Source organism: Monodelphis domestica, chromosome 6, assembly GCF_027887165.1.
Source record: "Monodelphis domestica isolate mMonDom1 chromosome 6, mMonDom1.pri, whole genome shotgun sequence".
Classification (NCBI taxonomy): domain Eukaryota; kingdom Metazoa; phylum Chordata; class Mammalia; order Didelphimorphia; family Didelphidae; genus Monodelphis; species Monodelphis domestica.
Genome location: NC_077232.1, coordinates 17,610,604 through 17,682,692, shown reverse-complemented (window position 1 = coordinate 17,682,692; position 72,089 = coordinate 17,610,604). Strand labels below are relative to the sequence as shown.

General features: G+C 38.2%; 1 protein-coding gene across 1 annotated transcript; it reads left to right on the top strand.

The window, feature by feature from the left end:
* The first annotated feature begins 20,498 nt into the window (after nucleotides 1–20,498).
* On the top strand, nucleotides 20,499–50,340 carry LOC100027341 (glycine N-acyltransferase-like protein 2). The gene is made up of 6 exons (XM_007497523.2): nucleotides 20,499–20,609; nucleotides 30,770–30,875; nucleotides 33,542–33,649; nucleotides 39,999–40,125; nucleotides 42,931–43,111; nucleotides 48,353–50,340. Exons 2-6 carry the CDS (start codon nucleotides 30,798–30,800, stop codon nucleotides 48,777–48,779), a joined length of 921 nt encoding a protein of 306 aa, XP_007497585.2. The 5' UTR covers nucleotides 20,499–20,609; nucleotides 30,770–30,797; the 3' UTR covers nucleotides 48,780–50,340.
* The last annotated feature ends 21,749 nt before the right edge of the window (nucleotides 50,341–72,089 follow it).

The following is a 72,089-nucleotide window of genomic DNA, read 5'->3' as shown; positions in this document are numbered from 1 at the left end:
CACAAAGTATTTTATTATAAAAACAACTGACCTGGAAAACAGATCAAGGAAAGACAGTACAAGAATTGTCAGACTAACAGAAAGTTATGATGAAAAAAAAGACTTTAGATACATACTCATTATTAAAGAATATTGTCTAGAAGTTTTAGAACTAGAAGGTAAAAGAGAAATAGAAAGAATCTAACAATCACCTTCAAAAATATATACCAAAATGAAAATGTGCAGAAACATTAAGGCTAAGTTCTATAGCACCCAAGTTAAGGAGAAAATACTATAAGCAACAACAACAAATTAAGTACTATTATTTAATTGATAGACCTTTAGCATATTGTCCATTTGAGAGTCTACAGATTGATTACATCAGCATGCCAAAAGCTGGAAGATACAAGTTTTGCTTGGTAATTGTTGATAGATTGACCAAATGACCTGAAGTTTTTCCAACAAATACAAATACAGCTAACTGTGGTGAAAGTGTTGATTAAGGAAATTATATCTAGATTTGGAGTACCACTAACGATAGACTCTGATAAGGGGTCACATTTTACTCAAGACATCCTGAAAAAAGTCTATGAGAATCTAGGAATAGTACCAAATATCATGTTCCTTATCACCCACAAAATTCAGGGCAAGAAGAGCATATAAACAGGGAACTAAAGACTATGGTGGGGAAGATATGTGCTGAAACTCTTCTCAAATAGCCAGAGATTCTTCTCATCGCTTTGTTTTACCTATATCGAAGACAAAGAGAAGATTTATATATATCATCCTATGAAATGTTCTTTGGACATGCTCCACTACAGGCAAAAACGTATAAGACAGTCTATACATCTCTTTTGGGAGGAGATTGTCAGTTTGATTCTTACTTAAGTGCTTTACAATAAAGACTAAAAGAATTATATGATATGAGAGTATTAATTCAAACTGGTCCTTTGGTTTATTCTCTGTATAATTACAAACCAGGAGATATGGTATATGTCAAAATTTTTGCTAAAACATCAGCAGCACAAGAAAGTTGGTTAGATCCTTATACTATTGTATTAGTCTCTTCATATTCAGTAAAAGTTTTGGGTAGAGGTTGTAATAGATGATATTTTGAGGGTGTATATTGATGGATACTAGTTAACTAATTATCTTCTTTTTGCCTACCCTCCTCCCTTTATGCCTCCCTTCCTCCCCCTTCCAATCTCCCTTCCTCCCCTCTTCTTCCCTTTAGTTTCCCCTTCCCCCTTCTTCTTCAGCCTCCTTCTAAGTCACTCAGGGTGAGCTATGATGCTTCAGAGGAAATACTCTTTTCTCTTCTTTAACTCAAGTAAGGATTTATTGGGGGAAAACAAGAAAGGTGGAGGATAAGGTAAGAGGGATGGGGTTTTCCTATTATCTATAATAATTTCCTCTTATCTATAATAAGTGTTAGATTGGAAGATATTGAGAGAAATGGCAATTCAGTATAGCATGAAACAGAGCCAGTCAGAGAGTCTTCTTCTGCCTTCAAATCAGCCAGGTCACCTCCAACTTGATTATCACAAGTTCCAGAGATAAAACTAATTTCTTTAGGATCACCAACATCAGCCAGAAAGCCAAAGCCTTTATTCAGGTCACTACTATCAGCTCCCAAAGACCAGAAAAAAGTCCAGCAGTTGGCTTGGCTCCAAACTGCTTTTCCTGGTAACATTCCAAATGGAATCTTCATTTGACTGACAGCTGATCCATCTCCAGCATGCATGCCTTGTAAATTCTCTCCTCCACAAGGTACGAAGGGTACAAATCATCAAAGAAGAAGAAAATGAAGAGATTGCAAAATGTTAAAATCATCAGTCAAATTAATTCTGCAGTCAAAAAGATCAGTAAGGAGAGGACCATTCCTGCAGAAGAGGATAGAAGAGGACAATGCAGATGAAGAGGAGAATTCAGGAATTAATGGACAGTGTTAAAAGACTGAAAACTTATAAATTTAAAAATTGAGAAATTTACAATGAAGATTACAAGATTAATGGACTAATGAATTAATCCTTTAGGGTAATGTATTATAGTACAAAATAGCATGGCACTTATTCACTTACAAACACAAATATATTTACTACTATAGAATTGCAGAAGAATAATTATTCAAGAAGGAGGAGAGAAGAGAAAGAAAGATCCAAAATAGGGGTAAGTATATTGCATACAACAGTAACATGAAACTAACATAACAGTAACACTGACATTAAAATAGTAAAACAACATTACATAGCAAAAATAACAACATAAAACATAAACACAAAACATAAACATGGTTAGGTTATATTGAATCACTACTTAAATGAGTGAAACAATGAATAGTTAGGGTACTAACAGTGTTTTAATTAGCTATAGAAATTTTAGTTACTAACAAAATGTAGTTAGATATTTAGATTTAGTTTAAGTATAGATATCTAGTTAGACAGAAGAATTTTAAAGATAGGGCTTCGTTAGGAAGGATTAAGTAGATAAGAAAATTAGATACTGACTTACACTACATCATACATTACACAACACAAACAACATATAACATCACATATCAAACAAAATTGCAAACAAATATGTAAATATATGTAAAAAGAGTGTATAATAGAACTGTAAATTAATTGTATTGTAGCACATTTTATGTATATATATGAAGTATACATAATTATATATATGTACATATGTATAGCATGCATGCATATATTATATGTATGTACTATATGTATATATGTAAATTATGTAAATAGCTCACTTATATCTATTGTTACATATATTTGCATTAGTGAGTTTAATGTTTGGTTTGACTTTCAGTGTAAAACTTATGCAATGTTGTGTTTATTGTAATTTTCAATTTTTTTTCTCTAAGTTTAATGTTAATGTACTATAATAATAGTGCAATATTTTGTATTAGCTGACAAGAGTATTTTGAGTTTGATGTTTGCATGCATGATGTTTGCATGGGGTGTATGGGGTGCTCAGGGAGGGGTAGTATCTCTGGTATGGAGGGCTTGTTGTGCCCTCCTAGGGCAGCTCTCCAGCCTCTGACCCCCACCTGACACCCAGCTCTCACTTGTGACTCCCAGTAGCTGCTAGCATGAGGCAGCAGCCACACCCCAGGCAATGGCTTCGACAGGCTGGCTAAACCTTGTGAGCGTAGCCATCGTCGACCCTTGGTGAACCAGGGCTTTGCTCACCCAGCATGTGAAGACTGCTTCGGCGGAACAGGCAGAAGAAACCAATAAGAAGGTTCAACGGCTGAGATGGCGATGCAGCAAAGCACTGTAGAGTTATTAGGGCATGTAGGACAACACGGCCATCCAATATAGTTGAGGAAGTCTCCAGACGTAACAATTTTTTGTGCCAATGGACCCAGGCTTCCAACGCCGAGAGAGTGGGACTGTCTCTGTGCATTGACTTATCCACTTAAATCTCTTTCATGCACAAGTATCTTTGTGCACACTCATCTATCCTAACCCCATTACCCTATTCAAGACTTGCGGAAATGGGGGAATGGTGACACAGCAGGTGGAGGTGACCACTGGCAGTTGTAGTCATGATCCTGCACATAGGCGGTCCATGGACCAGTGATCGCTCAGCCCTGTAGGGCAGCAGGGACGTTCAGCAGCATCCTGGGGGACTGAGCAGCCCTCTCTAGGATAGCACTGCTCACCCTAATCAAGGGAGGGGACTAGAAAAGGTGTCCCAAACATTGCCTGCCCTACAAACACCCGGTCAGTACACCACAGCAGGCAGGTCATCCCTTTAAGCGGTCGAAATCAAAGGAAACAAAATACAAAGAAACTCCTACTAGGAGCATGGAATATCAGAACATTACTTGATAGAGAGAATACCCCAAAACCTGAGAAAAGAACAGCTCTAATCGATAAAGAACTGGCGATATAACATTGACATCGCAGCTTTAAGCAAAACACACTTACCAGAAGAGGGATCACTTAGCGAACCCACCACTGGATACACCTTCTTCTGGAAAGGTAGAGTCACAAATGAAGACAGAATCCATGGTGTTGGCCTGGCTATCAAGACCAGTTTGCTCAAACAGCTGCCAGACTTGCCTGTGGGCATCAGTGAGAGGCTCATGAAGATCTGTTTGCCTCTCAGCAAAGACTGGTATGCCACAATCATCAGTGCATATGCCCCAACACTGACCAGCACAGAGGAGACCATCAAGCAGTTCTACTCTGACCTGAGTGCCGTCCTGCACTCAGTGCCCACCAATGACAAGCTGATATTACTGGGAGACTTCAATGCCCACATTGGCTAGGACCATGAAAGATGGAAAGGAGTGCTTGGCAAACACGGCGTTGGCAAAATGAACAACAACGGCCTACTGCTACTTGGCAAATGCTCAGAGTTCGAACTCACCATCACGAACACAGTGTTCAGAATGGCGAACAAATATAAAACAACGTGGATGCACCCACGATCAAAACAGTGGCATCTCATTGACTACATCATTGTACGCTGGCGAGACATCCAGGATGTAAAGATCACTAGAGTCATGAGAGGAGCTGAATGCTGGACAGACCACCAATTGGTTAGAGAGACTCTTCAAATGCGCATTTCGCCTCGCCATCCAAAACATGCCCAGACAGTTTGTGCATTTTACAATGTGAGTCATCTTAGAGATCCATCTTATTTGCAAACATTCCAGTCCTGCCTGGACGACAAGCTATCTGCCAAGGGACCACTCACCAAAAGCTCAACCAAGAAATGGAACCAGTTCAGAGACACAGTGAAGGAAACATCAAAGGCAGTCCTAGGCCACAAACAGCGCAACCACCAGGACTGTTTTGATGAGAACAACACTGCTATTGAAGACCTATTGAGCAAAAAGAACAAAGCCTTTATGGAGTGGCAAAATAACTCAAACTCTGCTCCTAAAAAGGACAGATTCAAGTCTCTCCAAGCCACAGCACAGTGTGAGATCAGGAAGATGCAAGACCGATGGTAAGGGAAAAAGGCAGAAGAAATTCAGCATTTTGCTGATACGAAAAACTACAAACATTTTCAGTGCCCTCAAGACTGTCTAGAGGCCATTAAAACCTAACACCACTCCCTTGCTATCCTCTGATGGTGACACTCTCATAAAAGATAAAAAAGGCATCAGCAACAGGTGGAAAGAACATTTCAGTCAGCTTCTCAACTGACCCTCTTCAGTCGACCAAAGTGCCCTTGACCAGATCCCCCAAAACTGTACCATTGAACAACTTGATATCCCTCCTTCAATAGAGGAAGTCCAAAAAGCCATTAAACAAATGAGTGCAGGCAAGGCACCCAGTAAAGATGGGATCCCAACCGAGGTGTACAAGGCCTTAAATGGAAAGGCACTTCAGGCATTCCACATAGTGCTGACCAGCATATGGAAAGAGGAAGACATGCCCCCAGAACTGAGAGATACCTCCATCATAGCACTATAAAAGATCAAAGGCTCACGAGCAGCCTGTGACAACTACAGAGGCATCTCACTACTCTTCACTCCTGAAAGATCCTCGCCCGTGTTATACTTAACAGACTCCTGTCATCTGTTTCAGAGCAGAACCTGCCTGAATCACAACGTGACTTCCAACCAGATCGCAGCACCATCGACATGGTCTTCACGGTGAGGCAAATGCAGGAAAAATGCCTTGAGCAGAACCTAAGTCTCTACATTGTCTTCATAGACCTGACAAAGGCATTCGACACAGTGAACAGGGATATATTGTGGGTGATCCTCAGCAAGCTTGGTTGCCCAGCAAAATTCATCAAACTGATCCAGCTCTTTCATGTCGACATGACAGGGGAAGTCCTATCTGGTGGAGAGACTTCCGATCTCTTCAACATCTCCAATGGCGTGAATCAAGGCTGTGTCCTCGCTCCGGTACTATTCAACCTATTCTTCACCCAAGTATTACGACATGCTGTGATGGATCTAGACCTGGGTATCTATATCAAATACCGGCTGGATGGCTCACTGTTCGAACTTCGCCACCTAACTGCAAAAACAAAGACAACAGAGAGACTCATCCTGGAAGCTCTCTTCACAGATGACTGTGCTCTCATGGCCCACCAAGAAAATCATCTCCAAACCATTGTGGACAGGTTCTCCACCGCAACAAAACTATTTGGCCTGACTATCAGAATCAGCAAAACTGAGGTGCTGTTCCAACCTGCACCAGGGAGGCCAACGAACCAGCCGTGCATTACAATTGACGGCACGCAGCTTTCTAACATCAATACTTTCAAGTACCTGGGTAGCACCATCGCCAATAACGGGTCGCTAGACAACAAGATCAATGCCAGGATCCAAAAGGCCAGCCAGGCATTCAGGTGGCTGCACTCCAAAGTCCTCCAACACAGAGGTGTAAGCACTGCAATGAAGCTCAAAGTGTATAACACAGTGGTCCTCAGCTCCCTTCTGTATGGTTGCGAGACATGAACACTGTACCGGAAGCACATGAAGCAGTTGGAGCAGTTCCACCAACACTCCCTCTGGTCAATCATGAGGATCCGATGGCAGGACCGTATCACCAACCAGAAAGTCCTCAATAGAGCAAACTCCACCAGCATCGAAGTAATGGTCCTCAAAACCCAGCTATGGGTCTTCCGGTCAAAATGGCAGCTTAGAGAAAGCTAACGTTCAGATCTCCAGAAACCCTTCCCTACCGAACTCAAACTATATGCTCCTAGGGCACCGCAATTCAAAACGATCAACAGCATAGACCCCGGGAATCCTCCTCCTGGACCTGGATCAAACGGTACCCCCCCCCAAAGCCAGAACCCGAGATCACTCGGACCTAAGGGGTAGGCAGAAAGAAGGTCCCAGGACCCATCCCCCCCAACCCAGAGCTCCCAGTCCAAGGCAGCAGAGGGAACCTCAGAGCTTCAGGGCCAGCTATTCTGAAGGCCTCTTCCTGAAAACAACCTGACTCAGTCACGGGGGCACCCAGACAGCAGGGAAACAGAGAGAGACGAGGGGAGCTTGTAACCCCCTGGCTGGATCCTTCCATCTGAGTCTCATGGAAGGTCCCTGCCTCAGGGCATACTCAGTTCAACCCAGGGAAAGCTAATCCTATCAGGAGCTGCAGCCCCTCCCCCATCAAAGTGCTGGGTCTCCTGGCCGGCTAAGGCACAGAAACAAACACCCAGCAGAAAGGGTCGAGCCAGGCTCAGAGCGTGGAAGTAAGGCAACAGAGAAGCATCGGGAGGGAACCGAGGAGGGCAGTAACATGGAAGCACCAGCAATTCCTGGCTTCCCCAGGAAGACAAAACAACAACTGCATAGAACGGACAATCTGCCTAGGGCTAAAACCTCTGAACACCAGACAGAGATAAGAAAAGCTAATCCTCCCCACTCAGATAGATATGGCAAACTCCACAGAAGCACAAAAGCCCCAAATTTCCAAGAAAAACAAGAAGAAAGGGGCAACTTTGGACACGTTTTATGGAGCAAAAATACAAAATACAGAGGAGATAGAAGAGGAAACACAAGCAAATGCTCCGAAACCTTCCAAAGGAAATGGAAACTCTCCATAAACCCATGAAGAATTTGAATCAGAAAGGATCAAAAAGATGGAAGCCCTCTGGGAGGAAAAGTGGGAAATAATGCAAAAGAAATTCACACATCTACAAAACCAGTTTGACCAAAGTGAAAAGGAAAACCAGGCTTTAAAGGCCAGAATCAGGCAACTCGAAGACAATGAGCAAGAATTAATAAAGCAAAGCCAAAAGACCAAAAATTAGAAGAGAACATAAAATATCTCACTGACAAGGTGACAGACTTGGAAAATAGAGGAAGAAGAGATAATTTAAGAATAATTGGACTTCCAGAAAAGCCAGAAGTAAACAGCAAACTCGACATTGTAATACAAGATATAATCAAAGAAAACTGCCCAGAGATCCTAGAACAAGGGGGCAATACAGCCTCTGACAGAGCTCACAGAACAGCCTCTACACTAAATCCCCAAAAGACAACTCCGAGGAATGTAATTGCCAAATTCCAAAGCTTTCAAACAAAAGAAAAAATCCTACAAGAAGCCAGAAAAAGACAATTTAGATATAAAGGAATGCCAATCAGGGTCACACAAGACCTTGCAAGTTCCACTCTGAATGATCGTAAGGCATGGAACATGATTTTCAGAAAGGCAAGAGAGCTGGGTCTTCAACCAAGAATCAGCTATCCAGCAAAACTGACTATATATTTCCAAGGGAAAGTATGGGCATTCAACAAAATAGAAGATTTCCAAGTTTTTGCAAAGAAAAGACCAGAGCTCTGTGGAAAGTTTGATATCGAAAAACAAAGAGCATGGAATACCTGAAAAGGTAAATATGAAGGAAAGGGAAAAGGAGAAAAATGTTATCTTTTTCTTTTACTCAAACTCTCTTCTATAAGGACTACATTTATATCAATCTATGTATACTAACATGTGGGGGAAATGTAATGTGTAAATAGGGGGAAAAGAAAGACCAAATAGAATAATCTTTCTCACACAAAGATTCACACGGGAATGGGAGGGGAAGAAAACTCCTATAAGAAGGAGAGGAAGAGAGTTTTTACTTTAAACCTTACTCTCAGAGAAATCAACTCTGAATGGGAAGAACATCCAGATCCATTGGGATCTTGAATTCTATCTTGCCCAACAAGGGAAGAGAGAAGGGAAAACCAAGAGGGGGAGGGGGGAGGGAACACAAAAAAGGTAGGGAAGGAGTTTTGAGGAGGGAACAAAAAGGGAGGGACTAGAAAGGGAAACATATCAAGGAAGGGGACAAGGGGGACTGATTTAAAGTAAATCACTGGACTAAAAGGTAGAGCTGAAGAAGAAAGGTTAGAATTGGGGAAAGATATCAAAATGCCAGAGAATTCACAAGTTCACAATCATAACTTTGAACGTGAATGGGATGAACTCACCCATAAAACGTAGATGAATTGCAGAATGGGTTAGAATACACAATCCTACCACATGTTGTCTTCAAGGAACACACATGAGGCGGGTAGACACCCACAAGGTCAGAATTAAAGGATGGAGTAAGACCTTCCGGGCCTCAACTGACAGAAAGAAGGCAGAAGTGGTAATCATGATATCTGACAAAGCCAAAGCAAAAATAGACCTGATCAAAAGGGATAGGGAAGGTAATTATATTTTGTTAAAAGGGACTTTAGATAATGAAGAAATATCACTAATCAACATGTATGCACCAAATAATATAGCACCCAAATATCTAATGGAGAAACTAGGAGAATTGAAGGAAGAAATAGACAGTAAAACCATATTAGTGGGAGATTTAAACCAACCATTATCAAATTTAGATAAATCAAATCAAAAAATAAAAAATAAATAATAAAGAGGTAAAAGAAGTGAATGAAATCTTATAAAAATTAGAATTAATAGACATATGGAGAAAAATAAATAGGAATAAAAAGGAATACACCTTCTCAGCAACACATGGCACATTCACAAAGATTGACCATACATTAGGTCATGGAAACATGGCACACAAATGCAGAAAAGCAGAAATAATAAATGCAGCCTTTTCATATCATAAGGCAATAAAAATAATGATCAATAATGGTACATGGAAAACCAAAACAAAAACTAATTGGAAATTAAACAATATGATACTCCAAAATCGTTTAGTTAGAGAACAAATCATAGAAACAATAATTTCATCAAGGAAAATGACAATGGTGAGACATCCTTTCAAACCTTTTGGGATGCAGCCAAAGCAGTAATCAGAGGAAAATTCATATCCCTGAGTGCATATATTAACAAACTAGGGAGAGCAGAGATCAATCAATTGGAAATGCAAATAAAAAAATCAAAAGCGATCAAATTAAAAACCCCCAGCAGAAAACCAAACTAGAAATCCTAAAAATTAAGGGAGAAATTAATAAAATAGAAAGTGATAGAACTATTGATTTAATAAATAAGACAAGAAGCTGGTACTTTGAAAAAACAAACAAAATAGACAAAGTACTGGTCAATCTAATTAAAAAAAGGAAGGAAGAAAAGCAAATTAACAGCATCAAAGATGAAAAGACGGACATCACCTCCGATGAAGAGGAAATTAAGGCAATCATTAAAAACTACTTTGCCCAATTATATGGCAATAAATATACCAGCCTAGGTGATATGGATGAATATTTACAAAAATATAAATTGCCTAGACTAACAGAAGAAGAAATAGATTTCTTAAATAATCTCATATCAGAAAAAGAAATCCAACAGGCCATCAAAGAACTTCCTAAGAAGAAATCCCCAGGGCCTGATGGATTCACCAGTGAATTCTATCAAACATTCAGAGAACAGTTAATCCCAATACTATACAAACTATTTGACATAATAAGCAAAGAGGGAGTTCTACCAAACTCCTTTTATAACACAAACATGGTACTGATTCCAAAACCAGGCAGGTCAAAAACAGAGAAAGAAAACTATAGACCAATCTCCCTAATGAATATAGATGCAAAAATCTTAAATAGGATACTCGCAAAAAGACTCCAGCAAGTGATCAGAAGGGTCATCCACAATGATCAAGTAGGATTTATACCAGGGATGCAGGGCTGGTTCAATATTAGGAAAACCATCCACATAATTGACCACATCAACAAGCAAACCAACAAGAACCACATGATTATCTCAATAGATGCAGAAAAAGCCATTGATAAAATACAACACTTATTCCTATTAAAAACACTAGAAAGCATAGGAATAGAAGGGTCGTTCCTAAAAATAATAAACAGTATATATCTAATACCATCAGCTAATATCATCTGCAATGGGGATAAACTATATGCATTCCCAATAAGATCAGGATTGAAACAAGGATGCCCATTATCACCTCTACTATTTGACATTGTACTAGTAACACTAGCAGTAGCAATTAGAGAAGAAAAAGAAATTGAAGGCATCAAAATAGGCAAGGAGGAGACCAAGTTATCACTCTTTGCAGATGACATGATGGTCTACTTAAAGAATCCTAGAGATTCAACCAAAAAGCTAATTGAAATAATCAACAACTTTAGCAAAGTTGCAGGATACAAAATAAACCAACATAAGTCATCAGCATTTCTATATATCTCCAACACAGCTCTTCAGCAAAAACTAGAAAGAGAAATCCCATTCAAAATCACCTTAGACAAAATAAAATACCTAGGAATCTATCTCCTGAGACAAACACAAGAACTATATCAACACAACTACAAAACACTCTCCAGACAACTAAAACTAGACTTGAGCAATTGGAAAAACATTAACTGCTCATGGATAGGACGAGCCAATATAATAAAAATGACCATCCTACCCAAACTTATTTATCTATTTAGTGCCATACCCATTGAACTCCCAAAAAAATTTCTTTACTGATTTAGAAAAGACCATAACAAAGTTCATTTGGAATAACAAAAGATCAAGGATATCCAGGGAAATAATGGAAAAAAAAACACAAATGATGGGGGCCTTGCAGTCCCAGACCTTAAACTATTTTACAAAGCAGCAGTCATCAAAACAATTTGATACTGGCTAAGAGACAGAAAGGAAGATCAGTGGAATTGACTGGGGGCAAGGGACCTCAGCAAGACAGTATACGATAAACCCAAAGATCCCAGCTTTTGGGACAAAAATCCACTATTCGATAAAACTGTTGGGAAAATTGGAAGACAGTGTGGGAGAGATTAGAAATAGATCAACACCTCACACCCTACACCAAGATAAATTCAAAATGGGTGAATGAGTTAAACATAAAGAAGGAAACCATAAGTAAATTGGGTAAACACAGAATAGTATACATGTCAGACCTTTGAGAGGGGAAAGACTTTAAAACCAAGCAAGACATAGAAAGAATCACAAAATGTAAAATAAATAATTTTGACTACATCAAATTAAAAAGCTTTTGTACAAACAAAACCAATGTAACTAAAATCAGAAGGGAAACAACAAATTGGGAAAAAACCTTCATAGAAACCTCTGACAAAGGTTTAATTACTCAAATTTACAAAGAGCTAAATCAATTGTACAAAAAATCAAGCCATTCCCCAATTGATAAATGGGCAAGGGACATGGATAGGCAGTTCTCAGATAAAGAAATCAAAACTATTAATAAGCACATGAAGAAGTGTTCTAAATCTCTTATAATCAGAGAGATGCAAATTAAAACAACTCTGAGGTATCACCTCACACCTAGCAGATTGGCTAACATGATAGCAAAGGAAAGTCATGAATGCTGGAGGGGATGTGACAAAGTGGGGACACTAATTCATTGCTGGTGGAGTTGTGAACTGATCCAACCATTCTGGAGGGCAATTTGGAACTATGCCCAAAGGGTGATAAAAGACTGTCTGCCCTTTGATCCAGCCATAGCACTGCTGGGTCTGTACCCCAAAGAGATAATGGACAAAAAGACTTGTACAAAAATATTCAAAGCTGCACTCTTTGTGGTGGCCAAAAACTGGAAAGCGAGGGGATGCCCATCAATTGGGGAATGGTTGAACAAATTGTGGTATATGTTGGTGATGGAATACTATTTTGCTAAAAGGAATAACAAAGTGGAAGAATTCCATGGAGTCTGGAACGACCTCCAGGAAGTGATGCAGAACGAGAGGAGCAGAACCAGGAGAACATTGTACACAGAGACTAATACTCTGAGGTATAATTGAACGTAATGGACTTCTCCATTAGTGGTGGCGTAATGTCCCTGAACAATCTGCAGGGATCTAGGAGAAAAAACACTATTCATAAGCAGAGGATAAACTGTGGGAGTAGAAACACCGAGCAAAGGCAACTGCCTGACTACAGCGGTTGAGGGGACATGACAGAGGAGAGACTCTAAACGAGCACTCTAATGCAAATTTCAACAACTTGGCAATGGGTTCGAATCAAGAACACATGTGATACCCAGTGGAATCACGGCGTCGGCTATGGAGGGGGGGGGGGAAGAAAAAGAAAATGATCTTTGTCTTTAATGAATAATGCTTGGAAATGATCATATAAAATATTATAAAATTAAAAAAAAAAACCAGCTATGATGGTCTGGACAGATCATCCACATGGATCCACAGTGAATACCAAAACAGATATTCTATGGTGAACTGTCAGCTGGACTCAGGAAATAAGGCCGACCAAAGAAAAGATTCAAGGATCAGCTAAAGTCAAACTTGAAGTGGGCTGGCATTACACCAAAGCAACTAGAACTCGCTGCCTCTGTCAGAAGCAGCTGGCGAACCCACATTAGCCGTGCCGCCATCACCTTTGAAGATGAACGACGTCCACGTCTTGCCGCTGCTTGTGAACGCCGACACCAGGCCACAACCGCACCTCCCGTAACAACTGGAGTCCCATGCCCCATGTGCCACAAACTCTGCGCCTCAGCCTTTGGACTCCAAAGCCACATGAGGGTACACCGTAGATGATAATGCACAAAGACAATAGTCATTCTCGGTCACCGAGAGACTACCACTTGTAAACCTTAAAATTTCTTAGACTTATGAATGTTGGAAATTTCACCATTGGGAAATTTCATACTTGGAAAAAATTTCCTACTGATAGTAAGAACTCTATTGGAATGTGAAAACCCTTGGCATGGGAGGGTCCTTCTCCTACCTACCTAAGACTACTTTAGGACAGAAACCTTTTGCTAGACAATGGAAAGGGCTTTGACCTATGCTTAAGCATAGAACAGGAAGTTCTTTGAGTCATGATTGATTTTAGAATTGATACAATAGAGACACTTGGAATGACAGAACCAGGTCTTGAAACTACAATCTCCACCCTACTCAGAGTAAAAGGATTTAGGAAGGGCTGCAGCAAGGATCAAGATTTAATTATTTGAGAATATGACCTTCAACAGACATGTGCAAAGGGGCAGACCTCTGGGTGGTCCTGGGTTAAGCTAAAGCCACCATTGGCACAGGGAAGACATGGACAGTGATTGGTAGATGTGAGAACTGAGGGGAGGGAACTTAGATGGTTTCCTTAAAGATAGCGGGGTCTGAGGAGAGAAGGAGAGCTCCTGGAGAGGTTTTGCTCCGAGCGAGGTGGCTCTGAAGGAGGACTGAGGAGGTTTCTCTGTGGGAGGACCAGGAGAGAAGGCTGGCTCTGAAGGAGGAAAATTCTCTGGAAACATTTCTTGAAAGGAGGCTCTCTTGAAGGTGGAGCCTGAGGTTGGCATGAGAAGCCTTACCTAGAGAGATCTTGGGTGAGTAATAAAACCAACTGACTGATTTATTCATTCTTATTCCTTTCTTACTTTCTCTCTTTTTCTATTGATTAATCAGTGTATTATAAATTAAATTTCTCTATAAAACCCAGTTGGCTTGGGCATATTCATAAATTGGGAATATATTCCTTGGCGACCATCTTATATTTATATAAAACCAAGACACAGTAGAAAACATATTTCAGCGGTCATAATTGATATATGTATTTCCCTTGCTCCTAAACATTTTAATTATCACACACTACTACTACTACTATGTTCATCTTTTGCTTGATGTTATTTTCTGTTTTGCTTTTGCTTCTGTTTGACATTTGTACTTGTTCATTATTAATTCCTTTTCCTTTTTCTTTTTCCTTGTAAAATTCCCTAGAATAGGTTAGTATTAGTTAGAGTAAGATAGTTGACTGTAGGTTGTTTGTTATTTTGGGTAGATATCTTAGTTTAGGTAATTGGTAAGTATTTTACATTGTGCACAAATGCAAAAAGAGTGTTTCCAACATGATTTTTGCTTCATGCAAAAGGGGGGGAATGTAATAGGAAGAGGAAGTTTGCAAAAGGATTTTGCAATGTAAACTTCCAAGCGATTGACAGGGGCATGTGATGGAGAGTCACATGGGAGCCTGGCATCAAGATCTGGGTGAAGGTTCCAAGGTTCCAACTGAAGAAAATTCTCTCTATCCTGGAGAAGGTTTGGGAGATTGGAGGTTTTTCCATCTATATACCAGGTTTCTGGCCTTTTTGGTGATACCAGCTGAAGAGAGAGGAATCCTGTTTGGACTAGCTGCTGGCAGCTGGACAAATACTAAAGACCCACTTTTCTACTGGACAGTTTCATCTGAAGATGTTGGCTCAATAGACTAGACTCCATTTGTGAAATTTGTGTTGGGGAAACCTAATTGTTTTAGCTTAGATAAGTTAGGTTTAAAATCGCAATTAGTTTGGGGATTAATTATAATAATTTTCCTTACCCTTTTTTCCTCTTTCCCCTCAACCTTCCTAAAAATAAACCTGATTATTTATGTTTCCTTCTTGTTCTTTCCCCCAACAAATCCCACTACAACAGCATAGAACACAATATTTTGAAGTATAAAGGAACTAGACCTACAATCAACAATAACACAGCCAGCACAACTGAGCATAATTATATAAGGGGGAAAATGAATATTTAATATTTAGTGAACTAAAGGAATTTCAACTATTCTTGGGGAAAAGATCAGAGCTGAGTAGGAAATTTGATCTATAAGAATCATAAGGCAGCAAACATGAAAGACCAATTATAAAGGATTCAATAAAGTCAAATTCTTTACCTCTCGTATGGAAAAATGTCATATATAACCCTTAATGATATCATTACTTGGATAATTTGAAAGAGCAAATATGGATAGAATACTTGAGGTAGATTGAAAAATAATAGAATAAGCTAAACAAAAACAATAAAATAGGGTGGAAAAGGATAAAATGGAACAAATATCTCATATAAAAGAAGCACAAGTGGAAGAATTGTCAGAAAAAGAGAGAAAGAGGTGAAGGGCTGGAAGTGCTAGTGTACTAGAGGAGAATCAATAACCAGAGCTTGACAGGTCTGTGAGAGGGAGGGAACAGATAAAGAGAAACACCACTTCCTCTCCCAGGCAAAGCAGTCTCAGAGAAAGTGAAATTGGATCTATGTCCAGAGCTGAAGAGTAAGAGGAAATCCCCTTCAATCTCTGTTTCTAGTCTCTTCTCTAGATGATTATTATCTTTGATCCGCTCAGTACATTTTAATAAATGAGATGTTTAGTTCTTCTGTAAGTTGTAAGATCTATTTATTGTCTAGAGACTTAAAATTGGTAGGTTAAGGAAAGAGGGAAAACAAGAAGTCCCTAATTCCGTTTTCACTCTAAATTCCCTTCAGGGGTTGAGGGTCCTTGGGTCTGTATTAATGGAGATTTTGAGCCTTTGGACTTCATCCCCCAGAAGTCCCTTAGAATTTCCCAAAATTCCCTTTTCCTGCATCTCCGCATTTTGCATGATTGTATTTAAGTGACTGTAACTCCTCCCTCTTCCTCTCTTGGACCTGCGACCCTGCTGAAGTCAGACAGTTCTTTTGTTTCAGTTATTATTAATAAAACTTTATACAATATACTATTTAGGTATTGAATATTAATTTTAAAACCCACAGGTCCTTGAGGATCATTGTGGAATCAGGCAGGTATAATTTCCTGATATAGAGATACAGATTTGTAGACGCTGATGGGAAATCTTTTGGGTGGACAGTCTCTTGCCTTCCCCAAAGAGAAAAAGTCTCTCTCCATCATTTATGAGGAAAGATGGCTATCTGGGTTTCTTCAGATCAATTGAGGGATTATAGCAGGCTAAGCTCAGTGAGGTTGCTCTTTCCCCTCTCAGTTCAGAAGGGACAAGAACCTCTTTTCAACTGTCTCCCTGCTTTTCTTGGTTGGAGATTCTAGTCCCATCCCCCATCATCAACCAAGGTTCCATTTCCTTCATGCATAAGGTTTTCTTGTAAAATCAAGTCCTTATAATGTATTCTGTATCTCTCTCATATCCACACTAGAAACCTATTCTCATTAGTGCTGGGTTAAAAAACAATATATACAGTTAGAAGGGTAAAAGCATGTTTAACTTACAGAGAAAGAGGATGGTGGGGCATAGGCCAAGAGAAGGACTCTGTCACCTTAAGGAACTAAGAGACAATAAGGCAAGGGGATAAGAAGAGAGGAATTCTTAGAAGGGAGTTTATTGTTTTAAAAATGGGAAGGTAGGGTAGGAGATACGAAAAGGACTTTTGGAAAAGGGAAGGGATAAGGGGAAGGTTTTTAGAAAGGTGAGTTGATTTAGAACTAGGAAGGAAAAGGGAGAGAATAAGGGAGGGAGTGGATTGGAGAGGTATGGCCAGAATAAATTGGATTTCCAAGGAGGGATAAGGTAAACTTAGAGGGAGAAAGGGACAAACTGCAAGGAAAAATAAAATGGAGGGAAATATATAACTAATAATTATAACTTTAAATATGAATGGGAGGAATTCACCCATAAAGTGGAAATGGATAGCAAAAGGGATCAAAAACCAAAACCTAACAATATGTTTATAGCTGTCCACCAGCTATATGATATTGATCTGTGGGTAGCCACCTGAAAAGGGGAGCTGCGGACTGAGGAAATATGGGTTGAGGGAATTAAAGCTTAAGGTAGAGAAAACATAAAGAGAGAAGTGAGATGCAGAGAAACAGAATGTTTCAGCATAGCATAAGCCTGACAGGGGGACAGTTCTGGTGGAGTGAGAGCTTCCTCTTAGTCAGGTATACCCAATGTTATTGAGGTTACAAGGGAAGGGAGAAGGGAGATTGACAATGAAACAAGTGGCCTGGCAGAAAAATTAACATGATGAGGTAATCATCACAAAATACAGGAGCTGGATCCTCATACAATGGTATAGCTAATGCCCAGCCTAGAAGCTCATTTGCCCTAGAGCATACTAGCTTTTATCTCATGGAAATGAGTGCCTTTGACAATACAAAGAGCCTGAAAAGATAGCTTGACCAGTTTTTTGGACTGCAGATGTGGAGGGATTAGAATATCACAAGGTTAGATTCCTGATTCAACTCAAGAGTATAGAAATTTATCATTAGAAATATATCCTTGAGTCTGGTAAATGAGCAGATTGCTCATACGAGTCAGCTTTTTTGTACCTCTATGATATTTTCAAGATTTGTTCATGCCTGGACTCCTACAATGTTATTTACAAAAATACATTTTTTAAGAAAGATACATCCTCAGCTGACACAAAGAAAGCAGGGAGTAGCAATCATGATCTCTGACAAAGTTAAAGCTAAAACAGATGCATCCAAAAAAAATAAACAGGGAAACTATATTAGGTTAAAAGGTACCATAGATAATGGAGCATTATCAATATCAAACCTATATGCACCAAATATTAGAGCACCCAATTTTTTAAAGGAAAAGCTAAAGGAGTTATAGGTAGAAATAGATAATGAAATGATAGTAATGAGGGACTTAAACTTTTCTCTCTCATAACTAGATTAGTCTAGCCAAAAAATAAATAAGAAAGAAGTTAAGAAGATAGCTATGATAGATACCTGGAGAGAATTGATTGACAATAGAAAGGAGTATATCTTTTCTCAGCAGTACATGGTACCTTCACAAAAATTGACCATACAAAGACATTATAGTAAAATGCTAGAAAACAAAAAATATTAAATGCATAATTTTCAGGCCACAAGACAAACAGACCACAAGACAAACATATCAAAAAACAATATATCAAAGATAAATATATCAAAAATAGTACAATAATTTAACAAAGATTATGTGGTATGGCCAATAGGATTTCTACCAGAAATATAAGAATGGTTTAATATTTTTTAAAATTCTCAACATTACTGATTATATTAATAACAAAAAATTTTTAAAAATCATATTATTATAGCACTATATACAAAAAAAGGCCTTTGACAAACTATAACACTCATTCCTATTTAAAAAAAAACACTTGAAATTATAGGTATAAATAGATTTAAAAAAATAATATGAAGTATCTACCTAAAACCATAAAGTATTATTTATAATGGTTATAAGCTATGTCTTTCCAATAAGATCAAGAGTGAAACAAGAATGTCCATAATTACCAATATTATTTAATATAATATTGTAGAAACGCTATCAATAGCAATAAAAAAAGAAAAAAATAAGGAATCAGAATGGGCCAAGGGGTAGTAAAACTCTCTCTTTTAGCAGACAATTTAAAAGTGTATATATATATGAAAAATCCTAGAGATTCAACTAAAAAGTTAGTTGAAGCTTTCAATCGTCTTAGCAAAGTAGCAGAATTTTTTAAAAAATCACATAAATCATCAGCATTTTTATGCCATTAACAAAAACCTGCAAGAAGAAATAAGAAAATCTCATTTAAAAATAACATAGACAGAATAAAATACCCAGGAGAATATCTGCTAAAACAAACCCAGGAACTATACAAACATAATTTTAAAGCACTTTTTGCACAAATCAAGTCAGATTTAAGCAGAGAGATATTAATTGTTCATGCATGGGCAGAGACAATCTAATTAAAATAACCATCTTACCTACACTAATCTACTTATTCAGTGCCATCCCAACTAAATTATTAAAAAATATTTTGTTGATCTAGAAAAAATAATAACAAATTCATTTGGAAGAACAAAAAATCAATAATCAATTAATGAATTAATAAAAAATATAAAGGAAGGATACCAAGTAGCACCATATTTTGATTTGTATTATAAAGCAGTAATTATCATAACTATCTGGTACTGGCTAAGAAAAAGAAAGGTAGATCAGTGGAACAGGACAGAAATACAATAAACCGTAGCAAAAATTTAAAGTAATACAGATTCAACTCTTGGGGATAAGAACTCATTTTTCAGTAAAAATTGTGGGATAATTGGAAAGTAGTTTGCCAGACACTAGATATAGACCACTATCTTATACCAGTCACTAAAACAAGATCAAAATGCATACATGGCCTAGGCATAAAAGATCTCATAAGCAAATTAGAAGAATAGGAAATATATTACCTATCAGATTTATGGATAGGAGGGGAATTTACGAGTAAACAAGAGATGGAGAAAGTGTCTCAGACATTTACGAGTTGTGTGACTCTGGGCAAGTTACTTAACCCTGTTTGCCTCAGTTTCCTCATCTGATCTGTAAAATGATCTGGAGAAGGGAATGGTAGATCACCCCAGAATCTTTGCCAAGAAAATCCCAAATGGAGTCACGAAGGGTCAAACTGAACTGAAGCAACTGAGCACAATTATTATTACTAGTACTATCATTTTTATCCCTACTACCTATCACGGCACCTGGTACATAGTAGGAACCTGGGAAATACTAGTAGGTTTGTTAGCCTTTTAAAGCTGCTAAGTCAGCCTTTCCCTCATTTAACAGATGAAGCTGAGGCTTAATGAGAAGAAATGATTTGTCTAAGGTCAAATGGCATTGCCAGTATCATATGAAGACTACACTAAGGTCTTCTAACATCAGTGCCCTCGTCATGACATCCTACATATATGTAATAAAAGGATTTCAAACAAATATCAAATCAGGAACCCAAAGAGTCAGTGAGATCCTCAGAAATGAACCAAGACATGTATTCGTAAGACCTACAAGGGCAACTTCTGAAGCAAATAACTAGGATCCAAGATTGTGTATTTTCTCCTCCCTACCTCCCAACCTCCACTTAATAGGCAAAACACCATGGTTAGTATAGGAACAAAGTGTGATTATTTTAGTTAAAGATTGGCTCAGAGTGGCCCCAGCCAAAGGACAGCTCCAGCAAGGGTCAGACTCTTATTGACCAACGCAAGGACCTGGGAGGACAGTGGCTATTCACCTCATTCTTCAATCTTTCTTTTTTCTAGGTGAGTTCAATCATTTTATTGTATTTATTTAAAATAATTACCCACAAGGACTCAGCTCATGTATATATGATGCACCCTTAGGGGGGCTAAATTTTGATCTTGGATCTTTGGAATAAATCTGATTTGGAACAAAGAATTAACCATCTTTAGATCTGGATATTCCTTTCTTTAATAGAAGTCTAACAAAGCTCTTGTCCCCAGAAATATCAAATCAACTAAATAAAAGAGGAACTGGATTGGTCTAAATATATGACACTATTTTTTCCACCAAATCTGTTTTTTTTTTTAAACCCTTACCTTCCGTCTTGGAGTCAATACTGTGTATTGGCTCCAAGGCAGAAGAGTGGTAAGGGCTAGGCAATGGGGGTCAAGTGACTTGCCCAGGGTCACACAGCTGGGAAGTGTCTGAGGTCAGATTTGAACCTAGGACCTCCCGTCTCTAGGACTGGTTCTCAATCCACTGAGCTACCCAGCTGCCCCCCAAATCTGTTTTTTTTAATAAAATGTGGTTGTGGTCTATAATTGCACGCTTAATAAAAGAACAATAATAAAAGGAATGAGGATCACATGAGTGGTAGTGATAAAAAGAAATTTAACATCCAAAACAGGATCATTATCTATTAGTTTTTCTTTCTCTTCCTCTTCTCTCCTCCAGTCACTGTAACAGGGATTAGATTAATATTTACCTAAAAGCTAAGAAAGTTTTCTCAGATTCCTGATTGACTTAAGTGGAGCCAACAGCTTTCTGGGATATATTGATGTAGCTTCCTGCTTGCCAAAGGGCACAAAAAGACCCACCTCCTAACGTGCTCCTTTTACCTCACTAAATGCTTCCAGAACTGCTGAGTCTTCTTTAGTGACTATTCAGTGAACCCAATATTTCATTTCGTTCCAAAATCAAACCTGAAATAGGATTCCAGCATGTCAGTGCCCCGACAAAGTCCATACCTGAAATATTACCCCTCTATCAAATCCAACTTTCATGGTAACATATGAGTGTATACATAGATGTATATATACTTACCGTGATAGAGACATGAGAGAGATTTTGCAGGACTTGTGGACCAGGATGCAAGAGAGGATTCCAACGGAATGTCCTCAGTTGTTGGCAGTTGAGCTGACAGGGGGAGGGGCTTTTGGGACTTGGTCTCTGAGTGGGAGACATTCTCTCTCCCTGGAGGTTTGAAGCTGGCTGAAAGACTTTTGTGAGGCTGATTTAAATTTTTTTGTTTGTTTGTTTTCTTTGACTCTGAGCAGTTGAAGTTGACACTGAGAAGAGAAACTTGGCTTTTGGGACTTGGTCTCTGTTTCTCTGGCTCTGAGCAGTGGAAGTTGATCAGAGGAGAAGCTTTGAGTTGGTGGTCTATAAGAGAGTTGAGCTGGCCAGGAGAAAAGGAGACACTTTGAACTTTGCTTCTTTCTGGGGTTAAGCTAAGAGACCTGGCTGATTTGTGAAGAAGAAGAAAGAAGATTTTGAAAGGGCTGCTGTCCTCCATCTCCATAACTGTCTATGAGTCACAGTTTGTGACTGGAATACTTCCTCAAGCCTTCCTAAAATTATCCCCGTAGTCTAGGAAAATCCTCATCCCTCCTACCTCAGATTCCCATCCTGCTATCCCAATAAACCCCCAGACTGCAAAAGCAATTGGAATATCTTTATAGTTCACTCAGGAGGAAGGGAAGAAGCAAAGGCTTCAAGAAGATTTTGGAGGTGGGGGAGGCAAAAGGGAGAGGTTGGTTAAGGGAGGGAGTGAGGGAGGAAGGGGGTTAGGAAATAGATTGATCCATCAACAATCAGTAGGGATCAGCAAGCAAACCCCAGGGCAAACCCCAGAGCCAATCCCAGAGCAGTGTCCTCAGTGTACCAGCATTCCTGTGTGTGGCATCCCTCAGCATTTCCCTGTTCTCCCTCCATTACCAATAAACAGTCACAGGTCCTTGTAGGCAGCCCTCTCTAATCACAGCCAGCCAGAGAACAACAGTCATTGCTGAAGAAACAGGTTCCCCTCAGTTTACCTTCACCATTTCAATCAGTGATAGTTTCTACTCAGTTTATATTTTATTACAATTGGCACCCCCAATTCTGACTATACCCAACAATCCCACAAACAGGAAAGACAGTAAAGATGTTCAAACAGGTAGTTTTTGGTGTGGTGGTTTTGGCAGCCATCGCTAGCTTTTGGGTTTACCATATTCTTTACAGAAAACTGACTCAAATGGTTGTGGAGAGTGTGGATTATGTAGGAAACTTGACTATGACTGTGTTACAAATACCTCTCCAAAATGGATTATTTCAATGGCAAGTCCTGGCACAAGTATATGTACTATTCATGGCTGTGTTGCAGACTATAACCCAAGTGAGGAAAGTTTACAGATTCATGGTTCCCCTGAAGGCAGAGGAGGTTATGGCCATTGGTAATGACTTAAACAAGATGATTAAGGCAGTATTTTAACAACTCATTAAGGAAAAAGGTTTAGATCTAGTTATGGGCAAGGACAATGGGCAAACTGAGTATGCACCTCAGGAAAATGAGGGTAGCAATGAAAATGAGAACCAGGCTGCTAGTGCCCCTGAGAAAATATGTCCATTGAAGGAAGTCACCAAGCTAACAACTAATACTGGTGCTATTCACACTAAGGTCCATAGACAATTCCCTCCACTGGAACTTGAATACATTACACGTCGTTTTCCAAAAGTTGTGAACAATCCTTTTAAAGCCCATAAGGAGCTTAAATGGGCATTCAGGATCTTTGATCCAGATTTAGAAGATATTGATTTCCTTTTAACAGAATTATTCAGTTCCCATGAAAAAAAGGAAGTTTGTGGAGACAACTAGATCTCAGACCAATTTGACAAGCTGGCCCACTCCAGATGAAAGAATTGATTTTGATTTCACCAATCCAATCTCCATGTCTTGCCTTAAATGGTGCAGGGAGGATTTGCTCCAAGCAATTAAGCACTGCTGTTCCAAACCTGGTGCATGGTCCAAATTTGAAAAGGTGAGGCAGGAAAAAGGGGAACATCCTGCCACATACATAGACCGTCTGTCAGAAATGGCAGAGGCAATTTTAGGTTTAGAAACAGATAATGAAGAGACAGCTGGCCATGTATATAGACAGTTTCTGAGGGGATACACACCCAATTTGAGTACATTTTTTAAGAACTATTTCCCAAAATATGACTCAGTTTCCCTGATAGAATTGAGAGAGGCTGCAGGTTACCTATTTGAAAATAGTTCAGATCAGAGCAAGGAAGTTAAAGATCTTAAGGAAAAGTTAGAGGAGACTGAAAAGGATTTAAAACGGAAGGAAAGTGAGGAAATAAAAAATCTTGAACACAGTAAAAACATATACAAAACCTGTTTCCCAGAAAAAAACCTAGTTACCAAGCAAGATCAATGCAAAAAAGAAACTAGGGAGTGTTTCTTTTGCCATCATAAAGGGCACTTGATTAGAGACTTTCTTAAAGAAAAAACATGATAGTAATAACAGAGAAAAACATAATGCAGGAACTAGGTACAAGAAATCCACTTGCTGCTCACACTGCAAGTTGAAGTCCTCCGAGCATGCTCCTGATTTGAGGGAAATGCAGGAGGCAACAGAAACTCGAGCTAAGCCAAAGTATTCAGAGATTGGTAGTAGGGAATTATGAAGCCAGGACCCTAGTATGTTAATTGGAGATAGAAGTGATAGTAATAATGGGGCTGCAGATAAAAACAATAGAAAAAAGTTGGGAAATAGTGTAAAATTGGTGCAAGAAAGTGATTCTCTGAATGATAGCCATTGCAAAAGGCAAGAGAAAGGCAGAGCCATATGAAAGAAAATGAGGCAGAAATTAATGAAATAACATCTCAAATTGCAAATGAGATGAGAGAATTTGATAAGACCTATATAGTAACCACACAAAAAAAGTCTGTAAAGGAAATCAAATCATTCCTAGAAAACTTTTTTCCAGTGTAGAGTAGATAATGGGATTGAATTATGTACAAGAAAAAGAAAGAGTCACAAGAACTCAAGAAAAAGTTAGTGACAGATTCAGAGACACATAATTTCAGTTCCCTAAAGGTTACTGTTGACAAAGATAACAAGGCCCTAGAAACATTCACAAAAGTCACACCTAATGCAGTTAATTCTGTAAAGAGCTTTAGGGCAGAGGTACCCTTTGTAAATGCATCTAATTTGAATCCAGAAGCTAGTACCTTCCATCCAGCAGTGAGAGTTATAGATAAGGAAAAACAAACTGATAATGAAGCTGACATTGCTTTTGAACACAAAGATTATCATATTCAAAGTAGTGGAGGCAACTTATCAGTTAAATTTGAATCTGGGAGTGGAATGGCAGACTTAGTAACACCCAAGGATTCAGTTAATGCCAACGTTCTATGGGGCACAGCGGTATCTAGACAGAGCAACTACCATGGTTTAGTTTCATGTTCCAACTTTCATGGTAACATATGAGTGCATACATAGATGTATATATATTTACATATAAACATATATAAATATACATAAATACGTATATATATATATATATATATACACACTTAATCAGCTCTACCACTTACTACCTATTTCACCTTAGAAATGGCAACTCAGCTCTGGGCTATAATTCTTTTATTTGTGAAATGAGAAGGTTGAATTAGATGAACTCTGGGGTCCATCCTAGCACGATGGTTTAGATTTAGATTTAGAACCACAGTACCTGAGTTCAAATCTCACCTCTGCTATTTTCTACCTATGCTACCTTAGAAAAGATGCTTAATCTCTTTATGTCTCACATTTCCCAGCTATAAAATGAGAAAATTAGCTTAGAAGATTTCTTTGGCTCATGAAATATATATATATATATATATATATATATATATATTTATATTTATATACAATAGGGACCCCTATCTATAGGAGATATATTTCAAGACTTACCACAAAGTAGAAACACAGAAGAAAAACAACTGCTTGATCACATGGATCGATGGTGATATGATTAGGGATGTAGACTCTAAATGATCACCAGTGCAAATATCAATAATAGGGAAATAGATTTTGATCAATGACACATGTAAAACCTAGTGGAATTGCTCATTGGCTATGGGAGGGGGTGGGAGGAGGGGTGGGAAAGAACATGAATCTTGTAACCATGGAAAAATATTCCAAATTAATTAATTAATTTTTATATTTTATATTATTTTTATTTTATATTAACTAATTATATTAATTTAATTTGATCTGCTATTTATTTATATTAAATATATTTATATAATTCATTTTATATTAATATATTTATATATTAAAATGTATAATAAAATTTAAATAAAAATGTTCAGTGAAAAAAACCTTACCACAGATGGCTGAAACCTTAAATATAAATGAATATCTACTGGTCCCCATATATATGTATTCCCCACTTCAGTCCATCAGTGCTCTGTAGCCTCCCATGCACCATGTTTAAAAAAAAAACACCACAAAAAATGAAAGTGAAAACAAAGAGGGTGGAGGTGGGGGACAAACTACTGCTGCAGTGAACTTCTGGCACTTCAGATTGACTGAGGATAATGCAAGCCACTAAAAGCAAAACCACAGATAAGGGAACCCTATCATGTATATTTAAATAATTATCCCAGTGTCTTTGCCAAAATAAAAACCCAGAAGCGGTCATAAAGAGTCAGACATGCCTAAATAAGTGAATAACAACAACAAATGCTTTATATATATATATGTATATATATATATATATATATATATATACACACACACATATATGTTTATATGTACATACACATGAATTTTGTATAATAATTTTTCTTTGGTGTGGGGAGTTACTAGTCTAATTCTTCTACTTACTTACACTGGGTCTGTAATTTAAGAGTTTTTTTAGAGTTGCCTGGGACTCTGAAAGTTTAAGTGGCTTTCACAGTATTACCTATATAGGATTACCCATCAGAGTGTGACAAGGAAATCACTTTAAAAGACTGATATATATTAATTTAAGGTCGCCAAGGAATTCAGCTATGTAATTCCTAAATTAAAACTCAAGTCAGCAGTCAACCTTTTATGGAGTTTTTAATTACAAACAGGAGGAAGAAAGGTATTAGAGAGAGAGAGAGAGAGAGAGAGAGAGAGAGAGAGAGAGAGAGAGAGAGAGAGAGAGAGAGAGAGAAAGGGGAGAGAAGGGAATAGGGCTTAAATACCCCCTCTGTTTAGGCTGGGCCAAAAGGCCCAAGCCCTTAGATAGCTGAGGCAAAGAAAAGAGATCAGTCCCTATCACTCACATGACCAAAATGGAGAAACAGTCTCAGGGGCCTCCACCTCCAGCTTCCTTCAGAGCAAGCTTCTCAGAGCACAACTTCTCAGACCAAAACCTCTCCAACCTCTCTAGTCCTCCAACCCCGCTATCTTTAAGGAAACCATCCAAGTTCCCTCCCCTCAGTTCTCACATCTACCAATCACTGTCCATGTCTTCCCTGTGCCAATGATGGCTCTAGCTTAACCCAGGACCACCCAGAGGTCTGCCCCTTTGCACATGTCTGTTGAAGGTCATATTCTCAAATAATTAAATATTGACCCTTTGCTGCAGCCTTCCTAAATCCTATTACCCTGAGTAGGGTGGAGATTGGAAGTTCCAAGACCTGGTTCTATCATTCCAAGTATCTCTATTGTATCAATTCTAAAATCAATCATGACTCAAAGAACTTCTTGTTCTATGCTTAAGCATAGGTCAAAGCCCTTTCCATTGTTCAGCAAAAGGTTTCTGTCCTAAAGTAATCTTAAGTAGGGAGGAGAAGGACCCTCCCATGCCAAGGGGGGGAGGGGTTCACATTCCAATAGACTATCAGTAGGAAATTTTTCAAGTATGAAATTTCCCAATGGTGAAATTTCCAACATTTATAAGTCTAAGAAATTTTAAGGTTTACAATAGGCAGGACTTGAACCTGGGATTCCTCATTCTAAAGCTATCCATAAGACTGGCTATGCCTACCTATTCCTGCCTCACTAGAAGGAATTTTATAAGAAAATATATCAAAGGTCTCTCATTTTAGGACTGATTTCTATTGGAGTTGAACTATATTTGGGACTAATATAAATATTATGAGCAACACTCATATAAGTTCACAACCAGAATAGATGTAAGCAATTATCTAGACCAGTTCTCTCATTTTATACTTGAGGAGTTTGAATCAAAGAGATAAGGGCTTTGCCTAAGATAACATGGATATCTAAGTGGCATAATGGATACAGTGCTGGGCCTAAAGTCAGGAATTTTTATCTTCCTGAGATCAAATCTGGCCTTAGACACTTACTAGCTGTGTGTCCTTGGACCAGTCATTTAACCATATTTGTCTCAGTTTCCTCAACTGCAAAATAAACTGGAGAAGAAAATGACAAACGACTCTAGTAACTCTGCCAAGAAAACCCCAAATAATGTCATAGAGAGTCATACACGACTGAAAAATAACAACACCAACTGAGATTTGAACTCTGATCTTATGGTTCTAAATCATAGGATCCCTGAGGTAGTAGTAGAATAGATGTTTAAAGTTATCTATCAATGTGTCCTCCAGGGCCATCTATCTATAGAGTTAGAAGTCCCATGTCCATTGGATATATACCACTCATTTCACAGCATTAAAGTACCTTGTCTAAGGTAACATTGGTAGGAAGTGAAAAAACAGATTTGAAATCTCAACCTCAAGACTATAGACTTATAGCTGGAAGGCACCTCACAGGTCATCTCATCCAACCTAGTCTTTCCACAAAGGAAAAGAAATCCCAGAAAAGGCACGTGGCTTGTTCATTCACAAAGTTAGTATCAGAGTAGAATTGAAACTGATGTCAGCTGTCAGGATCCCTGATCTTCCCATAGTACCATGCTACCTCATTCTACTACGCCATGGTAACGGTATAGGGCAGTATGGTTTGGTAATATGGCTTCCCTAAAGAAATTACAGAATTTTATAGTCTTTGTTTTAAGGTGTGGCTACAAATCATTCGTCACATTCCATGACAGTATCGGTTGTGCTGGACCGTACAGGCTCGCTTTCCATGACATTGTCCAGAAAATATCCCAACAATTCAGTTGAGCAATCCTGTATTAGTGCCTACTCACATTAGCTGATAACCAAATCTTTCTGTGATAGCATTCATTGAAAGCATCTTCCTACCCATTGGAACTTCCAAGTTGATCACACATGATGAAGATAGCTCATCACATCAAGGCTGACCCTTGTCATCCAAGCATGTTTCCTACATATCTCCCATCATCATTATCTATTAGTCATCTCAACTCTTATCTTCCCACTGGATTTTGATGACTCTAGAAGAAAGAGATGGAAGTCCCTGACTTTGTGCTACTCTGACTGACTTAAATCTAATTTATGCATTTCAGAAGACATCATTCAATTTGGTGCTCTTCATATAAAAAAGACAACCACCACCACCACCACCACCTTACCACCCTACTTTCTTCCTTTTGCTTTGGGAACTGTAACCAAAACAATACCATCATTGTTTCTAGAGAGGGCATGTTAATGAACTTCCCTGTGACTGTACTCATTACAATGACTCCATAAATCAAAGTTCCCTTCCTTGGGGGTCACCATTTCTCTTGTCTTCCCCAGTATGTTATATTATTATTATTATTATTATGTTATGTTATGTTTATAAGCTCAGGGAAGTCAGGAATGGTATAATTTGTGTATGTGCATCATCAGTGCTTACCATAGTATCTGGCTCATAGTAAGCACTTAATAAATGCTTTTTTCATTTATTTGTTCATTACTTTACATATCAACTCAGCCACCTCAGTGAATAAACCAATGACCGTAGGTGAGGATTAATTACCCATAGTGGCAGCCCAAAAGCCCAAGGGTACAAGGAGAGATGGGTAAAATTTTGCATCTAGTGTATAAAAAAGGGCATTGGACTTGAAGCATGAAGATCTGGATCCTGGTGCTGGCTTGATCAGATACTAGGTGAGTGAGCTTAGTTAATTCAATTATATTCTCCAAGTCTTGGTTTCCTCTTTTGCTAAATGAAGATGACAACAGCTATGCTGTCTACTTTATGGGGCTTTAGTGAAGTTCAATTAATCAATCCCACCCACATATATTATATATCTAATATGTAGAGTGGAATGAAATGGAAAATCATTTATTAAGTGTTTACTATTAAGTATATAATAGGCATTGGGAATATGAAAGCAAAAAAAAAAATATATATATATATATATATAATTCCTTACATTAAGAAGCTTACAAGCTTAAACAGGGAGAAGAAGCCAATAAGATCTAGGAAGTTAAATGCTGGAAAGGAGTCAAGCCGTCTCGAGTTACCCTATGTAAGGAATGGAGACCATAAGCTTTGTTGTTTGGGGATTTACAAAATTATGCTCATCGAACTGAAATATTAGAGTTCAGCCAGCTCTAATATTAGTCTAGCACGCCCTCCCTAATGAGAAGAGAATGACCAGCCTCATGATCCTGAACTCTTCATGATCTCCTTTGGAGAGTGGGGGGAAAGTTCCCAGATCTATCTATCAAGGTCCTCTCTAGGGTCACCTGTCTACATGGCTAGAGGCCCCATGCCCATGTGGATATGCACATTTTACATGGATAGCAGACACCCTTCAATACTGCTTACAGAAGCCGTTAGTAAAGTGTGAAGCATTAAAATGATTAGAGTCATTCCTCTTCCCTCTCAGAGCTCATCATCTCGTTGATGGTGACGCAGACTGCCTTTGGCTAATCTCACTTTTTCTCAGCAAATTTTTGTTCCTGGGACTTTGTGTACTATTAGAGAGGAAGAGAGCAGGGTGTGAGTGACCTTGGATCTCACTCATTTGGATGACCTCATTCTCCACATCAAAGTCTGCTCCTGGTACTATGGCAACCCTTAGACTTCTATGATGCTGAAGGGCATCCAACGTTCTCTAAGGGAAATCATCTAAAGGTTGCATTTTCATCCCCAGGCACCCAAGTAACTGGATATAATAGAACCTAATTTAGTCCTTAGGCCTCTGAGTCAAGTCAGAGTGAAACAGGAAAGGTCAGATCCTCCTCCGAATTAGGTGTCACCCATCACTCACTATGGCTCTACTTTCTCACCTTCTTGAGAAATCCCATTTCTCCTTTCATTCCTTTTATTCCCAATGTTTTGATCTGAAGGGCAAGGAAGTGTGCGGCACCACAAACAATGCGTCTATTACAAGAGGCCCAGAAGTTGCAGGCTCTGTACCAGTCCCTGGCCAAAAGCATCCCGGAATCCCTGAAGGTAAGGCAGGGCGCAGCCAAAAGGAGATGTGGCCATCCCCGTGTCAGGAAACAAGCAGGAAGCAGAGAAATGTCAGCCTAGAGTAACCCTTCTTGATATCAGGCAGTCCCACTTCAGAGCTCTAAGTCTCAGTTTCTTCTTTTGCCAAGTAATATTTTGTCCTTTTATTTATTCCATCCCATCTCTTTTCTTCTCAAACTAGCCCTCTATTCTCCTTCCTTCTCACAGTGCAGGTACAGTCAGGAATGACTTATTTTCCCCTAAATTCTTCTCCATGTTGTCTCATCAATCCTCCAGAGACAATTTACTCAAAGTGCTAAAGACCTTTGACCTTTTCAAGGGCACCAGTGAAGGGCTGGGGCTCTCTTCTTGTTGCCCTTCACTCATAGTAACGATAGATAGCATTAACAGAGCTTTGACAAAGCACTTTACACCTTATCTCATTTGATCTTGACAACAATCCTATAAGGTAAGTGCTATTAGAATTCTCATTTTTAAATTGAAGACATTGAGGCTGACAGAGGTTGAATGATTTATCTAAGATCATACAGCTAGTAAATGTTTGAGGAAGGATTTGAGCTCAGGATTCCCTGACTCAGAGTTCCGCACTATCCATTGCACCACCTAGTGGTCTTCATGGATTCACTTCCTTTTCCAATCATATTCCTTAGAGGTTTGCTTTTACATTCAAGGCATCATTGGAAATAAACCATTGCTTATTAGTTTATTTATATCAATTGTAGAGTTCTCTAGCATCCTTTAGTTCACCTCAGTTTTCATAATGCTAAATTTGTAGTCATATAGCATCATCAAAAGAAAATTTTTATCATTTTTTAAAAATTTTAAAAAAAATTTACTTAAAAATCTACTACACTAGGCTCTGGCACTACAAAGGAAAAAAAAAATGAAACCAACCATCCTAGGATTCCAGAGGTTTACATTCTACAGGTATCGTACTTGAGGAATACAAAAAAGTAAATATGAAGTAGATCTGAGGCAGGGAGAGGAAGAAAAAGAGGGGGAAAGGGAGAGAGAAAGAGAGCAGGGGGGGGGGGAGAGAGAGAGAAAGAGACAGAGACAGAGACAGAGACAGAGAGATAGAGAGTCAGAGAGATAGACAGAGAGAGACAGACAGAGAGAGCACAGTTAGAGATTTAGTAAACTTCATTGGGGACCAAGTACCTAAAGTAAGCCTTAAAAGAAGAGGAAGAGGCTTAGGAGAAAAAGGAATACATTTAGTACTTAGGGCATAAACAAATGTACAGAAGCAAAAAAAAAATGGACTTCTAATTTGAGGAACAGCAAATAATCCAGATTGACTGGAACACTTTTTGGGGGGTCTATATGTGTGATTTCACTGACTTAGGGGATTCCCAATTTGAAAATGTCTTTGGTCAATGCAGTTTGGGTCTGTAACTTATAGTCTAATAGGTTCCCTAGGGTACTGAGAATTTAAGTAGCTTTGAGGTCTCCTAGTTCCCATTCGATAGAGGCAGAACTTGAATTTGAGATTTCTGATTCCATGGACAGCCATGCTACTTCTCTGGCAGGAATGGTAAAAGAAAAGAACTCATGTAAAACAACAGTGGAGAGGCCAGTGGAACAATATTGTGAAAGGCTGTAAATGCAGGACTGAGTAGTTGATGTTCTATCTCCAACACAATGGGGAACCATTGGAAATCATTGGAGGGCCTTAATAAGATGACTTAGTAGCTCTGTGGAGGATGGCTTGGAGAGAGAGAAGCTGATGACACAGAGCCCAGTTTGAAGTCTATTGCAATAGTCTATGTGGAAGATGAATGAGGATGGTAGCCTGTGGTTGGAGAAATGAATAGCATCTTTGTGTAGAATGGGTAGCATCTACAATTGATAGATATTGGTGGTAAGGAAAAAGGAAAATATTCAGTTTATTAAACTGGGATTTGGATGTTGGAGATATCCATTAAAAAGTGAAGCTTAGAAGAGTGGTGGTTTTAGTGCAGAAGTTGAATTTTGTTTGGCACATGTTGATGGGACAGTCAAGTGACAATCTCCAGCAATAGTTGACAATGAGGAACTGAAGTCCAGGGGATATATCAAAGCTACATAATTAAAGTGACAGATAAATAGATGAGCTTTTGTATCAGAGAGCAGCTTAGCACTACTTAACATGCTGTGCAATTTCCTAAATGCAATATAGCCCAGGCTCTTCCTTGGCTTCAATCCTGAGCCCAACTTTCATCCATCTACATCTCCTATGCAAGAAATAAGTCTTTTGAGATCAATTGAAGACTGAAGAGCTATGGAAATAGAAGCTGTTGTTGTTGTTGTTTTCTTATATCCCAAGAGGTGATGGAACATCTTTATCCCATTTATAAATTCCAGACTCTAAGAAATATAATGAATACCACAGAATAATGGGAAGCAGGAAGAGAAGGGAGGAGTGATAGAAAAGGATGAGCTAAAACAGAGAAAAAGAAAAATGTTATTTCCTGAAGCATTAGCAGAATACAAACATATATAACCATCAGTGTCTTCATTTGTCACCAAAACCACAATTGGCCTTGAAAAAGTGCTATCATCCCACTTATCACTAGCTCCCACTTCCATTTTACTTCCTTGCTTGACAACATTAATGAAATGATGAAGCTTTTCCAGTCTCTCTTGGCTCTGTCTTCTTATTACAGGTATATGGCTCCATTTTCCACATTAGTAGGGGAAATCCTTTCAACTTGGAAGTTCTAGTGGACTCCTGGCCAGAATATCAGACTGTCATTACTCGGCCTCAGAAAGAGGTAAGATCACATAACTGACAAGCACATATTATGTAACTCTTACTTGCTAGAACCTGATAAAACTAAGAAAGAAAGCAGTTCCTGCCCTCACAGAACTTTCATTCTATTGGAATAGACAACATGTTCATATATAAGTAGATAACAAATTTAGATATCTCATCATGGGGGTTAGGGGAATGGGTTCCTTGCAATCTGGAAAATCCTTGTAAAATTTTTTTGGCCTTCCTTTCATATCTGAGAAGTCTGAATATCTTCTTTTGCTTTTATGGGATATTTATAAATTGGAATAATTTAGAATATGGGATAAAAAGAAATTATGAATATTTATGAAAAGATAAAGTACTTTGATATTATACAATACACACATTTTGTGCTCTTCTGAGGTTCTAAGGTTTTTTCCTGTGGTGTCATTAGATCTTTATGTGTCACCTGATGCTTCTGCAAAACTCCCCCAAAATTCCCACTTCATTTCTTGTGCCAACACACAATATATTGGAAACACGAAGGGGAAAGCCATGATATACAAGGGATTTCTGTATAGTCAGAATAAAAGACAAAGAGATTTAAAGAGAGATCATTATTAATTGGAGGTGATTAGGAAAGGCTTCATGTAGAAGTTGGTAGCTTGAACTGAGTCTTAAAATGAATTTTGAAAAGAGTTTAAAGAGGAGGTGGTGTCAAGATGGCCACTTAGAAGCAGCAAAAGTTGAGTCCTCTGTGAAAACCCGTCCACACCAATCAAAAACAAAGTGCTTTGAGGGGAATAGAAAACCAAATCCAACAACAGGACAGAGCTGGGGGACCCTCCTGTTCAATTCAACTTAAAAGGTACACAGAGAAGGCTGAATTCTATGGTTTAAGAAAAAGAAAGAAAGAAGTCCCAGGATCCCATCCCTACCTACTGTGATGAAAGCTGGGTGGTTTTTGGGATCTCAGGAGGAGGGTTCCAAGCTGAAGGAGTGCCTTGCTACCACAAATACTCCAGCTCAGGATTCTGACCACATCTGATATGGAGGCAGCTGGAGGAGAGGGGCAGAGAGAGGGCAGCCTGGTCCCAGCCTTCAGCCATCACTCTCAATCTTGGGCCTCTGCCTTTGGTGGTCTTGGTCTCAGGACACATCCAACTTTGCAGATCAGCTCTGCCTAGTTTAATCTCATCTATTAATAATGCAGATAAGAAGCCTTCAGAGGTCAAAGAAGCTCAATATTCAACACCACTCCCTCACCTACTATGCTGAAACCCACAGTAAGAATCCAGCTGACTGGGATCCCGGGGCAAAGGCTGAAATCCCGACAGAGTATCTTGGTACTACCATGGGAAAGTCAAGGCTCTGACCAGGAAGCTGCTATCTAGGTAATGAACAAAGAACAAATGGAACAGAGGAGGACCAAGAAACACCAAGAAAAAACTCAGGAACTCCAAAGAATTGGACACAGGCTTTGGAAGGACTCAGAACACAATTCAAAAAACAATTAAGAAAGGCTGAAGATAATCGGAAAAAATAACTTAAAAAAGCAAAGCACATCATCTGGAAACAGAGGCACATTAACTAAAACAACAAAATAGTATATTAAAAGCCAGAATTGGCAAACTTGAAAACCAGGCAAAGAAAGTGAAAGGTGACATACAAAGAAAAACAGACCAAAATGAAAAGGATAACCAAAAAGTCAGGGATGAAATTCAGCCTTTAAAAATTAGAACCCAACAACTATAGTAAATGATTTTACAAGGCATCAAGAATCTGTAAAACAAAATCTAAAGAATGAAAAAATTGAGGAAAATATGGAGCATCTCATTGATAAAACATTGGACCTAGAAAATAAATCCAGAAGAGACAATTTAAGAATTATTGGACTATCTGAAAATCATTACAACAGAAAGGGCCTGGACATCATTCTACAGGAAATTATCCAAGAAAACTGCCCTGATATTCTTGAACAAGTGGGTAAAGTGGAGATTGAAAGAATTCACAGATCACCTCCTACATTTAATCTCCAATTGACAATGCCCAGGAATGTTATAGACAACTTCAAGGACTACCAGACCAAGGAAAATATATTACCAGGTGCTAAAAAGAAACCATTCAGATATTATGAAGCCACAGTTAGGATAACACAGGACCTGGTTGCATCACACTGAAGGGCCTGAGGGCTTGGAATATGATATTCTGGAAAGCAAAACAACTGGGTCTACAACCAAGAATCAACTACCCAGCAAAACTGATTATATTCTTGCAAGGGAAAGTATGGTCATTTAATAAAATAGAAGACTTTCAAGCATATCAAAAGAAAAGACTTGACTTAAACAGAAATTTTGATGCCCAAACACAGAATTAAAGAGAATCACCAAAAGATAATTAAGAAAGGGGGAAAAACACAACTTTTTTAAGGGACCTAATAAGTTAAAATGATTTGTATTCCTATAAGAAAAGATGATATTGGTAACTCTTAAAATTGTTATTAGCAGCAGGGTAGCTAGAAGAGGTATACTTAGAGGGTACAGTGACAAACTGTATATGATGATATGTCAAAACTATAAAAAACTAAGGGGAAAAGAGGATAATAATAAGAAAAATGGGAAGAGATGAATTGGGGTAAATTTATAATTCATAAAGAAGGCCAATATAATGGAAGGATGAAAGAGGTTGGAGACAGGTAATACTTAAATCTTACATGCTTTGGAATTGACTCAGAGAGGGAAGAACAATCAGATCTATTGGGGCAGAGAATTATATCATATCTTATAGAGTAATAGAACGGTAATAAATGGACTGATGGGGAGGAGAGCAATACAAGGGAGGGAGAGATTGGGGGGTCATTTAAAAGGCACTATAGCAAGAGGGAAATAATAAGAGGGGAGGGGTAGGAAGGGGAGTAACATTAGGGAGTGGAAAGAGGGGAGACTGACTAAAAGCAAAAAAAAATGAAGGGGAAGGTAAGAGCAATGAGAAAAAAGGCAGAATCAGAGGAGGAAAGTCCAAATGGAAGGGAATACACAGATAGTAATCATAACTGTGAATGTGAATGGGATGAACTCACCAATAAAAAGGAAGAGGATAGCAGAATGAATTAAAAACCAGAATCCTACCATATGTTGTCTACAAGAAACACACTTGAGGAAGGTAGACATACATAGAATAAAGATAAGATGGTGGAACAGAATTTACTGGGCTGCCACTAAGACAAAGAAAGTTGGAGTAATCATTATGATCTTAGACAAAGCTAAAGCAAAACTAGATCTCATTTAAAAAGATAAGGAAGGTTCATGAAAGGCACTATAAATAATGAAGAAATATCAGTACTCAAAATATATGTACCAAATGGTACAGCATTCAGATTTCTAAAGAAACTAAAGGAGTTTAAGGAGGAAATAGATAGTAAAACCATACTATGGGGAGACTTTAACTTTCCTCTATCATAACTAGATAAATAGAACCAAAAATTAAATGAGAAAGAAAGGAAGTGAATGAAATATTAGAAAAATTAGAGCTAATAGATATATGGGAAAAAATAGATAAAAAGAAATATACATTCTTTTCAGTAGCACATGGAAAATATACAAAGATTGACCATGGACTAGGGCATAAAAACATTGCAAACAAATGTAAGAAAGCAGAAATAATAAATGCAATTTTTTCAGACCATAATGTGATAAAAATAATAATCAATAGGGGTTCATGGATGGGCAAATTTAAAATTAATTGGAAATTTAATGAACTAATTCTTCAATTAGGTGGGTCATAGAAAAAATCATAGAAATAATTACTGATTTACTTGAAGAGAATGACAATGAGGAAACAACACATCAAAATCTATGGGATAAAGCCAAAACAGTACTCAGGGGAAAATTTATATCCCTAGGTGTCTATATTAACAAAATAGAGAGGTAAGAGGTCAATGAATTGGGCATGCAAATTTTTAAAAAAACACTAGAAAAAGAACAAATTAAAAACCCTCAGATAAAGACCAAATTGGAAATCCTAAAGATAAAAGGAGGAATTAATGAAACTCAAAGTAACAGAACTATTGACTTAATAACTAAGGCTAGGAGCTGGTACTTTGGATAAACAAATAAAATAGATAAAATACTGGTTAATCTAATAAAAAAAGAAACAAGAGAATCAAATTAGCAGTATCAAAGATGAAAAGGGTGATCTCATCTCTAATGAAAAATTAAGGTAATTAATAAGAACAATTTTGCCCGATTATATGGCAATGACTATGACAATATAGGTGACATGGGTGAATATTTACAAAAATATAAATTGTCTAAATTAACAAAAGAGAAAATAGATATTTGTATATACTTCCAACACAACTCAGCAACAAAAGTTAGAAAGAGAAATTCCATCTAAAACCACCCTAGACAATATAAAATATTTAGAAATCTATTTGCCACAGGAATTATATGAACACAACTACAAAACACTTTCCACACAATTAAAACTATATGTAAGGAATTGGGAAAATATTAATTGCTCTTGGGTAGGATGAGCTAATATAAAAATGACAATCCTACCCAAATTAAGATACTTATTCATTGCCATTCCTATCAAACTATCAAGAAACTTTTTTTATTGAATTAGAAAAAATTATAACAAAGTTCATTTGGAAGAACAAAAGATCAAGAATATCAAGAGAAATAATGAAAAACAATGTGAAGGATGTAGGCCTACAAGTACCAGATCTTAAACTGTATTATAATGCAATGATAATCAAAACAATATGGTACTGGATAAGAGACATAAGGGAGGATCAATGGAATATGCTTGGGGTAAATGACCTCAGAAAGAGAGTGGGACAAGAATCAACTATTTGACAAAAACTGTTGGGAAAATTGGAAAACAGTATGGGGAAAATTAGGTTTATATCAACATCTCACACCCTATGCCAAGATAAATTCAGAATGGATAAATGATTTAATTATAAAGAAGGAAATTATATATTTACTTATAAATTAGGCAAACATACAATAGTATACCTGTCAGATCTGTGGGAAAGGAAATATGTTAAGACCAAGCAAGAGATAGAGATAATTACAAAATATAAAATGAATAATTTTGATTACATTAAATTAAAAAGGTTTTGTACAAACAAAACCAATGCAACCAAAATTAGAAGGAAAGCAACAAATTGGGGAAAATCTTTATAACAAAAAAGTCTGACAAAGATGTAATTTCTCAGATTTATAAGGAGCTAAGTCTGTTGTACAAAAAATCAAGCCATTTCCCAATAGATAAATGGTCAAGAAACATGAATAGACAGTTTTCAGATAAAGAAATTAAAACTATTAATATGCACATGAAAAAGTGTTCTAAATTTCTTATAATTAGAGAAATGCAAATCAAAATAACTCTGAGGTACCACCTCACACCCAGAAGATTGGCTCATATGACAGCAAAGGAAAGTAATGAATGTTGGAGGGGAAGTGGCAAAATTGAGACATTAATGCATTGCTGGTGGAGTTGTGAATTGATCCAACCATTCTGGAAGTCAATTTGGAACTATGCCCAAAGGGTTTTAAAAGACTGCCTGCCCTTTGATCCAACCATACCACTGCTGAGTTTGTACCCCCAAGAGATCATAAGGGAAAAGATTTATACAAAAATATTCATAGTTGTGCTCATTGTGATGGCAAAAAACTGGAAAATGAGGGGATGCCCTTCAATTAGGGAATGGCTGATCAAATTGTGGTATCTGTTGGTTATGGAATATTATTGTGCTGAAATGAATAATGAATTGGAGGGATTCCATGTGAACTGGAACAACCTCCAGGAATTGAAACAGAGCAAAAAGAGCAGAACCAGGAGAACATTGTACACAGAGACGGATACACTGTGGTACAATGGAACCTAATGGATTTTTCTACTAGCAACAATGCAATGATCCAAGACAATTCTGAGGGACTTATGAGAAAGAATGCTATCCACAACCAGAAAAAGAACTGTGAGAGTAGAAATGCAGAAGAAAAACATATGATTGATCACATGGTTCGTTCGGAATATGATTAGGGATATGATCACTCTATTGCAAATATCAATAAAAGGAAATAGGTTTTGAACAATGATTCATGTAAAACCCAGTGGAATTGCTTGTCAGCTCCAGGAGAGGGGAGGGGAGAGGGATCATGAATCATGTAACCATGAAAAAATATTCTAAATTAATTAAATAAATAAAAATATACAATTAAAAAAGAATAATATTCTATTCTGGTCTTTTGTTGTTTCTGTTCAGTCATTTCTGTCTAAATCTTTGGGACTCCTTTGGGGTTTTCTTGGAAAAGACACAGGAGTGCTTTGTCATTTCTGTGACAATGATATTCCACTTTCTTTCCCCCCATCCTGCACAGGAAATGACTGATGACATGGATCATTACATAAACTGTTATCACATCTTCACCAAAGCTCCTGAGACATTACCAGAGATCCTGGAATCTAATAAAGTCATTAACTGGGATCAGAGTCTCAGAATCCAAGGTAACCATTTAGAAGCAAACAGAATTTCTTAAAAAACAGATAACATTGATTAAGCACCAACTATATGAAAGGTATCATTGTTGGCATTTGGTATATGAAGATGAGAATGGCATGGTCCCTTCCCTCAAGATCCTTATGATCTAGTTGAGGAGACAAGACAGATGGACAAGTAAGTGAGACAAAAATCAGAATACTGGTTAGTTGATAAGTTTAGATATTATGATCTCTATCTAAGGACCAAGAAACTTCTCACCAAAATCACAAAATGGTTTCCCCAAAGTCACACACCTGAAAGTGGTAAAGCTGGATTTCAAACCAAGATTTCTTACAAATTCAACTACATTGTAATTTCCTTGGGAAGGAGCTCTGAGGAGAGGAAATAGCATTATGTCTTTCCTAGCCTCTGATCATGGCTTTGTCATTGCCTTCCAGCATGAACCTAAATAACACTCTTTATTTCTAGGCTTTGGTATCATTTAAAATGAAGAACATGAAGTAGATGATCTCTAAGATTCTACTATTATTAATGTCTTTTTATACCAACTATGAGCTTTCTCTTCTCCTCTCCTTTGCACCTCAAGACCTCTTTACATCACCTCCTTACCTCTCTTCTTCTATTCCAGTCACTGAGGAGCAGAGGTCATTTTCCTTATCAAGACTGATCCTTCTACTTGTGCATTTGATCCCTTCTACTCTCTTCTCAGAGCTTGCCCCATCAATCATTTCCATTTTTAGACTTTATTTGTTCAATGACTTCTTTCAACTATCCATAAATAAGGACAAGACTCTCCCACCTATAAAAATAGTTAAGAGACTGAAACAGACCAGTTTATACACCCCATTCCTTTTATGTGGTTGTGATTTAGTCTTTTAGTGAAAATCTTTTGGATTTTCAGTCATGTCTGACTCTCCATAACCCCATGGAGCATCCATGGGGTTTTCCTGGCAAGGATACTTAAGAGATTTGCCATTTCTTTTTTTCAGAGGAGCTTTTTGTTAGGCCATCAGAGGCTAAGGGACTTGCCCAGGGGGCCACACAGCTAGGAAGTGTCTGAGGTCACATTTGGTCAGCACTCTATCCACTGAACCACCTAGCTGCCCAACCCTTTTAATCAAACTCATAGAGTCATATTCTTTCATTTATTCCATTTCCTTACCTCTACACTCAAACTACTTGCAATCTGACTTCTGACTTATCCACTCAACTGATACTGCTCTCACCAAAGCTACCAATGATCTTTTCATTGATAAATCTGATTTTCTATTTTCGGTCCGTATCCTACTTGGCATTCACAGCTTTTGGTTGACCACTCCAAAATACTCTCTTTGGCTTCCATGAAACTGATCTCCCCTAGTTTCCTTCCTACTTCTCTGATTGTTTGAGTTCAAATTCTGACTCTGACACTCAAATTTTGTTTATGTAAACTTAGACAAGTCATTTAGCTTCTCTAGGTCTTCATTTCTTCATTTTTCAAAATGAGGTAATGATAGCATGGATTCTATTGAAGGCTCCTTCCCAAATCATTCTTTTAGTTTATTATTCTAAGTGCACAAGAAGAGTATAAATATGTATCTATAATAAATATGAGTAAGTCAGAATGTCCTTATTCAGCACTCATTGAGGGTTGGACTTTGTGTTGAGCTCTGGGGATACAAATACAAGCAATAAAGGAAGGAAGGGAGGGGGAAGGGGAAGGTACACACCTGGAGGGCAGGGGGAGAAATGTGGAGAATTGGAATACAATCAAGAGAAGAATGAAGCAGTGAGTGTAGCTGAACTGGACACTTTTAGAAAATAGTGGTTCCAAGAGGAACCCACTTATTGGTCAATAAACATTATTAAGCACTTACGATGTGCAAATAATCAGACAGAAAATCATTCTAGCTTATGGAATAAGAAAAGGATAAGAAAGTAGAGAAATAGCTGTCATTGAAGAAGTGACATCAGAGTCAAGAGGAGGAAATGGGTCAATTGCCAAAAGTTCAGACACTAATGATTCTTCCAGTTTGCAGAAGTGCTTATTATATATGTCCTAATATCATAATTTATTGAGTTAATGAATAAGATTAAGAGCTGGACTCAGAATTAGAAACTATGGGGATGTCCATCAATTGGGGAATGGCTGAGCAAATTATGGCATATGTTGGTGATGGAATACTCTTGTGCTATAAGAAATGATAACCAGATGATTTCAGAAAAAAGCTGGGAAGAGCTACAGGAACTGATGCAGAGTGAAATAAGCATAACTGGGAGAATATTGTACACAATAACAACAATATTGTACAATGATCAACTGTGAAAACTTGCTTGTTCTCAGCAATGCAATGATCTGGGATAATCCTGAAAGACTTAAGATGGGGAACACTATCCGCCTTCAGAGAAAGAACTACTGGACTCTGATGGATGTGAATCAAAGCATATTACCTTTCAGTTTGGGGTATTTATGATTTATTTTGGGCTTTCGTTTTTGTATGAGTGTGCTCTCACAATAGTGACCAATATGGAAGTGTTTTGCATGATGATAAAATTCAATTAAAAAAAAGATTTAGAGTTAGAGTGAATTAGACTAGATGATAGGATCATGGATTTTAGGGCTAAGAAGGATCTTAAAGACCATTGAGTCCAATCTGTTTATTTTATAGAAGGGGAAAGTGAGGCCCTTGGTGAAGAAATAATAGCTGGGATTCTAACCTAGGGTGTCTGATTACAAAGTTGATGCTGTTTCCATTAACTTGTGCTCTCTCAGAAGATGCAAAGAAAATCTAAAACAAGGTCTGTGTTGCCTTCATCTTTCTCTTCCCCAGGTTTACAACAGAGTTTGGATGAGAAAATAAAAAGTGTTGCAGCTTCAAAATCAGTGCAAATAGATTATTCCAAGTGTTTTCTCTATACAACAGAAGCTACACTGCAAATGAAGTCTCCCAATAAAAGAATATTTAGGAAATCCCAGGAAACAGATAACCAAAATATTGGAAAGTTTAAGAGGTAGGAACATGTATAACCTCCTATTCTAATATCACATTGTAAAGATTAAAATTAATATCCAGTACTCCAAGTATTATATTTAATAACATTTATTAAATATTTATCTTGAAGTATAAGGAAGTAAGGCTAGTAAAACTAAAAAAAAAAACGCTCCTCCATCCTCCGCCATGAAACCAGAGAGACCACATGGGTGGAAAAAAGAAACTGAACGCTCCCTCCATGTAAGGAGACACACAAACAGGGAAAGGAAAAGGGGATTGTGGGAAATGTAGTGGGAAATGTTCAAGATTCTAAATCAATACATATCTCCCTGTGATCCTTTGGGAGACCAGTCTCCCCAGTGGATCATGAAAACATAATTAACATAACTTTAACTAGAGTTATATGCAAATGTTACAGTTTTCAAAGGGAAATTACAATAATTTGGGGATGAGGAAAAAAAAGGGAAAAGGAACAAAACCAATAATAGGTGCATTTACAAAAATCCATTTAGGGGGCAGTCCCCTTTGGCATAATAGTGTACATTCAAAACAATAGCATTTCAACCCCCCCAAAATTCAAATTCACCATATCTCAAAGTTCACTCTAGATCTTCTGATATAGAGTGTGGTCTCTACAGGCATCTTCATGGCACCTTCTAGATTCTGGGAGGTAGTCTCTTGTTCTAAATTTGGCTCAAATTAAAGTCAAAGTTCACAATAATAACATAGTCCCCCCTGAGGAAAATAATAATACATCCCCCCCCCCCAGGAGGATACCATGATGCATATAGGAATTACACAGGGATACATGGTTGAGTCATAAGGCATATGAATCAAGTATCAAAAAAAAATTCAAGGAATCAAAGAAATTAAAATTTAAAAAATAACTTCTGAGTCAGATAAAAAATGTAAAAAGAAAACTTGAAAAAAATTCTGGGAAGAAGGGGAAAAAATCACAACTCACAACAGGTACTTTTAGTGATCCATGTCCCATAAGCATACAACAATTAGTCACTAACCCAATTTAGCAGTCTGGACTACAGTAAGTTGTCACATCATGAGAGAAAATAGAAAAAGAGACTAGATCTAGTGACAAATTGGAAATAGAATTTCCTGGTTCAACACTTTTCTTCATTTTTTTGGGATAATGGAACCAGAGCAAACGATGTCATATGCTTGATATAGAGTGTGGTACAAGTAAGTCCTGCATTAACACTTGTTAAACAGCTGAAACCTCGAGTCTCACACATGATCAAGTCATTGTGCTTTTTGTGTGGAATGCCATCAATCCCTGTAGCATTGGTTTGGTTTCCTTTACCTTTTTTGTGCTTATTTGGCACTTTGCAAATCAAGTTCTGTGCTCCTTTGTGGTCTGTTTGTCCTTGGATTAGACATAGAACTAAAGTCTCATAATAGTTAAATAACTAGTGGCAGGTTGCCATAGTCCAAAGCTCTTTGGGTATATTTTTTATGTGCTAGGCAAATGTATATCTTAGCTTATGCTATTGAAAAAAGTAAAAATAGTAAATTTTTTTCAATACAAGTGACATATGTGTCAAAAGCAAAAAAAAATAAGAAAAGAAGGAAAAAATCAAATACTGTTGACACATGTAGGAAGAAAACAAAATGTTAAAAGTGTGTATATTTCACAATTACAGAGATAAAGTATAGGGACTAGTTTTCAAAAAATGAGATTCATTTCCTCTTTGACTTACCAAGATCCGCAGTGTGAGTGCAAATAAGACAGATAAAATAATGTGAGTGCAAATGAAGTAGACAAAGCAATAATACATTCAAGAAAATACAAAAACAAACAAACAAAAAACGTAAAGGCACAAAATATTACAAAAGGTACATCAGGTCAATGAGGTCACTAATACAGATTTTCTTCTATGAGGTGGTACATGTGTTGCCCTACAAGGCAATTTGAGCAAATACAAGGATCAACCAAATAAAGTATAACAATATAGTACAAATCCAGCAATAAATAAATCCAAAAACAATCAATAGTCAAATACAATCAGTGCAAGTAATTATTCACCATCAACAGAAGGTACTTGTTTTACATGGCTTACAATGAATCCATGAGTCCCTCTCTCCAATTTTTATGGCTATTGATGTAGTTAATAGGAACTGTAATGGTCCATCATAAGCAGGTTCAGTCAATCCAGTACATTTGAAATTCTTTATGTACACATTATCACCTGATTTTAAATCATGATGTGAGAAATCAATGGGGCCTACTTGAACACCAGCTCCAGAGTTGTGGAGTTCTTTCAATTTTGTTTGTAATTGTCTGATATATGTAGCAATGGTTGTATACCCTCCTAACAGTGAGGTATAGAAAGGGGCAAATGGTTGTGCCTGAATAGGTGGATGTCCAAATAGCATCTCAAATGGTGAGATGTGTAAAACACCTCTGGATCTGCTTCTGAGATAAAATAGCACCAGAGGTAGAATTTCAGGCCACTTTACATGAGTCTCTGTGCATAATTTGCCAATCATGGTTTTAAGTTCTTTATTCATTTGTTCAACTTGTCCGGAGCTCTGGGGATGATATGGTGTATGAAATTTAGGAGTTATCCCCAGACATGAATAAATTTGAAATAACACTGAATTGGTAAAATGAGTTCCTTTATCGGAATCAATACATGCTGGCAGGCCAAAACAAGGAATAATTTCTTTCAAAAGGATTTTAGCAACAAAAGCCACTGTTGTATGAGCAGTAGGAAATGCTTCAGGCCACCTGGTCAGTTGATTGACTATGACCAGACAAATTTTATACTGTCCAACTTTTGGTATAGAGATTGAGGGTTTGAGTGCCTTTTTGGTTGCAAAAATTGTAAAGATTAAAATTAATATCCAGAACTCCAAGTATTATATTTAATAACATTTATTAAATATTTATCTTGAAGTATAAGGAAGTAAGGCTAGCAAAACTAAAAAAACTGATCCTCCCTCCTCTGCCATGGAAGTAAGTACCACTTGGACTGAAAAAAGAAACTGAAAGCTCCTTCCATGTAAGGAGATGCACAAACAGGAAAAGGGGATCATGGGAAATGTAGTCTCCCATGTGCCACAAACTCTGCACCTCAGCCTTTGGACTTCAAAGCCACATGAGGGTACATCAATAGATGATAATGCACAAAGACAATAGTCATTCTCGGTCACCGCGAGACTATCACTAGACACTAGGGTTCAAGATTCTAAATCAATACATTATCCTGGATTGTTAATAATTAAAGGATTAAATTTCATTGTCTAGTTTGTGGCAAAAAATAGAGACATGAAATACCCATGGTCATTACTTAACATCCTCATCTGATTCCCCATTGTGGAATGGAGATATGCCTAACTCATGGGAACTCAAATTCTGCCGCGTCCAACCTCCTAGAGAGCCTTAGATTAGGAACCACAATAGATGGTGCAACATGCCTTTGATCAGTCCAATTGATTTTAGAGGGAGCCAACACTAGAAACACGGTGAGTAGTTGAATCTTACAAATTTGTCTCAGTCAATTTATTGCTGAATATTTTTGATTATTTTAATAGAAAGTAAGTAAAGGACATAGGCATGTGTACTATATAAATACAAAAATGTCCTGATTTATGGGCCAGGAAAGAGAATAATCTCACATTTCATCAAGAGCAAGTCACTGTATCAACCCAATGTAGGATCACCAAAAACATATTTGAAGGAAGGAACAATTTCTTCTAAGTCGTCCACAGTGTCTGAGACTCTGGAGGCTCCAGGAACTCACTTCCCTCTACCTTTCTCTCTCTAAGAGTTGTCAGTTATCTGGAGAAATCTCTTCTTCATTCATTCGGCTAGATAGTAGCTTCAGTGTTCCCAAAGCCTCTCAGGAGTCACATCTCCTTCCTTATTCATAGGCCAACAGCTTCAAAAGGTTTTCCCTCAGAAAACCTGTCTAGTTCATGTGGACAGACATGTTACTTAAGCTTCTTGAAGTCAGGATTTGTTTTCCTCCATATCCACAACACCAAGAACAATATCTGACACATAGTAGAAACTTACTGATACTGTTTTCAAAGCAACTCTTGACGAATGTTGAAGTTATGATCTGTGTCAAAAGGAAAGTTGGACGAGTGTAAAAAATGGAGATTTTCCATCCCCAGAAGTCCTTGGTATTTCTCAGAATTCCCTATAATCTCACCTGAGTCTCCACATAGGTGAGATCACAATTGATATTTAATTGGCAGTAACACCTCCCTCTCTCTCTTCAATTGCAAAGATGTAGGGAGTTAGTGGTAAGCTAAGCACCGGGATTCTGAATTGGCTAATCATGGTTTTTATTTTGTATCTTCTTTATTCCTTGATTTCTAATAATCCTTAATAAACCTCATAAAATATAATATTCTATTATTAGATATATTATTTAATTTTTACACAAGGCAGTCAATAAATACTATGCAGCATTATCATGAGGGACATGCAAAAATGACATGAAAAAATAAATAAGAAACGGTTGTTTCCTTCCAGAAACTTACAACCCAGTGAGAATAATGGGATTTCCCTAATGAATATACTAGGTTGAAGGATGGTAAGGTGATAACTTGGTAAGCAAAGGACAATGAGATTAGATAAGCAAATGACCATTACAGCTGAATGACCTTGCATCTACAACTGGAGAGGTGCTAAGAGGCTATTTAGTATGGCCCCTTACTTTCACATATAAAAAGGCAAGGATGGAAGTGTGGTTTGACCAAGGTCACAGAACCAGAAGGTGGGAGAGGTATGATTTTAATCCATGTAATCTTTTTTTTTTAACCCCTTACCTTACACCTTAGAATCAATACTGGGTATTGGTTCTAAGACAGAAGAGTGGTAAGGACTAGACAATGGGGGTCAAGTGACTTGCCCAGGGTCACACAGCTAGGAAGTGTCTGAGACTAGATCTGAACCTAGGAACTCCCATCTCTAGGCCTGGCTCTTAATCCACTGAGCTACCCAGCTGCCCCCTCCATGTTATCTTATTACAAAAGCCAGTCTGTTTTCCACTGGACCACACTGAGATCAGGGAAGGCTTTATTAAGAAGCTGCCACTCAATCTGAGATTTAAAAGAAGGCTAGGAAATCAGTGGATTATGATATGCCTGGAGAGAAGGGAGAGGGGGACATGAGAGTCATAGGTAACTAATACAAACAAAGGCCTGGAAGTGGGAAACATATGTAGTGGATTTGAGAAACAAGTGGGAATGAAAGCAATCATTTTCCTTTGTTTATTCTTTTCTTTTGCAGTGAAGTTGATGAGTTCAAACCTACCTTCCTGGATGTCTCTCATTCTGAGCTGGTGAACAAAAATTGGAAATTTGGAAAGAATGAGAAGAGTCTGAGATACATCAAAAGATGTATCCAGAACTTTCCTGCATATGGTCTGCTTGGTCCTGAGGGGAATCCCATATCCTGGAATGTGATGGATGCAGCCTGTGAATTAAGGATGGCTTATACCCTGCCAGAATATCAAGGCAGGGGCATGTTAAGGCAGATGATGAATCCATATATGAAATATCTTCAACAGAATGAGATTCCTTTTTATCTCTTTGTGGAAGACAAGAATGAAAACTCCCACAAAGCAGTGAGGCAACTGGGTTTCCAAACCATGCCTTGTGGTTGGCACCTATGGCAAAGTATCCCAACAAGATTTCAGCAATTGCCTCATTTCTAATTCAGGCTTTAGAAGTCTCCAGTTGTAAACTCCACTTGTATTTTTATTATATCTTATTTCAACATTGGACTCTCCCTATCTTGCTCAGATTAGAAGGGCAGCAGCCATTCATGGTCCCAGTCCCACTGCTAATATGCACAGAAGCTTTGACTGGCTCAAATTCCAACCCAGGCCAGTTTGGTCTTTCTTCAGCATCTTGGTGACCCCCCAACCTTAGAGGCCAGAAGTAGTTCAGACATCTGATTGGAGTCAGTGTTATTGCAGCTCAGAACTCCTGAGCTCAAGTGATCCCTCAACTTCAGCCTTCCCTTAACCCAGCAGACAACAGAGATATGGGCTACCATGTCCAGCTTCTTCCCCAGCTTTTCACAAATTCACTAGAGGCAGTATCCATTGAGGTCAGCCTTTGAATATGAGAGATGATTGTCCTCCATTTAGTGAGCCTATCTTTATGGAGTGAACTCAAACACTGCCAATACTTCAAACTAACTCCTTGCAACTTCTCAGGCTGTTCCTCATGTCAGAAATGCTCTCATTTCTCATCCGAGGTTTTACATAGTTGTTCCTCTCCATCCCCCTTCAATGCTAGAGTCTTCTCCGACCAAATTATCTTTCATCCACTCTGTGGATATCTTATATTACATGTTATTTACATGTTGTCTCCCACAATATGGCAGCACCATGTGTGCTAGGGTTGGAATAAGGAAGACTCATCTTCATGAGTTCAAATCTTGCTTCAGATACTCGACCCTGTTTGCCTCGGTTTCCTCATCTGTAAAATGAGTTGGAGAAGGACATGGCAAACCATTCCAATATCTTTGCCAAGAAAACCCCAAATGAGGTCAAGAAGAATGAGAAAAAAATTGGAAAAAATGACTCAAGTCCAACTCCTACATTATAATTTTTTAAAGTTATGATCCTAATAAACAGAATAAAATGGAAATCTCCATATATGTGTATACATATATGTAAATAGTGTATAATAGAAGAGAATTTGCATAGAAAACTGAAGATCTCTATTGTGTACAACTTGCTTTGCTTTTAAATATATAATAAATTCAACATGTAACTTTCAAAGCCATCTTGCTGTTGTGATCCTAATTCCAACCCTTCCTGCTACTCTTCAGTTCATTTTTTTTAAAAGGATCTTTGAAAGACCTATACGAAGTAATGAAGAGTGAAAAGAGTAGAACCAAGTGAACATAATATATAGCTAAAGAATCAACACCTGAAGAATATCTTGTGGATCCAGAGGATGAACTGAGAAATAGAAACATGAAAGACACGATCTACATATACATATCTTTCTATTGGATGATACCTTAATCCATAGTATAGGAAAGAAAAGAAAGGATAGAGATACCCAGGGGAAAACTCATACTAAATAAACAAACATAAAAACGAGCAAAAAAGGATCTTTAATGGCCCTCTTTCTTTCCTTTTTAAAATTTTTGCTTTCCTAACCATATTCTACTTTCTCATCTTATTCCGCCTCCAAATGCAGAAAAGAAAAGGAAAAAAAAAACCCTTGTAATAAATGCACATGATCAAGGAAAAATAATTACTGACTCTGTGAAGGTGTGTCATTTTTTTATCTGGGGTCCCCTACTTTTCTGTCATGGAGTAGGTAGCCTCGTTAGTATCAGTCTTCGAAAATCGTGGTTGGTCATTATATTGATTAGAGAGTTCTTTTAGTTTTTCAAAGGGGACAATGCTGTTATTGAATACATTGCTCTCTTGGTTTAGCACGTCTCACTGCACATCAGTTCATACAAAGTTTCCCAGACTCCTCTGGAGTCATTCATTTCATCATTTCTAAAGGTACAATAGTATTCTATCACATTTACATGCCATCGTTTGCTCATCTAATCTTCCAAAACTTGGCCATCACCTTGGTTTGCAGCAAAGAGGTTCTATAAATATTTATACCCATATGGGTTCTTTTTTTCATTGTTTGCTATCTTTGGGATATGTTATAAGGAAAGTAGGAGCAGGAGATCCTGCAAGGCAAAGAGCAAGCTTCCAGAATTCTAGGAGAGTGACAGAACTTGGCTTTTGACTGGTGACAGTCGAAGCTAAGGGGGGCAGTGAGTCTAGCTCCTTGGGTGGACCTCGTGAGTCTAACTAGTCTCCCTCTCTTGTGACTGTATCCCTTATCCAATGGCTGATTCCTATGTCCCTGTATGTGTATCTTCTGGCTGATTGAGTGATTTCCAACAGAGCTGCTTAAGACATCCAAGTGCCATCTGTTAGTGAGACCTTTCCTCTGAGCCCTGTTCCTGCTACCTTCCATTCCTTACCATTTTTATATATATGGCGGTTAATTTGGCCAGTTGTAGGAATTTGATTTGTAGGTAGAGAAGTGTTAAAATGGTATAGGTTATCAACTTTATTTGGGGAGGGGGGGAAGGTTATTTACAGTTTTTAGATAGATCATCCCAATTCCCATCCTTCCCTTATCTTAAAATAAACTATTATTTTAGTTACATATATATAATTTCAGATTGCTATTTCAGGTATAAATCCAGTGGTTTTATCATTGGGCTAAAGGTTCTGCGAATTGGTGGCGTTTTTAATCATAGCTCCAAATTGTTTCCCAGAAGGCTGGAGTTTCACCATAATGCCAGAATTAATGAGCCCATTTTTAGAAAAATGGATACAACCCCTCAGTGGTGGTCACCTACTGCCAAGTGGCCAAGGAAAGAAGAATGTTTCATTCTAGACCATCAGAGAGATTGTGAGTGGAGTCGGAGGGCAACAGACTGCCAGATCTTCCATAGTACCAAAGGTAACAATGATTTAAGTTATTTCCATGGTGGAAAGATGAGGGGGAAGAAGGTACATATAGGAGGTGGGCGGAGGTTGGCAGATGGTAAGATGACTGACAAAAGTTCATGCATGGAGAAATCCTCTGGGGAGAAAAACGTAGCAAAGTCACTTTCGTTTGCTGTGTGACTTTGGACAAATCACTTTCCTCCTCTAAATCTAACTGGACACACAATATGACTCTGGGCAAGTCAATGGACCCCTCGGTGCTCAAGAAACTCTCCAAGTCAAAACCCTTGGAAGACATTGACCACATCAACCAGCACTGGTAAAGAGAGTTCTCTCCCCCAAGACTTCTCTATCTGAATGAAATCAAAGGTTCAGTCCTAGTCCATTTGGGATAGCTTCTTGAGAGGAGGCAGGAAGAAGGAGACATTAGGAAGCGTAGGTGATGTCAAAATAAAACATACTAACTAATTTTTTAGGTGTATAATTGCAGCCTCCTGTTCAGCATAGATGGCCTCCAAGCTCCCTCTTGGTTATGATTCTATGATCCTATGAGAGTGGCTAATGGGAAAAATGGATAAAGAATAATTTAGATCAGGGATTGTTCAATTAATAATAACAATAGCTAGCATTTATATAATGTCTACCATGTGCCAGGCATTAAGTCAAGAATATTACCTTATTTGATAATAACAACTCTAGTGGGTAGAAGCAATTATTATTTCCATTTTACAGTTGAAGAACCTGAAGCAGAGAGAGGTTAAGTGACTTGCCCAGGGTCACACACCTGCTAAATGTCTGAGGTTGAATCTGAACTCAAGTATAACTGATTCTAGGCCCAGAGCTCTATCCACTATACAACACAGCTGCCAACTGAACAAATATTTATTAAAACAAACATTATGGCCCCAGTTGATCATCATATCAATGAAATAAGTTGTTTCTACCAAAATATTAATTAAAGAATAAAAAACATAAAAGGATGTCTTTTGCCTCTTTTTGAATCACTATTACTTTGCATGGTGCCTGACACATAGTAGGCACTTTATAAAGTTGATCGATTGATTAAAGTTGAAGAAATAATTCACATCTCTACAGTTTGTTTCAGACTAGTGAAACAATGAGATTATGTCTCCCTCTTTTGGTCATTAGCTCTAATTGCTATTCCACAACACATGAACCCTAAGGATCCCTTGGTAGAGAAACTGGGTCAAGACAGATCAAGAATTGCTGAGACTAAGATTTCATTATTCTGAGGCTCCTTTGCTGATATGAATCACAGACAGATAGCATTTTATAACTCGTGCTCAGGAAATCAATCAATCAATCAATGCACATTTATTAATCACCTACTGTGTGCCTGGCACCATGTGCTCATTTTATAGATGAGGAAACTAAGGTCTGGAGAAATTATGTAACTGACCCAAGGTCTCATAGCCACCAAGAGAGGACACTACATCCCATTTCCAACTATCTACTGGACATCTTGAACTGATGTCCTGTAGACATCTTAAAAATCCCACCTGTCTGAACTGAACACATTATCTTTAGACCCCAAACCTCCCCTTCCAAACTTCCCCATCACTGTCCCAGTCACCCTGATTTGGAAGGTATATGCCATCCTCACCTCCTCCCTAAATCTCATCCCCCACCCCATTCCCCAACCCAATCAGTCCTCAAGTCCTGCCTTCACCAAGTCCCTTAGAGACAGCACTGATTCCTCTGTCACAGCACCATCTTGGTACAGGACCCCATTCCCTTATGCTCAGACTCTTTTCATAGCCTGATGGTCTTCTGCTTCAAGTCCCTTCCCACTCAAATCCTATTCTACCCAGCTGTCAAATGGATCTTCTTAAAAGGCAAGTCATATCCTCCATATCATTGTAGCCCCCATTAAATGAACTCCAAGTTATTAATCTATCAGACCCAGATCACATCCCCTGTTTGGCTTTTAAAGCCTTCATCCCTTGGGTCTTTCCAGTCCTCTTACATCTTAGCCCCTTCTACATACTATATATAGCCCAGTGACACTGACCACTTTGATGTTCTGCACTCACAGAACTCCATCTACTCTTAGCATTTTCATCAGCTGTGCCCCCCGGGATGCCTAGTTTACTCTCCCTTCTCATCAATGCCCCCTAGCTTCCTTCCAGTCTCAGATGAAGTTTTGCCTTCTGCAAGAAGTCTTTCCTAGTACTCCTTAATATTGGCAACTTCTGGGGGCAGCTAGGTAGCTCAGTGGATTGAGAACCAGGCCTAGAGATGGGAGGTCCTAGGTTCAAATCTGGCCTCAGACACTTCCCAGCTGTGTGACCCTGGGCAAGTCACTTGACCCCCATTGCCTACCCTTACCAGTCTTCTGCCTTGGAGCCAATACACAGTATTGACTCCAAGACAGAAGGTAAAGGTTTAAAAAAAATATTGGCAACTTCCTTCTGAGGCTGTATATATCTGTATATATCTTATTTTATACATAGTATCTACATGTTGTTTCTCCCATTAGAGTGTGAGCTCCCTTTTTGTTTTTGTTTTGTTTTTTAAGCCCTTACCTTCTGTTTTAGAATAGATACTAAGTATAGATTCCAAGGCAGAAGAATGGTAAGGTTAGGCAATTGGAATTAAGTGACACAACTAGGAAGTATCTGAGGCCACATTTGAGTCCAAGGCTTCTCATCTCCAAGCCTGACTGTCTATCCAGTAAGCCACACGGTTGCCTTGGAAATTATTTTTTTCAATTAATACTTTTGCTAATTCTCTAGGATTTTCAGGCATAGTTCTATCTTCTCTTTGCTGATCTTTCTACTTTCAATTGCTTTCCTTTAAATAATGGCTATTGTTAGCACTTCTAGAGCAATTCCCAAACACAATGGGAAAAGGTGAGAGCCTTGCTTTATTTTTTTTTTAAAATATATTTTATTTGATCATTTCCAAGCATTATTCGTTAAAGACATAGATCATTTTCTTTTCCTCCCCCCCACCCCCCATAGCCGACGCGTAAGTCCACTGGGCATTAGATGTTTTCTTGATTTGAACCCATTGCTTTGTTGATAGTATTTGCATTAGAGTGTTCATTTAAAGTCTATCCTCTGTCATGTCCCCTCAACCTCTGTATTCAGGCAGTTGCTTTTTCTCGGTGTTTCCACTCCCATAGTTTATCCTTTGCTTATGAATGGTGTTTTTTTTTTCTCCTGGATCCCTGCAGATTGTTCAGGGACATTACACCGCCACTAATGGAGAAGTCCATTACGTTCGATGATACCACAGTGTATTAGTCTCTGTGTACAATGTTCTCCTGGTTCTGCTCCTCTCGCTCTGCATCACTTCCTGGAGGTTGTTCCAGTCTCCATGGAACTTCTCCACTTCATTATTCCTTTGAGCACAATAGTATTCCATCACCAACATATACCACAGTTTGTTCAGCCATTCCCCAATTGATGGGCATCCCCTCGTTTTCCAGTTTTGGGCCACCACAAAGAGCGCAGCTATGAATATTTTTGTACAAGTCTTTGTGTCCATTATCTCTTTGGGGTACAGACCCAGCAGTGCTATGGCTGGGTCAAAGGGTAGATATTCTTTTGTCGCCCTTTGGGCATAGTTCCAAATTGCCCTCCAGAATGGTTGGATCAGTTCACAACTCCACCAGCAATGAATTAATGTCCCTACTTTGCCACATCCCCTCCAGCATTCATTACTTTCCTTTGCTGTTATGTTAGCCAATCTGCTAGGTGTGAGGTGATACCTCAGAGTTGTTTTGATTTGCATCTCTCTGATTATAAGAGATGTAGAACACTTCTTCATGTGCTTGTTAATAGTTTTGATTTCTTTATCTGAGAACTGCCTATCCATTTCCCTTGCCCATTTATCAATTGGAGAATGGCTTGATTTTTTGTACAATTGATTTAGCTCATTATAAATATGAGTAATTAAACCTTTGTCAGAGGTTTCTATGAAGATTTTTTCCCAATTTGTTGTTTCCCTTCTGATTTTAGTTATATTGGTTTTGTTTGTACAAAAGCTTTTTAGTTTGATGTAGTCAAAATTATTTATTTTACATTTTGTGATTCTTTCTATATCTTGCTTGGTTTTAAAGCCTTTCCCCTCCCAAAGGTCTGACATGTATACTATTCTGTGTTTACCCAATTTACTTATGGTATCCTTCTTTATGTTTAAGTCACTCACCCATTTTGAATTTATCTTGGTGTAGGGTGTGAGGTGTTGATCTATTCCTAGTCTCTCCCACACTGTCTTCCAATTTTCCCAGCAGTTTTTATCGAATAGTGGATTTTTGTCCCAAAAGCTGGGATCTTTGGGTTTATCGTATACTGTCTTGCTGAGGTCGTTTTCCCCCAGTCTATTCCACTGATCTTCCTTTCTGTTTCTTAGCCAGTACCAAGTTGTTTTGATGACTGCTGCTTTGTAATATAGTTTGAGGTCTGGGACTGCAAGGCCCCCATCATATGTGTTTTTTTTCATTATTTCCCTGGATATCCTTGATCTTTTGTTCTTCCAAATGAACTTTGTTATGGTTTTTTCTAAATCAGTGAAGAAGTATTTTGGTAGTTCAATGGGTATGGCACTAAATAGATAAATAAGTTTGGGTAGGATGGTCATTTTTATTATATTGGCTCGTCCTATCCATGAGCAGTTAATGTTTTTCCAATTGTTCAAGTCTAGTTTTAGTTGTGTGGCGAGTGTTTTGTAGTTGTGTTCATATAGTTCCTGTGTTTGTCTTGGGAGATAGATTCCTAGGTATTTTATTTTGTCTAAGGTGATTTTGAATGGGATTTCTCTTTCTAGTTCTTGCTGCTGAGCTGTGTTGGAGATATATAGAAAAGCTGATGATTTATGTGGGTTTATTTTGTATCCTGCAACTTTGCTAAAGTTGTTGATTATTTCAATTAGCTTTTTGGTTGAATCTCTAGGATTCTTTAAGTAGACCATCATGTCATCCGCAAAGAGTGATAACTTGGTCTCCTCCTTGCCTATTCTGATGCCTTCAATTTCTTTATCTTCTCTAATTGCTACTGCTAGTGTTTCTAGTACTTTGCTTTATTTTTGAGCTTTGTAGGAGAGATCCATGACAGAGGTCTGAATTCAAGGAAGAGTGACAGGCTGAGGGGATGCTAAGTCTTCTCTCCTCCATGGGGGAGGGGACCCAGGAGATCTGGAATCTTAAGAAGGAAAAGGTTCTGACTGAGGGGCAGTTAACTCTCTCAGCCTTGAGACAGCCAAAGAAGAAGGTCTTGTTAAGACTAGATCCAAATCTTTCTCTTGGTGACTGAACACCATCGCCCACTGATTTCCCAACTGAAAGTAACCAGCCTGAGAAAAAACAAAGCAGCTGACAAGATCACCCCACAGCTTCTAGTGCCCTGAACTCTGTTCAGTTGGGACCAAGACCAGGGCCAATCAAGCCTGACTAACTGTATCAGTTAAAATTACTTTCTCTGCTAGAAGTATTATATTTTTAGAGGTTTATTAAAGATTAAGAATTAAAGAAAATACAAAATGAGAAAACATGTGTCTAGGCCCAGAGAGCCCATTCACAACCACTCACATCTTGCCTAATAGGTCAAGAGCCGCGTGTGCTAAGAAGCGGAAGTAGGAAGAGAGAGCCAAGGAGGATACAGTCAGTTTAAATACCCCATCTCACTCTTGGACCAGGTGAAGTTCCAAAGCATTTTGGGAAGTGGCCAAGGACTCTTGGGAATTGAAGTCCGGGGTTCAAATCTCCATTTTTACATTTCCCTGTATGATTTTTGTTGGGAAAGATTTTCCCCAAAAGGATCATGAAAACACAATGAACTTAAATATTACAATAATTTGAGGATAAGAGGAAAAAAGAACAAAACCAATAACTGCTGGGCACATTGGCAAAAAGCCAGTTAGGGGGCAGTCCCCTTTGGCATGAAAGTATACATATAAATAAATATTCAATCAACCACACCCAAAGTTCATTCTTGATCTTCTTGTGCAGCTTGTGGTCTGGAGGCATCTTCATGGTGTCTTCTCCAAACAGTTCAGTTTCTGGATTCATAGAGGTATCATGTTTCTTTACCTGAAATTCTTCTTAAAAGCAATTTAAACTTTGCAATTTAAAATAATAATATTTTTACATTTCCCCATGAAGAGGGTGATTGAAAAACACAGGATCACTTAGGGATTCATGGCTGAGTTATGAGGTATATGAATCAATTGGCAAGAGAAATTAAAAAGACATAAGAAAAATCCAAATAAAAAGAAAATTTCTGGATAAAAATATAGACTATCAAAGTCTTATGTGTAAAAATTCCAAGTAAAGGAAAAGTAAATCTATAACAGGTCCTTGAATCAAGGCCCAATTAAAATGATCTAAGCAATGATGCATTTACCCAGTCAGTAGCCAGGAGTACAGAAAGTTGCCATAGTATGAAAAACAGAAAAGGGACTAGATTATAGGAGCCAGGTTTGGAACCAAGTTTGGGATACTTGTCTGTAAATACTTTTACAAAGAGTGTGGATACAAGGAAGGCCTATGTCATAATGTATGTTAAACATAGCAAGCATGAGTCTTCACACTAGGTTCAAGTCCTTTATATTGGCTTGGAAGTGCATCAATCTGTCCTGGATTGGCTTATCTTTGGCCCTATGCAATGGCTCTTTTGTGTATATCTTGTCCTGGAATCAGACAGAATCATTAAGCAAAGTCCCATAATTTTTTAAAACAATTAGTGACATCATTTTTATAATCTCAAGCTTTTGGGGGGGCATGCATTAGTATTATAGCAAATGTATTTTAAACTTATAGTACTGAAAAATCAAAAAGTTAAAGAAAATTTTAATACTGGTGACATGTGCTTCAAATATAAAAAGGAGAGAAAATTTTAAAAAAACTGAAATAGTATATTGCACATGCAAGAAAAAATATAATAAAATAATTTCTTAAAAATTCAAAAATATATCTTATAATCATTGATACACTGTGTCAGCTAAGAAAATATAGAATACAAGGCTTTCCCACCAAAAATGAGATCCATTTCCTCTTCATATCTAGCCATGATCCACTGTGAGTGTAAGCAAACAAATTTTACAAGGTAACATTTTTCATTTTTAAAGAAGAGTAGTACAAATATGTAGATATCAGTATCCTCAAAATTCTCAATAGCCCAGTTAATTACAATAACAAACAAACACACTATCATTTTTACACGAGTTGATGTATGGCATTTTTAAAAGCCTATGAACTGAGGGATATTTTTCACAATTTTTACAAACATAACAAATCTTTCAACCTTGATAAACATATTTTTAAACAAAGTAAAACTTATTTGGGGTTTAGCACATCAAGAATTCTAGATGTCATTCTGGTAGAAGTAAAATGAGCTGAAGAGTATAAATGAGAGGTGCTCCCCTTTTTCCCTTTGGGAGGCTTCTAGGGGTACATGCCCTGGGATTAACTGCCCAGCTTCCATTCACATTTTTAGAAATGCAGGAGGTTGGGGATTATAATTGTATTTCACTTCAGCTACTAGAATAGGTCTTACCTCGTGTTAGGGGCAGGCAAAATGACCAGAGATTGTTAAGAAAAATTGTAAAAACCATGTCTAAAGAACCCTTAAAATCAATTGAGATATTTAGCACATTAAATTTTCCAAAGGTTGTTATAACAATTTTCTGATGGAGTCCATCTATCCTCTATGTGACAATTTACAAAGTCAAAAATAGAAAAGGCTGTTTTTATATGAGCTTACTCAATAATGTTTGTTCAGCATAGTTATAGGGGAAAAACAACAGAATTTAACAGTAGTTAAAACCCAGTACATTAAAATGATTCAGTATTTCAGAATAGTATTGAGTGTAATAATATAGGAACTTAAAATTACAAAGTTAAACCTTAAACAAAACAATCAGTAAAATGCAATAGAATACAGAGATTTTTTATAAAACATGGAGTCTGAAATGTCTTAAAAATATAACCTCCAGTCTCTTTAAAGTTCCTTGTTTTTTTGTTTTTTTTTTATCCATTTAGATGCCTCTTGTCAGAAGGCAGGAGATTGGTAATGGGTAGGGAATGGGGGTTAAATGATCTGTCCAGGGCCACACAGCTGGGAAGTATCTGAGGCCAGATTTCAACTGAGGACCTCCCATCTCTAGGCCTGGCTCTCAATCTACTGAGCCACCCAGCTGCCTCCCCTAAGTTGGCTAAAGAGTTGCAGGGAGCTGAATTTTTCCCCTGAATATCATGTGATATAAATGAAAGCACCAATACAGTCAAAAGATATCCTTTTAAATATCCCATGCTTGTAAGTTCCTGTTTTGAAAAGCTTCTATGTTCTTTCCCTTTCTTTCTCCCCTCCTGTTATCCACTGCCCCCAGTTCACATGGAGGCTAATCATAGCCCAAGGAAAAATTCATCACCCCATTTTTTACCAGCCAGTGGAAGTGAGTCCTGGGCCTGGGGTGGTAAGCCAGAATTGCTGGGCTAGGCGGTTCATCTGGGTCTGGAATGTAGGCAGCAGGGTGGTCCTGGGCTGGGGCCAGGTGAGTGGCAATCTGGGTCAAACAGCAAACAGGTCTGGAGTGGATGGCTGCAGGCAGGAACACAGGCAGGCAGGGCCAGGACCAGGAGCCTGTGAGCTATCTAATGTCTGGAATGAGCTGAATCAGCAACAGCTTTGCAAGGGTAAAAGTCCTTGGCCAGAGAAACGTGGCTTAAAAAAAAAATTCTAGGCAGTACCTATGAATAGCTGAACTTAGTAACAGTAGAAAAAAGAATCAGAAGATTGGGGGTATTTTGTCTTTCCGATGTGGTAAGCCATAACTGTAGCAGTTAAAATTACTTTCTCTGCTAGAAGTATTATATTTTTTAGAGATTTATTAAAGATTAAGAATTAAAGAAAATACAAAATGAGAAAGCACGTGTCTAGGCCCAGAGAGTCCATTCACAACCACTCACATCTTGCCTAATAGGTAGAGAGCTGCGTGTGCTAGGAAGCAGAAATAGGAAGAGAGAGCCTAGATGGATACAGTCAGTTTAAATACCGCATCTCACTCTAGGACCAGGTGAGGTTACAAGGCATTTTGGGAAGTGGCCAAGGACTCCTGGGAATTGAAGTCCAGGGTTCAAATCTCCATTTTTACATCTCTCAGGGGGCTCAAAGCTGTCCAGGCCTGGGTTCCCCAACTTGAGGGGGGAGGAAGGTATAGCCAGTTAGGAATACCTTTCCCTCTTTCCTCATAGACCCTTTCTTACAGCCATTTCCCTGTGTCATTCCTGATTGATCACCCAGAATAAAGTTTGTTGTTTTCTCCCAATTGAATGCAGTGTGAGTGGGGAAAACGTTCTAGCTGTGGGGGGAGAAGCTCTTATATATAATAGCAATAGAAGGAAGTAAAGGGTCCATTTGGGTGGGGAGCCATAACTGAGAGGAGGCTGAAAAGAGGAACTACAGACTCACTTACCCTTTCTCTCCCTTGGCCAAATTAAATATTAGTTATTCCTCCTGAACCCCAAGAAAGGGAAGTCTCCACTCTTTCTCCCTCTCTCTCTTTACAACCAGATTAACCCTCTATTACAGATCCTAGTGTTTCCTCATTGCTTAGAATGTTGCTTTTGGTTTAAAATGGATAGTTGTTTTTGTTTTTATTTATGTTTTTAGAAAAATCCCCCTCTGTCCAGACTTTGTATATTTGGGGCATAAATCAGCATTATACTTCATCAAAGGCTTTTCCTTTTTTGTTTGTTTGTTTTGTTTTGTTTTAAAATTAATTTATTTAGTTAATTTAGAACATTATTCCTTGGTTATAAGAATCATATTATTTCTCTCCATCCCCTCCCCCCACCATTCCCGAAGCTGACGTGCAATTTCATTGGGTATTACATGTGTCCTTGATCAGAACCTATTTCCATGTTGTTGCTGTTTGCATTAGGATGTTCATTAAGAGTCAACATCCCCAGCCATATCCCCTCGACTCATGTATTCAAGAAGTTGTTTTTCTTCAGTGTTTCTACTCCCACAATATTTCTTCTGAATGTGGATAATGTTTTTTTCTCATAGATTCCTCCAAGTTGTTCTGGATTATTGTATTGACATTAATGGAGAAGTCCATTACATATGGTCTCTGGGTACAATGTTTTCCTGGTTCTGCTCCTTTCACTCTGCATCAGTTCCTGGAGGTTGTTCCAGTTCACATGGAGTTCCTCCAGTTCATCATTCCTTTGAGCACAATAGTATTCCATAACCAACATATATCACAATTTGTTCAGCCATTCTCCAATTGAAGGGCATTCCCTCATTTTCCAATTTTTTTGCCACCACAAAGAATTCAGTTATGAATATTATTGTACAGATCTTTTTCCTTATTATCTCTTTGGGGTACAAAATCAGCAGTGCTATGGCTGGATCAAAGGGCAGACAGTGTTTTAGCATCCTTTGGGCTTAGATCCAAATTGAAAGGCTTTTCTTATTGACGGAATCATGCCCTCTGGGGTGTTTTATCTGGTCTCCTTGACTAAGGGTTGCAATAAAATAAATAATCTGTTTGGAACTATGTCTGGTTGTTTTAACTGGGTACTCTGGCTTGTGACTAGAGAGCCGCTACTAGGGGACACCTGAGGGTACCTAGTTACAATGGAGATAGATGAGAGATAATGCTAGAGAGATACTGCTAAAGGGGATTACTCTGGAGCTGCCTATTGATCACCAGTGGCTAATAAGTCAAGATGTTCCCTACCCTCTTCTTCCCTTCACCTCCCAGGTTTCAACCAACCCTTTTGCCTCCCTTTCCCCTCCCCCGGTCTTAGTCAGCCACCTTCTAAGTAACTTAGGGGAACTATGAGATTTCAGAGAAATATTCTTCACTCTTCTATTCTCAGGTAAAGGGGTTTTTTGGGAACAACAGGATGAGGATTGAAACTGAGGTAAGAGGGATGAGGTTGTCCCTAATCTACAGGGAGATTTAGGAGGGTGTGGGAAATGTCAGTCTGGCCCCAGCGGTGACTCAGAGACAGCCTCTTTTCTTCTTTCTTCAGTCAGATAATCTCTGCTTGAGTAATTCAAGTCCAGGCTCTGTCAAAAAAAAAAAACAACACAAAGGTCTCTTGTTGAGTTACTTGTTCTCTTTTTGCTAGAATAACTTTTTTCTTATGCTATCCAAGACTAGTCTTCATTCACATAAGGTTTTGTGTAGTATGTTACCCTATGGAACTCCAACAAATCTTGGTTTCACTGTTTCAGCATGAATGGTACTTGTCATGTTTTAGAAGTTGGAGAATAGAAATGAAATTGAGTATCTATATCTCCTCCTCCATTTCTCAATGTGTTTCTTGATATTCTCCTTCCTATCCAAAATCTGTATCTGCACAATCCATGTAATTCAATGTATCTATAAAATCATCTCCATTATCAACCCCTAAACTTGCATAAATTTCTTCTAATGGTATACAACTTGTTCTGTGCCCAAGGAATAATCCCTCATCATAGTCTTGGTAGGATTTTGTTTGCACTGGTTCCAGGTATTCTATCTTCTCACTTGTATTTCACACATCCCCTTCTTCGTCTACCTCTTCATAAAGCTTATAAAACTGATAAGGCATTTGTTCTAAATCATCTTCATCCATTATTATCACACCTTCTGGTATTCCTTCTGATTCAGTATCTGAATCTGAATCATTGAATCCAATCACTATGTTCTTTGGATTTTGCTCAATGCCATGTAAACTTTTCTCAGATGTTGATAACTCTGGCTTTGCATTTTGATCTAAGGCTATGTCACCAGCTTCTGTGTTTTTCAAATCAGTTTCAGGTTGTTTCTCAGTACTAAGCTTTAGAATCTCATTTTTAATTGGTAAACTTGATGGTATGGGGTTATGCAGATCTGCTATACCGTTAACAATCACAGATCCTACTCTACCACTAGTCTAAGGTTCATGTTTATCTTCATTCTCATTTGATTGTGTAAAGATAGGAATCATTCTCTCTAAGAAATTATTTTCTTCTGGGAATAAGTTGGCATGTCCCCCTGCATCACTAGTAGGATGTGTGTCTACATTTTGTCCCACAACACAAACATGTGTTCCTGGCTTTGTAGCTAAGGTGTTTATAACTACTGACTCAGTGTTCATTTCTTTGCTACTCTTTGCCAGGTGCATCTGTAACTCAGTTAATTCTCTTTGTTTTTATCCATTCCCAATGAAGTCTATATCATAGGTTGTATTCTCAACTGCAATGGAACATGAACCTAAATCACAGCAGTTGCTTTGACCCTTAGAACATTGGCTTCAAGTCTGTCTTTTGAATCCATGGTAGTTTTTTTTCCAGTTGATAAGAATTCCATTCCATCCTGCTTTTCAAATTTAACTGTAGGGAGGCAAGATGGTGGCTCAGAAGCAGCAGAAGTTCAGACCTCTGAAAACTCTTCCTTACCGATCACAAACTGACTGCTCCTAGGAGACTGAAAATCAAATCTAACAACAATACAAAGCCAAGGAACCCTCCTTCTGGACTCAATCCAAAAGTTGTACCCCCCAAAAGCCAGAATCCGAGAACACTTGAGTTTAAGGAGAAGGCAGAAGGAATGTCCCAGGACCCCCCCCACACACACACACACAAACTTAGAGCACTAAGCCTGTAGAGACAGGGGGAACCTCTGGGTGGGCAAAGGCACTGGTCTGGAGGTTGTACATTGCAGGCAGGACTGTGCAGGGCTCAGAGCATTGAACAAAGGTGGAGGAGAAAGAGCTGGAGAGGGAGGGCAGAGCTAGCAGCATAGACAGAGCTGTGAAGACCCTCCATATTGATCTAGCCTTCCATGAGGTTTTGGCCTGAGGGCACATCCAGCCCATCCCAGCTGAACTTAATCCTATCAAAAGTCTTCAGAGGTCAGGGAAGCCCAATCTCCAACAACCCGCCCTCATAGACTTCTGGATTTTAATTTAATCCAATCAAAAGCCTCCAGAGGACAGGGAAGCACAAATTATAACACCCCTCCCCGACAGACTGCAGGGAGAGACCTTCTGGCAAAGCTCCAAGAGGGGAGACTGACAGAAACCCCCCAAACCAAAAAAAAATGAGAGGAGCAAGCACACAGACAAATGAGGAGCAAAAAAAGGGGCAAATATGAGCAAACAACAGAAAAAGAAGAAAGAAATAACAATAGGCAGCTTCTGTTCAGGTAACGAGCAAAGAGAATATGAAACGGGGGTGGGGGGGAATCAGCAAAGGAAAAATCAGAAATCCCAGCAAATTGGATACAGGCTTTGGAAGAACTCAAAATGGAATTCAAAACACAATTGAGAGGCTGAAGAAAATTGGGAAAAGAACTTAAAAACTAAGATAAGTCATCTGGAAACAGAAAATAGTGTCTTGAAAGCCAAAATCAACAAGCTTGAAAATGAGGCAAAGGAGATGAAATATGAGGCAAAAAGGATGAAAGAAAGTCTCCAAAGAAAATCAGACCAGAAGGAGAAGGATGACCAAAAAGCCAGGGATGAAATCCAGTCTTTAAGAACCAGAATACAACAACTAGAATTGAGTGACCTTACAAGACAGCAGGACACTATAAAACAAAACCAAAAGAATAAAAAAATTAGGAAAATATGAAACATCTCACTCACAAAACAGAAAATTTAGAATATCATTCGAGGAGAGACAATTTAAGAATCCTTGGTCTACCAGAAGACCATGGAAAAAGAAAAAGCCTGGACATAATACTACAGGAAATTATTCAAGAAAACTGCCCTGATATTATAGAACAAGAGGGGAAAGTAGATATTGAAATAACCCACAGATCACCTCCTGTTCTTAATCCCCAACTGACAACACCCAGGAATGTTGTAGCCAAATTCAAGAACTATCAGACCAAAGAAAAAATATTACAAGCTGACAAGAAAAAGTCATTCAGATGCCATGGAACCATAGTGAGGATAACACAGGATCTGGCTGCATCTACACTGAAGGACTGAAAGGCATGGAATATGATATTCTGGAAAGCAAGGGAACTAGGTCTACAACCAAGAATCAACTATCCAGCAAAACTGACTATATTCTTACAGGGGAAAGTATGGTCATTCAACAAAATAGAAGAATTCCAAGAATTTGTAAAGAAAAGACCAGACCAGAACAGAAAATTTCATGTCCAAGCACAGAACTCAAGAGAACCATCAAAAGGTAATTAAAAAAGAGGGGAAAGAAGAAAAACAAAAAAATTTTTAAGAGACTCAGTAAGTTAAAATGATAGGTATCCCTAAAAGAAAAGAGGTCATTGTTAACTCTTAAAGACTATTGTTATCACTGGGGTAGCTAGAAGAATTACACTTAGAGGAAACAGTGACATACTGTATAGGATGAAATAACAAGACATAAATAGGTATATAGATAATGGTAGTCTCTCGGTGACTGAGAATGACAATTGTCTTTTTGCATTATCATCTATTGATGTACCCTCATGTGGCTTTGAAGTCCAAAGACTGAGGTGCAAACTTTGTGGAATATGGGGCATGGACGCCAGTTGTTACGGGAGATGCGGTTGTGGACTGGTGTCGGCATTCACACACATCGGCAAGATGTCGACGTCATTCATCTTCAAAGGTGGGGGTGGCATGGTTAATGTAGGTACGCCAGCTGCTTCTGTCAGAGGCAGCAAGTTCTAGTTGCTTTGGTGTAATGCCAGCCCACTTCAAGTTGGACTTTAGCTCATCCTTGAATCTTTTCTTTGGTCGGCCTTGTTTCCTGAGTCCAGCTGACAGTTTACCATAGAATACCTGTCTTGGTATTCGCTGTGGGTCCATGTGGATGAATTGTCCAGACCATCGTAGCTGGATTTTGAGGACCATTACTTCGATGCTGGTGGAGTTGGCTCTGTTGAGGACTTCCTGGTTGGTGATACAGTCCTGCCATCGGGTGATACGGTCCTGCCATTGGATCCTCATGATTGACCAGAGAGAGTGCTGGTGGAATTGCTCCAGCTGTTTCATGTGCTTCCGGTACAGTGTCCATGTCTCACAACCATATAGGAGCAAGCTGAGGACCACTGCGTTGTACACTTTGAGCTTCGTCGCAGTGCTTACACCGCTGTGTTGGAGGACTTTGGAGCGCAGCCGCCCGAGTGCCTGGCTGGCCTTTTGGATCCTGGCATTAATCTCGTAGTCTAGGGACCTGTCGTTGGCAATGGTGCTGCCCAAGTACTTGAAAGTGTTGACGTTAGAAAGCTGTGTGCCATCGATTGTAATGCACGGCTGGTTAGTTGGCCTCCCTGGTGCAGGTTGGAACAGCACCTCAGTTTTGCTGAGGCTGATAGTCAGGCCAAACAGTTTTGTTGCGGTGGAGAACCTGTCCACAATGTTTTGAAGATGATTTTCTTGGTGGGCCATGAGAGCAGTCATCTGCGAAGAGAGCTTCCAGGATGAGTCTCTCTGTTGTCTTTGTTTTTGCAGTCAGGTGGCGAAGGTCGAATAGTGAGCCATCCAGTCGGTATTTGATGTAGATGCCCAGGTCTAGATCCATCACAGCATGTCGTAATACCTGGGTGAAAAATAGGTTGAATAGTACCAGAGTGCAGACACAGCCTTGTTTCACACCACTGGAGATGTTGAAGTTATCAGAAGTCTCTCCACCAGATAGGACTTCCCCTGTCATGTCGACATGAAAGAGCTGGATCAGTTTGACAAATTTTTCTGGGCAACCGAGCTTGCTAAGTATTGCCCACAATTCGTCCCTGTTCACTGTGTCAAAAGCCTTTGTCAGATCTATGAAGACAATGTAGAGACTCAGGTTCTGCTCGAGGCATTTTTCCTGCATTTGCTTCACCATGAAGACCATGTCGATGGTGCTACAATCTGGTCTGAAGCCACATTGTGATTCAGGCAGGTTCTGCTCTGTGGATATATAGATATATGTATGCATAAATACATATGCATGTGTATATATGTGTGCATATATATACATATATATACAACTAGAGCTAAAAAAGAGGTTAATACTAAAAGAAATGGGGAAAGAAACAAAAGGGGGTAAATTTATATGTCGCAAAGAAGCTCATGGTGGGAGGGGGAAGAACATCAATACACTGGAAGGGTAAAGAGGTTGGAGACAGGAAATAATCAACTCTTACATGCATTGAAATTGACTCAAAGAGGGAAGAACAATCCAATCCATTGGGGCAGAGAATAGATTTGTGCCCTATAGGGGAGTAGAAGGGTAACAAATGGACTGGTGAGGAGGGAAGCTGTAAAAGGGAGGGAGTGGGTTGGGGGTAGTTTTAAAAAGACTGCAAAGAGAATAATGGGGGGAATAAGAAGGGAGAGTGGTAGAAAGGGAAGTAAAATAAGGGAGGGAACTAGGGGGACTGATTAAAAACATACATTGGTTTGGAGGAAATAGTGAAAGAAGAAAAGGCAGGACTAGGAGTAGAAATTAAAATGCTGGGAAATACACAGCTGGTAATCATAACTCTGAATGTGAATGGAATGAACTCACCCATAAAACACAAGTGAATAGCAGAGTGGATTAGAATCCAAATGTTGTCTGCAAGAAAGACACACGAGGAAGATAGATGTGGATAGAGTGAAAGTAAGAGGATGGAGCCAAATCTATTGGGCATTAACTGATTAAAAAGAAGGCAGGAGTTGCAATCATGATATCTGATGAAACCAAAGTAAAAATAAATCTAGTTAAAAGAGATAAGGAAGGTAATTACATCCTGATAAAAGGCTGTATAGACAATGAGGAAGTATCAGTGCTCAACATGTATGCACCAAATGACATGGCATCCAAATTTCTAAAGGAGAAACTAGTGGAGCTCAAGGATGAAATAGATAGAAAAGCAATACTAGTGGGAGATCTGAACCTTCCTCTATCTGAACTAGATAAATCAAACCAAAAAATAAATAAGAGGTAAGAGAAGTGAGTTAAATCTTAGAAAAATTAGAATTAGTAGATATGTGGAGAAAAATAAATAGGGACAAAAAGGAATAAACCTTCTTTTCAGCAGCACATGGTACATTCACAAAGACTGACCATATATTAGGGCATAAAATCATTGCAAACAAGTGCAAAAGAGCAGAAATAATAAATGCAACCTTCTCAGATCACAATGCAATGAAAATAATAATTATTAAGGGCACATGGAGAGGTAAATCAAAAATTAATTGGAAATTAAACAATATGATTCTCCAAAACCAGTTAGTCAAAGAACAAATCAGAGAAACAATTAATAATTTCATTGAAGAAAATGACAATGATGAGACATCCTTTCAAAACCTATGGGATGCAGCCAGAGCAGTACTCAGGGGGAAATTTATATCCTTGAGTTCATATATTAACAAATTAGGGAGAGCAGAAGTCAATGAATTGGGCATGCAAATTAAAAAACTAGAAAATTCAAAAATTAAAAATCCTCAGATGAAGACTAAATTAAAGATCCTAAAAATCAAAGGAGAAATTACTAAAATTGAAAGTCAAAGAACTATTGATTTAAAAATAAGACTAGAAGTTGGTACTTTGAAAAAACAAATAAAATAGACAAAGTACTGGTCAGTCTAATTAAAAAAGGAAAGAAGAAAACCAAATTGACAGTATCCAAGATGAAAAGGGAAACCTTACCTCTAATGAAGAGGAAATTAAGGCAATCATTAAAAACTATTATGCCCAATCATATGGCAAAAAATATGGCAATCTATGTGATATGGATGATTACTTACAAAAATATAAATTGCCTAGATTAACAGAGGAAGAAATAGATTACCTAAACAACCCCATATCAGAAAAAGAAATTGAACAAGCCATCAAAGAGCTCCCTAAGAAAAAATCCCTAGGTCTAGATGGATTCACAAATGAATTCTATCAAACATTCAAAGAACAACTAACCCCAATATTATACAAACTATTTGAGAGAATAAGCAAAGGAGTTCTACCAAATTCATTTTATGACACAAATATAGTACTGATCTCAAAACCAGGCAGGTCACAGAGAAAGAAAACTATAGACCAATCTCCCTAATGAATATAGATGCAAAAATCTTAAATAGGATACTAGCAAAAAGACTCCAGCAAGTCATCACAAGGATTATTCACTATGACCAGGTAGGATTCATACCAGGAAGGCAAGGATGGTTCAATATTAGGAAAATTATCCACATAATTGACCATATTAACAAGCAAACTGACAAAAATCACATGATTATCTCAATAGATGCAGAAATAGCCTTTGATAAAATACAACACCCATTCCTATTGAAAACACTAGAAAGTATAGGAATAGAAGGGCCTTTCCTAAAAATAATAAACAGTATCTATCTAAAACCATCAGCAAACATCATCTTCAATGGGGATAAATTAGAAGTCTTCCCAATAAGATCAGGAGTGAAACAAGGATGCCCATTATCACCTCTATTATTTAACATTGTACTAGAAACAATAGCGGTAGCAATTAGAGAAGAAAAAGAAATTGAAAGTATTAAAATTGGCAATGAGGAGACCAAACTATCACTCTTTGCAGATGATATGATGGTCTACTTAAAGAATCCTAGAGAATCAACCAAAAAGCTAGTCAAAATAATCAACAACTTAAGCAAAGTCACAGGATACAAAATAAACCCGCATAAGTCATCAGCATTTCTATATATTTCCAACACATCTCAGCAGCAAGAATTGGAAAGAGAAATTCCATTTAAAATCACCCTAGACAATATAAAATACTTAGGAATCTATCTGCCGAGACAAACACAGGAACTATATGAATAGAACTACAAAACACTCTCCACACAATTAAAACTAGATCTAAATAATTGGAGAAACATTGATTGCTGATGGATAGAATGAGCTAACATAATAAAAATGACAATCCTGCCCAAATTAATTTATTATTTAATGCCATACCCATTGAATGACCAAAAAACTTTTTTACTGAATTAGAAAAAAAAATAACAAAGTTCATTTGGAAGAACAAAATATCAAGGATATCCAGGGAAATCATGAAAAAAAAATGCAAAGGAAGGAGGATTTGCAGTCCCAGATCTCAAACTATACTATAAAGCAGTGGTCATCAAAACAATTTTGTACTGTCTAAGAGACACAAAGGAAGATCAGTGGAATAGACTAGGAGTAAATGACCTCAGCAAGACAGTCTATGATAAGCCCAAAGATCCCAGTTTTTGGAACCAAAACCCACTTTTTGATAAAAAAAAAAACTGCTGGGAAAATTGAAAGACAGCATGGGAGAGATTAGGTTTGGATCAACATCTTACACCCTACACCAAGATAAACTCAGAATGGGTGAATGACCTGAATATAAAGAAGGAAACTATAAGCAGATTAGGCAAACACAGAATAGTATACTTGTCAGATCTTTGGGAAATGAAAGACTTTAAAACCAAGCAAGAGCTAGAAAAAAATCACAAAATGTAAAATCAATAATTTTGATTATATCAAATTAAAAAGGTTTTATACAAACAAAACTAATACATTGAAAATTAGAAGGGAAGCAACAAATTGGGAAACAATCTTCATTACAAAAACCTCTGACAAAGGTCTAATTACTCAAATTTATAAAGAACTGATCCAGTTGTACAAAAAAATCAAGCCATTCTCCAATTGATAAATGGGCAAGGGACATGAATAGGAAATTTTCAGTTAAAGAAATCAAAACTATTAATAAGCACATGAAAAAGTGATCTAAATCTCTCATAATCAGAGAAATGCAAATCAAAATAACTCTGAGGTATCACCTCACACCTAGCAGATTGGCTAACCTGACAGCAAAGGAAAGTAATGAATGCTGGAGAGGGTGTGGCAAAGTTGGGACATTAATGCATTGCTGGTGGAGTTGTGAATTGACCCAACCATATTGGAGGGTAATTTGGAACTATGCCCAAAGGGCACTAAAAGACTGCCCTTTGATCTAGCTATAGCTGGGTTTGTACTCCAAAGAGATAATAAGGAAAAAGATATGTACAAGAATATTCAAAGCTGAGCTCTTTGTGGTGTCAAAAAAATTGGAAAATGAGGGGATATCCTTCGATTAGGGAATGGCTGAACAAATTGTGGTATATGTTGGTGATGGAATACTATTGTGCTCAGAGGAATAATAAAGTGGAAGAATTCCATGGGGACTGGAACAACCTCCAGGAACTGATGCAGAGTGAAAGGAGCAGAACCAGGAAAACATTGTCCACAGAGATCAATACACTGTGGTACAATCTGATGTAATGGATTTCTCCATTAGTGGCAATGCAGTGATTCTTAACAATTTGGAGGAATCTACGAGAAAAGTCACTATCCACATTCAGAGGAAATATTGTGGGAGTAGAAACACTGAAGAAAAACAACTGCTTGAATACATGGGTTGAAATGATATGGTTGGGGACGTAGACTCTAAATGAACATCCTAGTGCAAACACCAACAACATGGAAAAATAGGTTCTGATCAAGGACACAAGTAATACCCAATGAAATTGCACGTCGGCTGCAGGAAGGGTGGGGGGAGGGGAGGGAGGGAAATAAAGTGAGTATTGTAACCAAAAAAATTAAATTTAAAAAATTAACTGTAATATTACCTCCAATA

What these genes read in the sequence shown, in the direction of transcription:
- LOC100027341 (XM_007497523.2), top strand. Translation starts at nt 30,798, where the DNA reads ATGCGTCTATTACAAGAGGCCCAGAAGTTGCAGGCTCTGTACCAGTCC. An exon ending in GCATCCCGGAATCCCTGAAG is followed by an intron (nt 30,876 to 33,541) that starts GTAAGGCAGGGC and finishes TTCTTATTACAG; the next exon opens with GTATATGGCTCCATTTTCCA. An exon ending in TCAGAGTCTCAGAATCCAAG is followed by an intron (nt 40,126 to 42,930) that starts GTAACCATTTAG and finishes TCTCTTCCCCAG; the next exon opens with GTTTACAACAGAGTTTGGAT.